This window comes from Oryza glaberrima, chromosome 7 (genome assembly GCF_000147395.1).
Source record: "Oryza glaberrima chromosome 7, OglaRS2, whole genome shotgun sequence".
Lineage (NCBI taxonomy): Eukaryota > Viridiplantae > Streptophyta > Magnoliopsida > Poales > Poaceae > Oryza > Oryza glaberrima.
Window position 1 is genome coordinate 5,040,298 of NC_068332.1, and position 52,559 is coordinate 5,092,856.

At 43.9% G+C, this 52,559-nt stretch overlaps 6 protein-coding genes across 14 annotated transcripts; 4 read left to right on the forward strand and 2 right to left on the reverse strand.

Moving 5' to 3' along the window:
- Positions 1–849: 849 nt before the first annotated feature.
- Positions 850–4,509, reverse strand: LOC127778587 (mitochondrial import inner membrane translocase subunit TIM14-1-like). Its single transcript, XM_052305207.1, has 3 exons — positions 4,277–4,509; positions 3,275–3,453; positions 850–1,248 (listed from the first exon to the last, which is right to left on the reverse strand). The coding sequence occupies exons 1-3, from the start codon at positions 4,277–4,279 to the stop codon at positions 1,092–1,094; spliced, it is 339 nt and encodes a 112-aa protein (XP_052161167.1). The 5' UTR covers positions 4,280–4,509; the 3' UTR covers positions 850–1,091.
- A 1,051-nt stretch (positions 4,510–5,560) lies between these two features.
- On the forward strand, positions 5,561–23,490 carry LOC127779023 (AAA-ATPase At3g28610-like). 9 transcript variants are annotated; one of them, XM_052305681.1, is made up of 7 exons: positions 5,561–6,351; positions 9,352–9,423; positions 9,568–9,653; positions 11,014–11,198; positions 11,311–11,385; positions 19,321–19,364; positions 20,811–23,490. In XM_052305681.1, the coding sequence occupies exon 7, from the start codon at positions 21,636–21,638 to the stop codon at positions 23,355–23,357; it is 1,722 nt and encodes a 573-aa protein (XP_052161641.1). In that variant the 5' UTR covers positions 5,561–6,351; positions 9,352–9,423; positions 9,568–9,653; positions 11,014–11,198; positions 11,311–11,385; positions 19,321–19,364; positions 20,811–21,635; the 3' UTR covers positions 23,358–23,490. The 9 variants fall into 9 exon arrangements, with proteins under 9 accessions (XP_052161641.1, XP_052161640.1, XP_052161638.1 ...); XM_052305680.1 differs by having other exon boundaries at positions 20,835–23,490; XM_052305678.1 differs by adding an exon at positions 9,195–9,263 and having other exon boundaries at positions 11,311–23,490.
- Positions 23,491–26,706: 3,216 nt separating this feature from the next.
- Positions 26,707–28,353, forward strand: LOC127778525 (AAA-ATPase At3g28610-like). The gene has a single exon (XM_052305143.1). It carries the CDS (start codon positions 26,707–26,709, stop codon positions 28,306–28,308), a length of 1,602 nt encoding a protein of 533 aa, XP_052161103.1. The 3' UTR covers positions 28,309–28,353.
- A 3,721-nt stretch (positions 28,354–32,074) lies between these two features.
- On the reverse strand, positions 32,075–33,897 carry LOC127778526 (AAA-ATPase ASD, mitochondrial-like). The gene has a single exon (XM_052305145.1). It carries the CDS (start codon positions 33,876–33,878, stop codon positions 32,379–32,381), a length of 1,500 nt encoding a protein of 499 aa, XP_052161105.1. The 5' UTR covers positions 33,879–33,897; the 3' UTR covers positions 32,075–32,378.
- Positions 33,898–36,532: 2,635 nt separating this feature from the next.
- LOC127779918 (protein EARLY FLOWERING 5) lies at positions 36,533–43,183 on the forward strand. The gene is made up of 9 exons (XM_052306849.1): positions 36,533–36,770; positions 38,439–38,532; positions 39,375–39,460; positions 40,012–40,061; positions 40,149–40,218; positions 40,300–40,381; positions 40,501–40,901; positions 41,048–41,575; positions 42,459–43,183. The coding sequence occupies exons 1-9, from the start codon at positions 36,690–36,692 to the stop codon at positions 42,678–42,680; spliced, it is 1,614 nt and encodes a 537-aa protein (XP_052162809.1). The 5' UTR covers positions 36,533–36,689; the 3' UTR covers positions 42,681–43,183.
- Positions 43,184–46,307: 3,124 nt separating this feature from the next.
- On the forward strand, positions 46,308–50,478 carry LOC127778928 (HIPL1 protein-like). Its single transcript, XM_052305575.1, has 6 exons — positions 46,308–46,483; positions 46,569–46,726; positions 46,809–47,600; positions 48,077–48,293; positions 48,805–48,974; positions 49,511–50,478. The coding sequence occupies exons 1-6, from the start codon at positions 46,375–46,377 to the stop codon at positions 50,153–50,155; spliced, it is 2,091 nt and encodes a 696-aa protein (XP_052161535.1). The 5' UTR covers positions 46,308–46,374; the 3' UTR covers positions 50,156–50,478.
- The last annotated feature ends 2,081 nt before the right edge of the window (positions 50,479–52,559 follow it).

The following is a 52,559-nucleotide window of genomic DNA, read 5'->3' on the forward strand; positions in this document are numbered from 1 at the left end:
GGCGTCTGGTGCATGTACATGATAGTCGCTGTCCTGCTCGCCGACGTCAAGAAGCAGCAGCTGGAGGAGGACCAGGCGGCAGCAGCAGCAGCAAGCTAGTAGCTAGGATAGGATGGTCAATAGTGCTAGCTGATCTCATTCTTGATCTGATGGATGACTCATCCTGATGTAATTGATTGATTTTTTTTCTCAATAAAGCTTTCATTGTATAAAAATAAAATTTATTATATATATAAAAGAAAGTCGACTGAATGATCAATCCATCAAACAGTAGCAATGGCAGCGTGTATAAATTTATTTTTTACTCTACTTATTTATTTATTACTACTTGCCTTTTCTGCATAGGAAAAAAAAAACAGAGAGAAAGAACCATAAGATATGGATTGCTGTAACCATGCTGTTTTATATTTGTTTGACGTTTATTGGAGTATGTCTCTACTACAGTCGAAGAAGTTGTTCTCCTTTCATTCCCTCCCGTGCGGATAATCGGCATGAGTAATCACTTTATCCTCGATCACCGTACTAACACATCCTCAATTATATAAGCCTGACCATTACAACGTACGAACGATCGTTGGATTGAATCCGCCAAATTTCAGACCTTAGATCTTCTGCACAAAAAATTGTTGGTTTGCATGTATAAACTACTGAATCAAAACCATATTATGGTCGTGTGCTAATCTGCAGAACTCGGGCGAGCAAATGAACTCGAAGTAACAAAAGTTCGGTGATGATTTACCTGACCAAGGTTTTTGTGATCTCAGGAGATACATCTGCACAGATGCTAATAATGATAGTACATGCTTATTTCAAGTCCACCGAAGAGCTACCAAAATGCAACAGGTCTAATAGAGATATGATACATCGTACAGGTATTACCATTTCCATGTATATCAGTTATTCGATAACCAGTTGAGCGAACACGACCGGGCACTGAAATGTCAAACAGTGGACAGACCTGCTAACATTTTCTGTCCATAAATTTCTAGTCACGCATCAAGATTTAAGCCTACCTTTCAAGTCCTCAGACTACAGATACCAAAATTCACCATTTCATTGAAAGAACATATGGTGCATTATTATTGTAATAATCAAAAGGCTGACCCCCCTCCTTTTGTCTTCCCTAACAAAATATCTTTGGCCTCATTGATCTTTGAAGCAAGGTAATGGCTACCGCCTGCATCTGGATGGTTAGCAACCATGACCTTCTTATGCGCCTCTTTTACCTTCTCAGGATGGGCGTTTTCCCTGCAGGGATCAAAGGAGGAAAGGAACAACAACTTAATGAAAGAAAGAAACGTAAATAAATCTCAAATTGCAAGTTACCAAATAAAAACTGTTGAATTAAAAAAAGGGACTTCACAAATGCAGGAATGACTGATCTGAAGTGTTCAACTTTGGAGGGACAAACACAGGACTTAATTCAAACTATAGGTGCTAAAAGAGTACATTTGACAGAACACATATTTGTCTCTCTCAAGAATAGAAAACTACGCCTCTGATAACAATTCCTTTCTGTATCAATGGAGAAAGCATACTAAAAAGAAAGCATATCATTGCAAAGGAGCTAATTTACCAGGGAAATTTCAATTGACTCTTGGTAGATAGGTTAGTTAATGGGAGTTAGGTGCACTGTTACCAGTAGCTCAGTACTTTTTGCCCCACATAGTATGGGTGAAATGCAAGACTGATCCATCTATTCCACTAATCCATCTAAATAAGCCTGCTAATGGACTGGATGTAAATGGGTGGAATGGGTTGGATTTCTAAATGGACTGGCTTTGGTTGGATTCAAATGGGGCAATACTCAGAATGGACTGGAGCGGTTTGGATTCATTGAAAAACGGTGTGGGTTGGTTTGGATGTGGTTACAATTCTTTAGGGTCCAAAATGGATTGTAACCATGGATTCAACCCATGGATACGAGTGGATTGCACTAATGGCCTCTGAATACAGTGATCAGTACAAAGCCAAACCCAGCAGCAGCAGCCAGCGAAGTGTGTGTGAAGCTTAACCAAAGCTTAAGCCCAAAGTAAGCTTAGACACACACACACACACAAGCTAGAAAGCACACTTAAGACGCAGATTCATATCAGAGCTCGTAGTCGTAGCAGCGCCCTCCCCCTTCTAGAACCTTCTAGAACCGCCCAATGCCGCTCCACCACCACGCCGCCGTCGCCGTTGTTGACGACGACGACGAGGCCAAGCCGCGCCTCCGCCGCCTCCCCGCCGCCATCCCGCCACCGCCGCCGCGGCCGCCGCTCAGCCCGACACCGACCACCACGTCGTGGACGACCAACTCCTCCTCGATCAACATGTCCCCGAACTTGCCCCCACCGCTATGTGAAGCGCCGCCGAGGAGGGGAAGCCCTAGGAAGGAAGAGAGAAAGCGAAGGGAGAGGGAGGGAAAGGGGAACGAGCTGCTCGATCTTTGCGAACACGGTGGCGTCCTGGACCTTTCCTCCCGATGGCGAGTGGTGACGATTGATGAAGATTGGACTGTACGTCGACTGAACCCATGGATATAAAATGGGTTGAACCCACTAGGCTGGAATGGTTTGGGTTAGTTTGGCCTGGAAGTGCTTGTGGGTTGGTTTGGGTTGGATCTTATAAATGGGAAAATGGTGTGGATTGGTTTGGTGGGCTGCCTCGGCAGGTGTTGGGTTGGATTGGTTTTGGATTGGATTTAGACCCATTGGCAGGCTTACATCTAAAATGATAGAATGATCATGTTCAGCTTCTAAAACTATACTTTTATGACATGTCTAATACATAAACATCAAGAGCTACAGAACTATTTGTATTTGGGAAGGGCAGAGTTGTTTTCTTTGCAACTAGCTGTGTTCTATGATGTGTTCATTACGGTAAAATTACAGCTATGAATCCTGTGTCTATTTTAGAAGTTTAATGAGTACCCCTCAATGATGTTCAACAATATCTCCCCATACAGAAAACAGGCATCTCACAGATTTTACTGCATCGGCCTTACAGTCCTTAACTCCCTACATTTCTGTGAAATGTGTACTTCCATTGTTTATGAGGATCTGGCCAACAAATTGGAGGCTTGGGATGGGTGGAATCTTACAATGAGTTAAGAGGGGGGCAGGGATCAGGAAAAGTTCACGAGTGTGAGTGCATCAGTTCAACAAAATATCAATGACATGGGGATGGGGTGAAGCTAGATATATGAGTAGATTTGTGCTAATACAAATATAAACATTAAAGATTCATTGACTGTACTACAGATACTACTATGCTTCTATATGATATTTACCTGACACCTAGGATTAAACCAGCTTCTCTTCGAGTCATTGTAGGTTGAAAGCCACCTTCATAGAATTTGCGCATCCTAGGAACTACAGGCCTTGCCTTATAAGCATTCCAAGCTTGGATACTATATCTACCAGCAAGAGCCGCCGCTGCAACCGTGAGTCCTGCTATGAGTGGTGTAGCCTGCAGAAATTAAATATGGAAGTATTAAATCGCTATAACTTTATAACTAACTTTGTCGTGTTGCGCATCCATTTTTGGCCTCTACTTTGTTATTGGCACTCTGTATTCATGCATTAAACTGAAATCAAACATTTAGAGATCATAAAATTATCCAGAAGCTAGAAAGTAAATAAGCACAAACTGGTAGGATGCATGGAGAAGACAATAGGAAATTGTTTTGCGAACTACAAAAATAACCGAAAACAACACGGTCATTAGAAAACTGCCGCTGCATTGCAAAGATAAATCAAACCAATGCCAATTTACACTCATTCTTAGTTTCGGACAACCCGCTGATTAATACTTAAAACCATGCAGTGAATGCACCCAAAATGTAATTTCATACCAATAGTAATAGGAGGATGAGAAATGATGTAAGTTATACTAAGATGTTTCCATGATCATTAGTAACAATTCGTGCAGATTGACTATGCCCACCAAGTTCTACTCTAATTGGATTACCGAAGTCCCAGATAAGCAACTGGCTCAACAAATCCACAGAGCAGAGTAATCTGAGCTTTAACTTTCAATCGGAATAATAACAGATTTACCAACAAAGTTCCCAATCTTACATGTACCACACACACCCCTGACTCCAAAATTGCTCAACATTTCACATTAGCAATCAGTGCAACACCTGGAAAATTCCCTCTATAGCTGCCCCTGGTTCCCTTACCCTACGGATGGGATTGCTCAAACAAAAACTCAATCCAATCTTAGCACATGCAAACGACACACGAGCCACTAACCAAAGCTGGAATCTCTGAGAGGGAGAAGAGATCACCATTTCCGGTACTCCGCCACCGGCCAGCCCGGCGCACTAGGCGCGAGAGGGACGGGTACGCGATAGGGCTCGGCTACGCGGAGGCGGCAGGGTACCCGGCGCTAAGGCCGCCCCGGCGGTCGCCGGAGGTAGTCGTCGTCGTCGGCGGCCGCGGCGGCGGCGGAGACCTCGTGGGTGAAGGTGGGAGCGAGGAAACCCTACTTGGGCTTGTGCTGCTTCGGAGTTGGGTCTTCTGGAGAGCTAGTGATGCGGCCCATTTCGTTGGGCTGTTTTGCAATCCAGTCCCTAATTGGGATCGGCAGCAGTGTTAGGGGCCCAAACATTTTGCAATCGGGTCCCTGTTGTAATTGTTGCGTATTTTACAATCAGGTCCCTGAGTGAGTGTTTCCGATGTTAGGGCATCAGCAACGTGCTCACAAATCGGGTCGTAAGCAATAGATACACCTTTACTACGTGGTATTAAGTATTGTGGGGCTAGTATATAACTACAACCGGGTTATACCACTACTGCCGAAAGCAAGGAAATAGTATATGCATGTACACAGTGTTTTCTTACAGCAAAAGCATTACTTCTCCAGTGTTGTATGCATGCTCTGTCCTTGATATGATTTTTTTTACCCCATGGACCCCACCTTACTGCCAACTCACAGAAATAAGCAATGTGGAGCACGTCTCCCTCTATTACCGCCTGTCATTTGGGCCCACGCTAATACCGATGTGGATAGTAAATGTTGCTGATGCCCTTATAGACACACATGTTTATGGGTTTGTTGTCCCTATGTGTCGAGAGCATGGGTCTATTGGGTACTCCGTTGAGACCTATGCGCTTTTGGATAGCCAACAGCGAATGCAGGTTTATGGGATTATACGTATGCACTTAGTTCTTGAGGACAGGTCACTGCTTGTTAGGTCCGTTACGGTGGTCTATGCCTTTCACGGTACTCCCTCTGTTACACACATTTGAATTTCAAAATAGAAATGTTAAAAAATTAACATTGAGAAAATTTAACATTGGGGCATAGACCACCATGGCGGACCTAGCAAGCAGTGATCTGCCCTCAAGAACTAAGTGCATATGTACAATTTCATAATTTTGCATTCGCTGCTGACTGTCAAAAACATACCGGTCTCAACGGAGTACCCAATAGACCCGTGCTCTCATCACATAGGGACAACGAACCCGCCATGGTGGTCTATGCCAAATTTTAAAAATCTCGAAATTCTCTGCAGGGACTTTGTACATTTTGCAAAATAATCCCTGATAGCCGTTGGATTTTCACAGACAGCCATCGCATAGGGGTTTGGGTTTTCTCTCTCGCGGCGCCGTCGACGACCTCATCGCCGGCGCCGCCACGCACGTGCTCCGGTTGTCCCATCCCTGAGCGGAGGGAGATTCAAGCCGAGGCGGCGTACGGTGGCGGCGCCGACGGCGACCTCGGTGATCCGACTCCCGCGACGGTCGCTTGCCCTAGCCGCCGGGCTGCCGCCGCCGCCGCCGCCTGATACCCCCATCAGCTTACCCGACACGACAGTCCTCCCCCGCATCGCCCGCGGCCATCGCCACCGCCTCCATCTGCTCAGCGCGTCACCTCCACGGCGCCTCCCTTCCCCCGCCGCCGCCGCCTCAGTCCTCCTCCCCTCCGCCGCCGGTGCCGCCGCCAAAATCCCCCACCGCGCGCGCGCCACCTACTCCCTCTCCCTCTCCACCAGATTCAGGCGAGGTAGTGAGCCCTAATCCTAAGCCCTCATTCCTCTCCCCCACCGCGCCGGCATCAGCTCCACCCCGTTGTCACAGGTCTCCCCCACTGCTGGCATCAGCGTCCTCTCCTCCCCTGGCTCCTCGTGTCCACGCCGCCTGCGGCTGCGCCAAAGTCCAAGGCGTCTAGGCGTCTAGCCCCGCTCGCACTCGCCAGGCCACACACCATCTCCACTCTCCTGAACGCAGCAGCGTCCCCAGCCCCTGCCACTGAGGCGTTGTACTGCATTGCGGACCTCAGGAGCACGGCCGCCACGCAGATGGAAGCCCTCGAAGCGCTGCCGCGGCTATGCCCATCTCCCTCTCCCGCGCATCCAAGGTGAACTTATTTGGAAGATTCCTTGTGCGGTGTGTACCGTTACTATGTCGTCTCTTGTTGCAATGTATGTCACTAGAATTAAGAGTTTAGAGGGTTGATATATTAGGTATGATTTTACTTTTATCATCTTATAGCACAATTACACAAATGGATATACTTCCTTCTCTTGCACATTTTGGTATTTTAGAAAGCATATAACATTGGAGTAGTTATTTTTGCCTGCTAATAACAATAAATCTATTAAAGTTTTTGTATGAAATTGTTACTAGTTAATTTATCATAGAACTTATTTCTATAAGAAGTGTATACCTGTAAAAAGTGGTCTGTGTAGCATGTTGTAGGCCATACTATATCCGAAATGTTACTTTTGGAACAGAGGGAATATGTTCCTTAATTCAATTTACTGGGGAAAAAAATGTTCACATGATGGATTTTGCACAAACTGCCATTCTGAGGGCTCAAATAGAATATTTTCCTCATGGCGTACTAATCAATCTTACAGGATGACATGATAGAGTATGCACAACTTCCTACCCTCTTTATGCATGCAAATTATTGAGTCTTATGTGCACTTCTGGAAAAAGGAAAGAAATGAGCATGCATGTGTCCTGTTGTGACCACACAATCAATTGCATGCATGTGAGCTGTGTGGCTGTGTTCAAAATTGAATCCGTAAATCCATTATACACGTGTCTGTGTTCTGTACTGTTACTTCACATGCGTCCATGTATATTTCATAATAGCTAGAAGATCCAAACAAAAGATTCATTGAAAGATTCCTTTTTCAGAGTAATGGGAGAATTTTAAGTTTTTTTTTCCCATCAATGTGGAAATTTCTTGTTTTCATACTTTGTAAAATTAAGGCAGGGACTTCTAGGATAGCCTCTAAATTAGTATAAAGAAAGGTTAGTCTGGTTGATTAGTGATTAATAATTTGTTGGACTTCAAGGAATCATATAACTTTTGCTAGGTACCCACTTGTAAAACAACTGAATATCAGGGTCGATGTGATGCAAGAATCCATTGGCTTATGGGTGAATAGTTGACCTGTAGTCTGTGTTGTCATTGTTAATCCTAGCTGATTGAACGCGCTGATGAAGCCTAGGGGGGGGGGGGGTGAATAGGCTGTCCCTGAAAACTTAAAAACAAATCGCAGCGGTAAAATTCAAACAGACCCGGAACTTCCTGGTAAGGAACTCCGGAACTTCCGGTCTCCCAGGCCCGGAACTTCCGGTGTTCTAAGACAGGAACTTCCGGGTAACAGAATAGAGAAGAAATTCAAATTTCAAAACAAGAGACTAAGCCAATCTTCACAAGATGGTGCACAGGTATTCTAAGTAGAGGATATATCACAGAATCATCCACAGAAACATCACAGAAAGAGACAAGAGCAATTTTTTCCCGAAGTTCGGATCTTGCGATCCTACTCTCCGTTGAGGAGCTCCAAAGAGCTGGGTCTCGATTAACCCCTTGCCTCACTTGTGCAAAAACCCCAGAGGAAATCCACAGCCTTCAACCCCAAACACCCCTAGGCAAATTTCTAGAATTGAGTAACCACCAAGATCCAACTCAACCTACTTCTAGAAATCCATCACAAGTGTGGGTTGCTCTACTTGGAAAGCCTCTAGAATCTCAGCTCAAGAACTTCACTAACTTACCTCGTTCCCTTTTGGAGGAGAGGAAATCCTTCACAAACTTACCCGGGACATCCACAATATGCAACGGATTCTCGCGGGTGACACCTAACCGTCTAGGAGATCATCTCCAAGAGTAATAAGCACCGAGATGACAGCCCATGAGATATTCCAAGTGCTCACCCAAGATCCTAGTCTTCACACCTCTCCAAATCTTCTTCTCTCCCTCTCAATCTCTCATTCACACATGAATTAGGCTCTAGATTGAGTGGAGAAGGCAAGAAACACTTGGGAGAGGCTAGCAATAGCTCTAGGTTTGAAAAGTGAAAGTGGAATGGCCAAGGAACGAGCTGTATATGCATAACGGCTAGGTGACGTCATCTAGCCGTTACTCACAAATTTGAACTGGAAACTAGACAGGAAGTTCCGAACCTGGAAGACCGGAACTTCCGGACTACACTTAGGAAAATCTTTTTCACAAGACCGGAACTTCCGGACCTGGAAGACAAGAAGTTCCGGACTTGCATTTTTGGACAGATGGAGTATTTGCAAAAATGACTCCTAGGGAAACTTGACACTTGGTTCACACTAAGAGCACTTGATATATCTCAGAGCATCACCTGGAACCCCTCTTAATAGTACGGTTTTTCCTAAAAACTCGATTTCAAAAGATAAACTATCCTATGCACTTCTCGAGTTCCGGTCCGCTTTGATTTTTTTACTTTTTGGGGGTCTCCAAGCATCCATCTTCCACACCTTGGACTAATGCACCTGAAAGTCACTCAATGAACTCATTAGTCCCTTAACCACATTTGTCATTAATCACCAAAACCCACTAGGGGGATTAATGCACTTTCACTGATAACTGAGGTCTGTGGGAGACCTAACTACATATCCCGAGAGCATATGGTTTCAACTTTACAGAGCGAGTTGAGCCCTCATCCGTACGAGTACCGTTAATAGAAGGATAAGTGGCCTAATCCTTTAAAGTTATTATTTGTCTGTTTTTTTACGACCAATGTCATATACGAAAGAATATCCAAGAGTTTCTATTAGTATTGTCATGACCAAAATGCCGATGATGCTTGACATCTTGACGTAATGCCTAGGAAATCCTATGAATGAAATCATGAGCTTATTTGCGCAAATATATATTTGCATTACATGCATGTGTTGATTACGTTAGTTACTGAATACATAAAATTTCAGTTTATTACATGTTTCGTAGGAAGATGGCATTAATCAACTAGCCAGCTAATAACAGAGAACATGTTCTTGGTATGGAGTTTATCTTTCAAATGGTGAATGAGTTTTACTGGATGCCGAGTTGACAAACATTGAAAGACCATACTACCATTGTCTGCAGAGGTTGCCAGCATGCAATTCAATGCTAAAGCAGTTAAAAGAGGATCACAGTCATCCATCTCTTTAAGATATGGTATGGAGTTTTTCAGATGCTAATATATATTTATACTGCATTCTTCCTCTCATTTGGTGTGCTTAAACCATTCTATAATTTACATCGTAATAACATTTAAAGCCTCAAACAACTTAAATGCTGGTATTTTCTTTTGAATATAAGATGTTCATGGGAAAAGTCTGAAGCGGGAAAACCAATCCTGAAGCTACTATGGAGGAAGTCACTGAGGAGAAAACTATATATTTAAGGTTTGGCATCCTATGCTTCTGTAGTGCTCAAGCTATCAATGCAATCTTAATTTTGCTTTCAGATGTTAACTGGAATATTGAATGCTATTTTCCTTGGAGTTACTATAAAATTTACTGACTTGAGTTTATTTTCTTAGATATGATGAGATGTGCCCTTTGAAGTATCTGTGCTCCTATATTGCCATAACGATTTTTAATTAGAACCTCAGTTGTAATATTTTAATCCATATAATGCCAATTGTGCACCTTTCTTCAAGATGAGATATTTTATTTTCTTATTGTGTTTGCTCTGGTCTGTAACTAAGACATTAAATGCTCATCCAATTATTGTATTTAAAAGGAGTCCTACAGAATATGTCTTCATTGATCTGACTGTATATTCTAAAGAGTAATTTGATAAAAACCATAAAAAACTTAGATAGTCAAATTTACAATTGTAAAATATTTTTTTTGTCTTGCGATTCTTAATATATGCTACCTTTTTTGTTGTATTAGATAATAGCGAAAAAAATGTGCACAAATATCACTTGCTAATATAATTTTGAATGCCTCTGAAATTACACTGAGATATATATCTTCAGTCTTTTACAGAAAATAAAATGACATTGCTGAAACAAATGACCATTTTTTACGTTAATTGAATAACATGGCAAACCTCCAGAAGAATCTTCATATTAATCGCAGTTCCCCTGTTCACAGAAGATAGGAATTTGAGCTCATGAACAAAATCTTCAGAATCAGGACATGCGTAAAAAATAAGATCATAATCATGAATAAATGAGCTGCATATATCATAGTGTTTTTCTTAATTTGGATAGCTAGCAAAGATAAATACTATGATAAACTGCATTAAAACTGGCATAAAGGATATAAGCAGATTAGAGTAGCATTTTCTTTTCTTTTCTGCAGAAGAAGTTCATCGCATTGTAGAGTCTGCATAGGTTCACATCCGAAACCCCACGGCTTATTCACATCCCGATCAGGTCTCCTATGACACAATTAACAACCTATCATTGAAGAGCATGCCTTTCTTCCGTGAGAAGTGTGCTCTCATAGACTCTCTTTTCCCTTCCCTTTGCAAATAGGCAGCGCCAACAGCCATATCTAGGAGGTGAGCCAATCCCTTTCTTCATCAATAGGAGGTGGCTGTAGTGGCTTGCCGCTTGCAGCAAGTTACGATGCATATTCTTGTTTTTTTTCCTTATTTTCTAACTGAATGAGGTTATCATTTTTTTTTCTTTTGGTACGTACTTATGCTTCGTATCTTGTTGATTGGGGCCTTGTTTGAACCTTATTCTTAGTTAAAAGATTGACTGGTGTAAATCACTTTATCTTATTCTTACATTCTAATGGTGTTCAGTTGATTGTTTCTTGTGAATGTCGGCAAGCCACTACACTGCCTGAGCCAGAGATAAAAGCATATGATGTGCTCCGGTACATTCATGCTGTAAAGGACACATTCCCAGACCAGCCCTAGAAGCTTGATGAGTCATCATAATTTTGCTTCATTTCAAGAGCAAGAGGTGGAATTACTCACGTATGTCGGTAAGACACTTGCATGCTAATGATTAATTATATTAGAGTGAGATATTTGTGCTATTAGGAGTGTGTATGGATCGCTAAGCTAAATACATGTTACTGATATTTTATTTTTCAGGGTACAAAATACATGAACATCCATGTAAAGATCATTTTCAGTGGGTAACAAGCCCAAGTGCCCAACTAGTATATGGTACTCCTTTTTTTACTTATGGTTTAGGACATTTACAGTTTCCAATGCACATGTTTTATTGTTGCTTACTACGATTATATATCCACAAAAATAATTAAAAGCATAACAGCATGAAAGTATTTTTCCAAGAAAATCAACTAATGACATTTTCACATGTCAAATCTTTTTTTTTTTTGCATATATTAGTGAATTAACATTTTGAGTTTTGATTGCACACATTCTAAAACTTCATTTATTTGACAACAGAGGGAGTGTCAACGATTTTATAAGGAAATTAGATTGTGCCTAAGTTGCAAGAATATTATGCAAAGTAATGTCTTTTACCTAAACTTTTCATAGTCCACTAGATAGTGGGAGTAGCTTGTACTAAATGAAATGATATACTACCTCTGTCCTCCTGTCCAGATTCGTAGTACTAGGTAATGTCACATCTAGTACTAGGTAGCTACATTTTGGGACGGAGGAAGTAAGAGAGAAATACTTGAAACTTTTTAACTAAAATATACTTAACCAAAGCCGGTGGAGTGTCGGTGGACAGTGGAGGATCTTCCAAAGCTAGAAAATGGTGCTGGAAGGTACATGATGGTTCACAAAATTGGAGAAACGAACCTCTACTAGAAGACGAGAGTAAACTTCCCCTCAGTAAAGTTGCACCCTAACAGAACAAGGCTGTAAACAACTTTAACAGAACCTTGGTAACATGAAAAACTTTCAGCCTTACAACTAGGAACCAAATTTGAGAATGAAGCCTGAGCATATTTTTACACTATTTTTCTGATTAGCCAATATGATTTTGACTTGACCATAATATTGCCAACTTGTTAGCTTTTCTATGCTCAACATGATTTTGGAAGGCATACATTTTAGATCCAACAAGGTGGAGATTTACATTCCTATTGTGGGAACTAGAAAGATGCTTCTCCAGTCTTCACACCCAAAAGTTCCAATATGTTAGCTTTTGAGGCAAATGATTGTGGGGAATAGATGTGCACACAACCACCATCAAAGTCTACCAAAGAGCAAGTAAATGGATTGATTTTGATTGTATGATCCTCGTGGATCCATACATAAAACACCTGGAGAGAATGCATGCAAGTAAAATGCTGATTCACTTGAAGGCGTGAGTAAAACTTACCTCACACAAAAGCTACCTGCCTACCCCCTTCTTTTTCTTTTAGTTGATCCTTGAGTGTGCACACAAGACTAGAAAATCATTATATTTTTCTAGATATGACTATTTCGCCTTGAATATATTGTTTAGTATTGTGGGTAGCAAGTTGGTGAGAGTGTTATAAAGCAACTTTTATATTTGTGTGGGACTGTGGGTAGAATATGACTACTTATTATAGGGGTAAAAAAGGAAACTACACATTGGGAATGCATTTCAAGTATTTGCAAACAACATTTTTTTTGGCAAAACTATCAATTGAACAAGAACGGAGGGAGTATAAACCAACAATACCAAGTTGTTAAACAACTTTCCATGGAAACATGGGAACACTAGAATTGCGTGTACTTACATTTTGCCACGGGTTTGGCCAACTTAAGGCAGACGTTTTGTTTGCCACCACACTTTTGACATGCCACATAACCTTACCTTATTTCCCCACATGCGATAGACACATTTTCTAGCCATGTCTTACCTAAGTTGTGGCCAACTATATTCAGGCACACAATCCATGGCATGCACGCTTTAGCTTAAAAAATTGGCAACTTAGCATATGCAACCAAACTGACCTTTACACTAAAGCCATCTAAAATTATGAAGTACATTAATAAGGACAGCAACACATCTAAAAATTGTAGTGCTTATCTTGGATCGTTTAAGAGAACAATGGAAGACACAAAACCTGATAACTAACTTGTTTTTTTTCTTTTTTTGCAATTTCTATCTGATTGATTTGATCACAATTGGGTCAGAAAGTGAAATTGACGCAAACATTGCTAACTTGTTAGCTGATTATTTGCTCAACATGTTTGTGGAAGGCATACATTTGAGAGATATTGAGTTGTGACTAGGTTGAGATTTACAATGCAATAGTGAGAAGTGGTAAGTTGCTTTTCTACACTAAAAATCTCCAACGCTTCAGCTTTTGCACCTAGGATTGTGGCTAACAGATGTGCACACGATCACTATTAATGTTCGTAAAAGAGGAGAGTAGATAATTGGATTGATTTGGTTGCATGCCACAACGTGCCTAGATGATATTGTTTGCCGTGTAGGGAAGTGAAAGCCATAGTGCACAATGCCACACACCATCTGATCGAGAGGCAACCCGTTGTGGTTGGTTGGCTTGCTACATTGATCATCTTGGCACCGCGAGCACACGCGCGTAGTTCCATATTGCTTATGGCATTGACTTGGTCAAAGTTGGGTTAGAAAGTGTAAATGGCACAAATATTACCAACTTGTTAGATAATTCTTTGCTCAACATGATTCTGGATGACATACGGTTTAGTACTATACAAATCACACAACACTGCTAGCTTAAACAAAAGTGTTTGGTCAGATTCAGAATTGAGAACAAAAACTGCATGCCATGCCACCGCGTGCCTAGCTGGTTTCCTTAGCTAGGTAGGAAAGTGAAAGCTCTAGCACACAATGCCACACAGCAGCCGATCGAGAGGCTAACCATTGTGGTTGGTTGGCTTGTTGCATCATTCATCCTGGTATTGTGAGCACACACGTAGTACCACACTGCTTTAGAGCTAAATACCTATTAAGAACATTATAGAAATCAAGTACACAAATTCTAGTCACATATTCTTCCACGGTTGTCTGATTGTCCAATATGGCATTGACTTGGCCATAGTTGAATTAGAAAGTGTAAATGGCACAAATATTACCAACTTGTTAGATAATTCTTTGCTCAACATGATTCAGGAAGACATACGGTTTGGTGCTACACGAATCACACAACACTTCTAGCTTTAACAAAAGTGTCCAGTCGGGTTCGGGATTGAGAACAAAACCGCATGCCATGCCACAATGTTCCTAGCCGATATCCTTTACCAGGTAGGAGAATGAAAGCTATACCGCACAATGTCACACACCAGCCAATCAAAAGGCAAACCGTTGTGACTAGCTAGCTTTGTCGTTGCTCGCACATTTCGTGCACTATACCACCCTATTGTCTGTGGTTTCCATTTCTCTAAAACAGAAACCCACACGAATCACACATCACTCTGTGAGCTTTAACAAAAGTGTTTAGGTGGGTTCAAGATCGAGAACAAAAACCGCATGCCTAGCTGATATCCTTAGCCAAGTAAGAAAGTGAAAACTTTAGCGCGCAATGCCACACACTAGCCGATCGAGAGGAAAACTGTTGTGGCTAGCTGGCTTGTTGCATTGTTCATCCTGGCACTGCAAGCTCATGCGATCACGCACATAGTACCACATTGGTTGAGAGCTCCATATGTATTAAGATCATTATAGAAATCAAATACATAAATTCTACTCCTTTTGTCCCAAAATAAGTCCATACTCCATGTATAGAAGTGGACTTATTTTGGGACAGAGTAGTTATATGATTCATAAATGGAAAATAGAGCATTTAAAGTCAGGCTTCCTCAGAATAGTTAGGCTTGAAATGGAGTATCGGGCACGTTGAACGATTGGCTGGTGGATGCAGCTCGAGAAATATTCTAGTTCGAGGAATTGTTACGGAAGAGGGAACAATCGGCCATTGACGGCGCAAAAGGTAGTGATGTCAGTGGCAACAGGGTTGGGATGCAATTATTCAAGCTTCAGAAAGTGCCACAATAGGGTTAGAAAGTGTAAGTGGCATAAACCTTGGTATCTTAGTTGATTCTTTGCTCAACATGGTTTTGGGAAACATAAGTTCAATGCTAGAAATTTTTGAGAAGCAGAAATTTGATTCATGATGAAAAGCTCCAATGCTTCAGCTTTTGTAGCAAGTGATTGTGGCTAGAAAATGCTTGTGAGTACTAGATGGTTGGTCAAGCAAAATGTTTGAGAAACACAAACAATCCTACTTTAGAAGACACAAGTAGAACTTTGTATTGATTGACTGCTTGATCATCGTGGATGCAGTAGAGAATGCTTGTGAGTACTAGGCAGTTGGTGAATCAAAATATGCTAAAAAACTCAAGTAAAACAGATGGCACAGATCACAATCAAAGTCCACCGAAGAGAACTTGTGTAAGTGTATTGATTGACTACATGATCATCATGGACACAAATTAAATGCCCAGAGAGAATGCTTGTGAATACTAGGTGGTTGCCGAAGCAAAATTCAAGAAACAATCCTAAACCAGAAGACGCGAGTAAAACTTCCTTGAACAGTCCAACAAAACCAAACTGCTAAGTTAGGAACATTTTTATCTTGCATGCTTACACTAAAGCCATAAAAAAGTATGAGTCGATTGACAAGCATTGCAGCACATTTGAATATTGAAGTGCTTTTCTTAGACCCCTCACAAAAATATTAGAGCATACCAAATTTCAAGACAAGACTACAATTCCGTTGGTAGCATTTGCACTATTTGTGTTTATCCAACATAGTTTTAGTTGACAACAAATTTGGAGATGACACAAACAGTGCCAACTTGTTTGTTAATTCGCTTCTTGGCAAGATTTTTGAGGACACGTTTCGAAGCTATCAAACTATCAGTAAGTATACCACTTTGAAACTGGATAGTTGCTTGTCGATGATATAAATCTCCTGCTTTAGATTTTGCTACAGTATAATGGACAATTGAAGAAACACAATAATGATCAAAGTACATTGATGGGGAGAGCATATAAGTGGATTTATTTTGATTGTTGTTGATGTATACATTTAAATCCAAGAGAGAATTCTTGTGAGTTGTTAGGTGCCAGTAATGGACATTTTAGGAAGAATCTTCTGCTAGAAGGTGTGAGTAGAACATCCCTTGGTAAATCTACATACCAAAAAAAACCAAGATGCCAACCTACTTTGATAGAAACTTTGTATTGTTGAAATATTGCATGTTTACACTAAAGCCATTCGAAAGTTTGAAGCCTGTCAACTAAGGTTGCAGCTAGTTTAAAAATTGTTGTGTTTCTCCTAGAATCTTCACAACAACAATGGAGGATGCCAAATCTGAGGATGAAACCTAAGCAAAATCTTTGTCAAAGATCTAGTTTTATTGCAGTGTTGTCCTAACTAAGTGTTTGTCCACTTGGGAAGTTAATTCTGCTAGCAGCACCTTGCCCTATTTTTATGATTGTCCAACATGGTTGACTTGACCACATTAACACAAATGTTGCCAACTTGTTAGTTGATTCTTGATTCTTTGCTCAACATGATTCTGGAAGACACATTTCAAAGCTAGCAAACCATCATTAGGTCAATATTTTCATGGCCACTCTAGGAACTATTAAGTTGCTTATCTAAGGTGAAAAGCTTAGATTCTTCAAGTTTTGTAGTACACGACTGTTGGGTATAAAATGTGCGCACAATCACCTGTTAAGGTTCACTGAAGAGGATGCATTGGTTTTGACTCTTTGATCATTGTGGATTTATCCATATAGTGTCTAGAGAGAATGCTTGCGAGTAATATGTGTCTGGTCAAAAAAAAAAGGTGAAACAATCGTCTGCTAGAAGTTGAGAGTAAAATTTCCTGAGGGTAAAAAAGCGGCAAACTAGCAAAACCAAGCTGCCAAACAACTTTTCATGGACCATCGACTCTACATTTTAAATTGTTAGTGCTTCTCCTAGATCCTTCACAAAAACAATGGAGCATACTCTATATCTAAGAATGGATCCTCAGTAGATTCCTTGTCAATATCCAGTTTTATAACACTGTTAGTGTGGTTGTCCGATGTAGTTTTGACTTGACCACAATAGGGTTAGAAAGTGTAAATGACACAAACCTTGCTAGTATTTATTTATTGACTAGAAAAGTGGTTGTGTCTTGTGACGGGGAAAACTAACATATTAGATGATTAGGGTTCAATATCGTGATATGAACATTTTAAGAAAACATATTCTCAACGTAAACCTGCCACTTGACTTGTAAAACATCGTGCTTTGCAAGAGACTATAATAATATTACATGGTGTCCTTAATGTTTGGAATAGAAAGGAAATCTTTCACGAGTTGATCCTGGAATGCACATAGTAGTTGGCATCATGCCACTATCACGTTGAGGTCGATCTCCACGATGTGTGCTTTGGCGAGCAGAGCAGGGACAACGTCGGCACGATGTGCTATGCCAGGCCCTCAGTGATGGTCATCTTCTCGACCCCAACGACGGAAGAGTATGCACACAACGTGGACTATGACTTCGTCTTGGTCGAGCACGAGGTCCATCGTTGTACGGCCGTTAAGTCCTCGCCGTACGCTTCACGTTGGACCTCGAGTCAATGGGAGGTTCACTGGCAGCATTCCTCAAAATATTTGGGCTTTAGATAGACAGGGTACCAAACACGCTGGTAGAAACGGCGGGTGACAGTAGCGGAGGAGGTGGCATCGAAATATTGGAGCTCGAGGTATTGTTGTTGAAGACGGAATGGCTGGCCGGTGACGCTACAGAGAGGTGGCATGGTAAAATTCAAGCATAAGGAAGTGCCACAATAGGGTCAGAAAGTTTAATTGACACAAACCTCGTAAAGTACACTTCTAAGCATTTGAGTGGCGATGTTGGATCCTAAGTCAATGGGAGGTACACCAGATGCTTCCTAAAATTACTCGGGTTTGAGAGTGGGAGTACCGAACACGTTGGAATAATTGGCCGGCGGCGGCAATGGAGGTGGCATTGAAATACTCGAGCTCAAGAGGTGGTTGCCGAAGAGGGATAGTTGGCCAAGGTGCGACAAAGGTGGGGTGGTAAAATTCAAACTTGAGGAAGTGCCACAAAAGGGTCAAAAAGTGTAAATGACACAAACCTCATTAACTTGTTTGATTCTTTGCTCAACATGGTTTTGGGAACATTAGTTCAATGCTAGTAATCCATGAGGAGCAGAAAGTTGATTCACGATGAAAAGCTCAAGTGCTTTAGCTTTTGTGGCAAGCGATTGTGGCTAGGAGATATGAATAATAAATATGCAGCAACGACCATTGAAGTCCACCGAAGAGTAGAGCATATGAGTGGATTGATTTTGACCATAAATATTGAAAGAATTCTTGTGTGTTCTAGGTTGTTGGTCTATAAATTCGCAAATAATCCCTCGTTAAAACGTGTAAGTGAAACAACCCCATACTATAAAGCTACAAGCCTGCAAAACCAATCCACCAAAAAACCTTTGACAACAACACTGGAGCACTGAAAACTTTTGTGAAATTTCATGAAAACCAGCCAAGAGTACGCTCCTAAGCATTCGAGCGATGACATTGGATCCCCGAGTCAATGGGTGGTTCATCAGTAGCCTTCCTCAAAATACTCAGGCTTGAGAGAGGGAGTACTAAGCGTGTTGGAACATTGCCTGGTGGAAGCAGCGCATGAGGTGGCATCGAAATATTCTAGATAGAGGGATTGTTGCCGATCAGGGGATGGTTGGCCGGTGACATTGCAAAGGGTATAGTGGCGTAGTGGCAACAGAGGTGGGATGGAAAATTGTAAGCTTGAGGAAGTGCCACTAGGGTCAGAAAGTGTAAATGACACAAACCTTGTTAACTTAGTTGATTATTTGCTCAATGTGTTTTTCAGGAACATAAGTTCAATGCTAGTATTTGGTGAGAAGCGGAAAGTTGATTCATGATGAAATGGTCCAATGCTTGAGCTTTTGTAACAAGCAATTGTGACTAGCAGATATGATAATTAATACTCTATCTGTCACATAATATAAGGGACTTTTCCCATCAAATTTGTCCCAAAATATAAGGGGTTTTATGATCCCAAGACATACTCCACCTACCAACTTTTATACTAGTTTATTCCTCCACCATCTACTTTTATACTAATTTAATCGCCCATCTACTAACTTTTATACTACTTTATTCTTGATAGGAAAAATAAATTATCCAAATCTATGGATCATATGCACGATCAAGGTACACAAAACCTGTCGTTTGGTCTATTCCTCCTATGCTTCGTTGATGTAGTAGTGGCCTTTTTTTTTGCTGGAAGTTTGGTACGATGTCATGCATATCCACATTTTGCAACACTGCTTCTTTTCTTTAGATGAATATATATTGAAAGGTTAGGCACAATTAGATTGTTTAACGCCACTGCAGCCAGCAATAATGATAATATCAAAATGTGACTAGAGAGTTAATTAACTAACTGTTTTCAGCTTCCTGGTAGGTATCATTTAGCTTGCGCTTCGTTGCCTCTAGTCTTAAATCAGCTATGTTGGTGTTGTTTCTCTTCCCTATACCTACCTTGCAGCCTTGTAATATTGTTGCTTGCCTTTCCAACTTCTAAAACCAAATCACACGACTATTAAAGCCTTTCGAAGAATCACAACAAATTAGTGATTAGCACATTAAATATGAAGTTACACTCACATGATTAGGGAGTGGCTTCCTGACAACAACAAAAGGAGGTTGTTCTATTATGGTTGTAGCATGTTGTGTTTGGTTTCATGCCAGTACAATGTTTATTTTTAGTTTCTTCACCAAGTTGACTGCTCGATGTGTATTCATTATGTGTGGATTTATTAGGCTTGGTTGTTATTACACCAGACCTAGAGAACTTGATATGTGATCTTGGCCCTTGTGTTTTTCCTACCTGTAGCTTTGTTTGTCTTAATGTTGGGGCTTGTCTTGTTGGTAAACCTTGGATCTAGGGGATAGTATTTACGTTAGGATATGTTGTTTTGTTCCATAGGTTTGCTTGCCTCATATTGGAGGTTCGTGTTGTCCTGATAAATCTTGTCACTTGTACACTATGTTTTCATCAACATTTGTTATTGGTTGTGCAATCTCCATTTTGTACCCATAACCACAATCATTTTCAGCGTAGTGTATTAGAACTATTACATGATATGCAATCCTATTAATTTCTTGTGTGGCAAGTCATCCTGGGGAAGAAAAAAACATTACCATTGTCTACTCATGCATTCTCCCAGGATCTGCTCAACATAGTTTCGTGAGTATTTTCCTTGCATTTCTGACTACTTGCACTGATTATTATTACATGTCCGAGGATTCAAAGCTATGCATGAATTCCAACTTCTTACATTTCTTGCTTCCTAGGATGGGATCTCCTTAAGCTTGTTGAGCGTCACATTGCCAGTTCAGTAATATTTGCATTTATTTCTGTAAAAAAAAATATTATGGGAAGTCTTGGTTTTAAACTTCAGACTCCATTTGAATACTTTGTATCTGGCTTGTTTTTGTTTATGTTCAATTATCTTTAGTATTTTTGTGAGGTGCCATATAACGTCTGGTGGGAAAGATTTCAGATACCCTAGATGTTGGATGTGTCGTGTTGCCTCTGTGGCTTGACAGCATGTAGATGCATCTGAATGGATCAATTTAACAATTTCTATTCAGTTCTACACACTCTTTCCTATGCAGACTTCTGAAACGACCTTGGAGAGCAGCTGTACAATTGAAGATATTAATCGATTGGAACTGGAAGGTTATAGATGTGCAAAACATTGGGTTCTACTTCCTCTGTCCCAAAAAAAGTGAATCTAGAACGGGATGTGACATGTCCTAATACAACGAATCTAGACAATCACATCCAGTATTAGGTTGTTTTTTTATTAGACGGAGGGAATACATTAGTGGTTTAGAGTGTGAGTTCCAAGAATGTGTATATACACAAAATAATGTGTTTTACACTATGAGAATGTCTGATAAATAGTGTGCTTCACACTGAGTGTGTCTCAGTTGCAAGAATATGTACGCAAAATAATGTGTTCTACACTAAATCACTAACGTGTGTCTGAGGTGCAAGAATATGTACGCAAAATAATGTGTTCTACACTAGGATGTCTGAGTTTCATGAATATGTGCAAAACAATGTGTGCACAACACATTGTTTCAACACATTGTTTCCACCGCCCACTACACAAGTGTACTAGTAGTATATATGCAGTAAAAACACTTTCAACTTTTTCTCACTAAAAGTTATTGACAGTAACCATCCATGCCTAGATTATTTTTAAATTTTCAACTTTGTAATTTAGATTTTCAATTGCCATCTCTTTTTTTTCTCTCTGCCTTTCCTAACACCATCACGACTCCGACTCCGTAGAGACGCCGAGTTCGCCACGAACTCGGCCAGCGCGCGCGGCCTCATAAATCTGGGCGCGCGCGCGCGGCACGGCGCCGCGACACGAACTCGACCAAGAAGAAGAAGAGCTCCCGGCCATGGCGGCCACGTCGGCGGTGACCACCACCACCGGCGCGCGGTGGCGGAGCTGGGCGTTCGCCAACATGGGCACGCTGCTCGCCCACTTCGGCTCGCTCTCCTTCTTCCTCGGCCCGCTCCTCGCCGCGTACGCGCCGCGGCGGCTGCTGCTCACCTACTTCAACCTCTTCCTCCGCCGCCGCGCGCGGCGGCTGCTCAACGCCGTCGACCCATACATCACCGTCGACATCTCCGAGTGCCCCGCCGCCGCGCGCTACTACTCGAGGTACGACCCCGTGGACGCCCGCGACACCACCTACGACGAGGCGAAGGCGTACCTGAGCGCCACGTGCTCGTCCGAGGCCCGCGAGCTCCACGCCGAGGGCGCCGAGGAGGGCGACGGGCTGGTCATCAGCATGCGCGACGGCCAGGACGTCGCCGACGAGTTCGGCGGCGCGACGATGTGGTGGTCGTCGGTGGCGGCGGAGCAGCAGGCGGCGCCGCCGCCGCCGCAGGGGGCGGCGGAGCGGCGGTGCCTCCGCCTCACGTTCCACATGCGCCACCGCCGCCTCGTCGTCGACGAGTACCTCCCCCACGTCCGCCGCGAGGGCCGCGAGGTGCTCTTCAGCAGCCGGCGGCGGCGGCTATACACCAACAACAAGATGTCGGAGTACGCGTCGTACTCCGACGAGAAGGCGTGGAGCTACGTCGACTTCGACCACCCGACGACCTTCGAGACGCTGGCCATGGAGCCGGCCAAGAAGAAGGCGATCATGGACGACCTCGACGCGTTCCGGCGGAGCAGGGAGTTCTACCGCCGCACCGGCAAGCCGTGGAAGCGCGGCTACCTCCTGCACGGCCCGCCCGGCACCGGCAAGTCCACCATGGTCGCCGCCATGGCCAACTACCTCGACTACGACATCTACGACGTCGAGCTCACCGTCGTCGGCAACAACAACAACCTCCGCAAGCTCCTCATCGAGACGACGAGCAAGTCCATCATCGTCATCGAGGACATCGACTGCTCCCTCGACATCACCGGCGACCGCGCCGCGCGGCGGCCGCGGCCGCCGCCGTCGTACAGGGACGGCCACGACCGCCGCTCCAGCGATGTCACCCTCTCCGGCCTCCTCAACTTCATCGACGGGCTCTGGTCGGCGTGCGGCGGTGAGCGCATCGTCGTGTTCACCACCAACCACCTCGACAAGCTCGACCCGGCGCTCATCCGCCGCGGCCGCATGGACATGCACATCGAGATGTCCTACTGCGGCTTCGAGGCGTTCAAGACGCTCGCCAAGAACTACCTCGACGTCGACGCCCACCACCTGTTCGACGCCGTCGAGGAGCTCCTCCGGGATGTCAACCTCACGCCGGCCGACGTCGCCGAGTGCCTCATGACGGCAAGGCGCTCCGGCTCCGACGACACCTCCTGCCTCGAGATCTGCGTCGACGAGCTCAAGAAGAGGGCGGAGGAGAGGGCAAAGGAGGAGGCCGAGGCGAAGGCGAGAGAGGAGGCCGAGGCGAAGGCCATGGCGGAGTTCGAGGAGAAGGCGAAGGAGAAGGCTTTGGCCAAAGCCAAGGCAGTGGTGGACGCAGCCGCAGCCGCGGCGGCGGCAGCAGCGACGACGGCGACGGCGAAGCCAAACGCAACCAAGGAGGAGGAGGAGGAAGAAGAAGAAGAAGAAGAAGAAGAAGATAGCCAAGAAGAATCTTCTGCTGATACAGGACAATTCACCGAATAATTCAGAATCATCGCGTAGTTATGATGAAAACTAATCAAAATATATTTTGTATTTTGTTCTACTAATTTGTCAATTCTACAATGTACAGGCAAATCAGTCTTTTGATGACTTGATCTAACTCTTGATCAAGCAAGATCTTTCAGAAATTTTTGTGCTTGTTCTTAGTTCTTGTTTGTTGCTGATGTCCGTGCATTTTAGCTTGTCCTGTATTGACATGTTAAACTCAATCATTTTTTTTTGGTATTTTGTTCTACTGATCATTGAATAGCTATGATGCAAACTCAATCAAAATTTTGTATTTTGTTCTACTGGTTTGTCAATTTCTACAAAGTACACGCAAATCAGTCTTTTGATCTAACTCTTGATCAAGCAAGATTATCTTTCAGAAATTTTTGTGCTTGTTTTGGTTTTGTTTGTTGCTGATCATGTCTTAGGACAAAAGGCGTGTCTTGTCTTGACTTGTTATATAGCTGGTCTCCCTAGATTTTTAAGTGATATTCTTGGGCGAAATTGCTTAGCAACTACTCCTAGTATAATACTACCATTGCATGTCATTCAATCAGAAGTTATATCGAGAGATTATAATCTGGGAAAGATTTTGAAAGAACCAGCAAAGTTGGTTTTATATTATAGAGAGAGAAAAACTGTACAGGGGGTGCGGTGTAGTACTTGAAAAGCACTTCCCGCCTACATTAAGAAGAAAATAAGAACTACTCTCGCGATATTACATTCTGTACTCCTTTGGCGCCTGCCATTCCCCATAGCTGCAGCTCGTCGACAATCTTGCCTGCAATCGCCGGCGGCGTTGACTCCGTGCTTAGGAAGATACGGTTATTTCTTTCCATCCAAATTTCCCAATGCACAGTCAGGAAAGCGGAGCATAGCCCTTTTTTCTGTATTTTCTCTGCATTGCCTGTTTGGTTGCGCCACCATTCGAGTAGTGTTGGAAGCGCCGTGGCCTAATCTGGCTCCAAATCTGTTGCACAAAAGGACATTCTTTAAAGAGGTGTTGGGCGGTCTCAAGTTTCTGAAACACAGCTGACAGAAATAGTTGTTTGGCTATCCTTGGCATTGTAGTTGATCGGTCGTCTATATCATGTTGTTTGGCCATCCTAGTGTCAATATGGGAAAGATGTATCCAGTGTATTTTGTCTTCGAAATACGGAACAAACACAAATGCTAATATACACATGCATACTTATCCATGTGAAAACCGTCTATACCCTAGCTCCATGAGCATGTTCGAGAAACCTCCAAAATTCATCGTAATTTCAGACAGTCAAATCACGTGCATTCTTTTCTAGACAGTCAAACCGGATGCATTTAACTTTCAGAACGAGACCCCGGAGTCAAGGCTGCCGCATTGCTGACTGTGCAATCTAGTAACGCAAAGAGAAGGCACTCTCAAACCTAAAAGTTCATCCACTCATTTTATCCATTTCTCAAGTTCTATCAAATATTCAAATCCACTGCCACAATCAAACAATGAGAGTTGTACTGTATTTATGCTTGCTGATGTACATGCACCACAGATTACAGATTTTTAAATATAATGTGACTCAAAAAACTGATGAAGTGACTAAGCATGTTGATTATGTTGAAGTTTCTTTACAATCGACGGATACGCCAAAAACTTCACGTTGATATGGTATCGATGGTCGGTAAATTAAAACTTAAAACCTCGTGCTTGCTGCGATGCAGGATATATATGTTATTATTTTATTTGATAATTGATATATATGATATCTTTACTTAAATACATTATATTGGAAGTTTTCTAAATGGGTGATTAGAGATTCATGAGTCAGTACTTACAACAGTTTGGTGTGGTTCACGTACTAATCATTTTAGTGCTATCGGGAAGTAGAGTGAAATAACATGAATGAGCTAGCTAATTCCTTGCCAAATCTTCGATGTGTTAAATGAACAACCAATTAACTAATGAGCCCGTATGACACGAGAGGAATAATCATCAGATACACCTAGTGGGAAACAAATGTAGAATTACAGATGATAAAAACGAGGCATATGCACAGATGAGAGATGCTTAATTAGAATCAAAGTAAAAGAATAACAATCAAGATTTATGAAATTTGCTTAGGATTAATGATAAGCTGTCCGAGGAGATAAGAATTGGTAATGTAGGCAGATTGGCACCAAATTTGGGCTCCTTTGCCCGTGGGAAAGAAAAATATGGCACTAATTCAAGAGATACGTGAATTGATACTCTTTCATGCGTACAAATGCTTAATTACTATAGGACTAAAATAGCACTGATCAAGATTTTATGAATTTTGCGAATGATTACTAGTTGTGAGTGTGCCAGTGATAAAGTCTACTACGAGATAAAAAAGAATGATATTGCAGATAGTGAGCAGGTAAATTGGCAAAAGTTCTTGCTATTCAAGGTTGATATTTGTTATTTTTATTTCTACTCTATAAGTCGAAGTTTAATTTACATGTTTTTAATAGTATATCATATATTGATTTATATTTTCAATTTTCTTTAAAAATAATGAATAACTTTTATCATTCATGATGTACGTCCTCTCAAGTGAAAAAAAAAACTATTAGTACTTTCTACTTTCGAAGGTTGGCTCTCTATGTGCCTCATTTTGCATCTCTATCCGTTTCCCTTAAGCGCGATTCGGCGATTGTTGCATAGATTTTTACCCTTTTAAGGTGGTTTTTACCCCTTTTTCTTTCAATGGAAGTTCTATAAGGAAATATGGTCATCTACCTCCATCCATAAACATAAAGGATTTTTTTTCGAGAATTACACAGTACAACACAGACACTAACAACGAATATGTTAGGGAAAAAATAATTACAACAAACATCCCTTAAGCTGCCATTCAATCCCTCAACCTTTCACATTTTACACTTCAAGTCCTGATAAATATGTCAAAAGTATAACTAAGGTAATGTCTTATATCGCTAGTACTTTGATGTTTGATAAAATTGGCATAATCCCTTATTCTTCAGTCCTGTTAAATAGTATGTCAAAATTTCACTTTTACATGAGCAAATATTTATCTTTTTTTACAAGGAATATCAATTCTTCTTTTTTCCCCACATGTTTTTGTCAATAATAAGAGACATGAAGTAAGCTCTCGGATTATCCGAGTCGGATAGCATATTAGCATCCTGTAAATTTCCATAGAAAATCATACGTAGTAATACTTCGTAAATCCGTATCCTACACGGTCAAGAACTTCAAGTTCGCCATGAACTCGGCTGATCCATGAGACCATGAATAATTCATCCGCACCATAAATCCGGAACGCGTGCGCTGCGTGGCATACGCAGGTGTTCGACCAAGAAAAAACCGCAGCAGCCGCCGCCCGCCATGGCTGCCACGGCGGCGGAGACCGCCGCCGCCGCCACCGCCACCGCCGGCGGCTGCAGGGTCGTGCGGTGGCGGCGCTGGACGTTCGCCAGCCTGGGCGCGCTGCTGTCCAACCTCGGCCCGGTGTGGTTCCTCGTCGCGCCGCTGCTCGCCGCGTACGCGCCGCGGCGGCTGCTCCTGACCTACTTCAACCTCGTCCTCCGCCGCCGGGCGCGCCGCCTGCTCGCCGCCGTCGACCCCTACGTCACCGTCGACATCCCCGACCCCGGCGCCGCCGACGCGCACCAGCAGTACTACCACCACCGCTCCAGGCTCGGCGGCCGCCGCGCCGGCGACAACGCGTACGAGGAGGTGAAGGCGTACCTGAGCGCCGCGTGCTCGTCGGAGGCCCGCGAGCTCCGCGCCGAGGCCGCGGCGGAGGGCCGCGGCCTCGTCGTCAGCATGCGCGACGGGCAGGACGTCGCCGACGAGTTCCGCGGCGCCACCATGTGGTGGTCGTCGGTGGACGAGGAGCAGCAGGGCGGCGGCGCGCGGCGGCGCAGCCAGCGGCTCACGTTCCACCAGCTCCACCGGCGGCTCGTCGTCGACGAGTACCTCCCCCACGTCCGCCGCCGCGGCCGCGAGCTCCTCTTCCACAACCGCCGCCGCCGCCTCTACACCAACAACAAGAGCCTCAGCTACAGCAGCGTCTACCACAAGGCGTGGAGCTACGTCAACTTCGACCACCCGACCACGTTCGAGACGCTGGCCATGGAGCCGGCCAAGAAGGCGGCGATCATGGACGACCTCGACGCGTTCCGGCGAAGCGGGGAGTTCTACCGCCGCGCCGGCAAGCCGTGGAAGAGGGGGTACCTCCTGCACGGCCCGCCCGGCACCGGCAAGTCCACCATGATCGCCGCCATGGCCAACTACCTCGACTACGACATCTACGACGTCGAGCTCACCATGGTGAGCGACAACAACGACCTCCGCAAGCTGCTGATCGAGACGACGAGCAAGTCCATCGTCATCATCGAGGACATCGACTGCTCCCTCGACCTCACCGGAGACCGCGCCACGCGGCGTCCCGGCGAGATCCGCGGCGGCGGCAGCATGGTCACCCTCTCCGGCCTGCTCAACTTCATCGACGGGCTCTGGTCGGCGAGCGGCGGCGAGCGCGTCGTCGTGTTCACCACCAACCACGTCGAGAAGCTGGACCCGGCGCTCATCCGCCGCGGCCGCATGGACATGCACATCGAGATGTCCTACTGCCGCGCCGCCGCGTTCAGGACGCTGGCCAAGAACTACCTCGACGTCGACGCCCACCACCTGTTCGACGCCGTGGACGACATACTGGACAAGGAGGACATCACGCCGGCCGACGTCGCCGAGTGCCTCATGGCGGCCAAGCGCTCCTCCGACTCCGATGTGACCTCCTCCCTCGAGTTCTTGGTCGACGAGCTCAACAAGAGAGCAATGGAGAACGCCAAGGCGGTGGCCGAAGCGAAGGCGAGGGCGGAGGCGGAGGCGGAAGCCAAGGCAATGGCTGACGACGACTCGGAGGAAGACGACGACAATTATTCGGATGATTACACTGACGACGACGACTACGACGACGATTGATTCAAGCTAAGAACTCAAAATGCACAAGAAGATACAAAGAATCAACGGTCAATTCTCTGCGAAAACTGATACTGTTGCACTGACTGATGTGTAGCTGTTCGAACTTCGAAATGAAATTTAAATGTAGCTGGTGTTTGGTTCATTTCCTGTAAATTCAAATGTAAGATACTAAGATGAATCTAATTAGTAGGGATGATTGCGTTGATCCTTTTTTTTTCATGTGCTGGAAGTTTATAGAAGCAGATGACCAATTGTAGAACCTGGTTCCGAGCATTTTTAGAAGAGCAATTTTACGATACCTCATGGTATCTTCCCAAGGACCGTAAAATTGTTCTTTTTTAGAAAGTTCGGAGTTTGGCAATAGTTTACTTGAGTGTGTACTTTTGACATTGCAAAATTTCATTTGTGAGTTTTCGATTTTGAAATTGTCCCACTTGTCACTGATCTGAATTATATCACTGTTTGCTACAAGGACAGTGAGCATTTGTGTGCTGAATCTGATGAGATTTACCATGTCTTTGTGCTTGTTGTGCACTCATGTAAGGATATATAAATATCACAGAAAGCAATCTTGAAATAATGAAATTGTTGTGAATTTTCTGTCCTTTTACTGATGCTATTTGGATAATTTTACCATCCTTGATAAGTACGTAAATTTTGGTAAAAAATAATTAATGTAAAATTTAGGTATCTCAAGGTACTTTCGTAAGGATCATAAAATTTTGCATGTTATGTACATGTTGTATTCAAAGTCCGTGTCAGATATGAAAGAGAACACTGGCCAAATTTGATATAAATTATGAAGATTTTGTATTTTTTATAAGGGAAAATATTTTATTATTTCAAAGTTATTTTTGCCATTTAGGCCGTTTAGGTGAGGACCAATTTCCTTGTGCAAAAATAAATTTCAAGTGGGAAGGAGAAATATCAGAACTTAAAGTGGAAAAGGCAAAATTCAAATGGAAGAACAAGATATCGAAATTCGGAGCATGAAAAACAAAATACAATTGGGCAAAAACATCAAATTTCTACCCACCGTATCCTGTAATTCTTTGTACGATACTTTTACAATGATGTGATACATTCCATTTTTCTACCGACAGCTATCAACTGCCCATTGTAAGGACATCTAATACCGGTGAAACGCAACTTTATCTACAGGTTCTTCTTCAGCGTACAACACTTAAGTCCTTAACGAAGAAATTAATTTCCAGTCTACTTTATGTCTTTATCATGCATGACAGAGCAACAAGGATGTGAAGTTGTAAAAGGTAATTTGGCCGGTAGTTGTAAAAGCATATCGGCAGATTGACAAATACGTTGCCAGAAATGTAAAAAATCCTGAAAACCGAAACAAACGGAGAACTAACAAGAAATTGGAAAGTGAAGAATTCAATGATAAAAAGGAAATCTGCATCATAGACTTCAAATTTTCAGTTAGGTTTTCCAGAATTGACATGAGATTGGTGAAAAGATTCTTGTCAAGATGTCCAATTGACTGGTGTCAGCATCTAAGCTGAAGGTATTGAAGAAACTGAGGGCCTTTTGGATTGAAGTCAAAATATACCCTACCAATATTTTGGTAGCTTAAATAGTAGACATGTCAGTTGGTTTTGGTTTGAAGTCAAATTATTGGCATTGCCAATGTCTAACTTGGTACTTTCTAGATTATAATCAAGGTTTCGATTTCTTATTGGCATAAAACCAAATGCTACTTTACCCTGCCAAAGAATTTGTAGTGCCAAAGTTTGTCTAGGTTTTGGCACTACCAACATTTTGGTAGTGTATTGAACCAAACAAGCCTTGAACAAATTTTGTATAGGAGTGCTTCTATTCAGATGTGTATGATTCAGCGGTGGTTTCTTCCTTATTTGAAACAATGTAAATTTTCCTAGATTATGCGACGATTGAACTATTTCTCGTGAAACTCCTAAGTTCCAAGCTGCCCCCTTCTGTTTCAGGTTATGGCTTGATTGGACAAGTTTCAAATACTTTACGTTTGGCCGTGTTTATTTCACACCGAAGTTTGAAAGTTTGGTTGAAATTGGTATGATGTGATAGAAAAGTTGTGTGTGTATGAAAGGTTTGATGTGATGGAAAGTTGGAAGTTTGAAAAAAAAAACTTTGGAACTAAACAGGGCCTATAGCATGCGGTTTTATTTCCCCTGGATTCCAGTTGAAACCGAATTGTCATAGTCCAGACATCATACATTTGAGAGGGAGATTGAAGGCCTGAACTTGATCCCAACCATACTGCTCTTCAAAGGACAGCATCTCCTGCAGAAAAACAGGAAAAGAAAAGGAACTTGCAAACAATCACATGCAATGCATGCTTGCACATTGTCACCCCTTCCTCCAATTTAAGATGGGCCTGGATGGATCTTTGACCCTAGCCCTTGTCATGGTGATGTGCCAAGACACAAATCCAGATGCAATGCAAAGGCTCAGGGCCTGTTTAGTTCGCGAAAAGAAAATTTTTGGGTGTCACATCGGACGTTTGACCGGATGTCGGAAGGGGTTTTCGGACACGAATGAAAAAACTAATTTCATAACTCGCCTGAAAACTGCGAGACGAAGCTTTTGAGCCTAATTAATCCGTCATTAGCACATGTAGATTACTGTAGCACTTATGGCTAATCATGGACTAATTAGCGATAAGAGATGTGAGAAGTACCAAAAATTTCGAGTGATAATTTGCGATAGTCATGAAGTTACTAAGAGGTACTATAAATTGGCAAGAAAAAACACTATGTTTATTTCATAACCAAACTAAACCAAGGCAAAAAAAATGCTGATGACAAAAAATAGTCATCTACTTGGTTTTAGCTAAAATATTACCATTGTCTAATTATTTGGCATAGTTCAATGCCAAAATGCAACTTTAGTATAGAACCAAATAAAGGTCTAGCCGGTTTTTGCCAAAATTTTTTTGGCAATGATCAATTATTGCCTACCAACACCAAAAGTATTACGAGGAGATGCATTTGCTAGTGTAATGGTAGGAGTGTGTGGTTTTAACCCAAGTCCCCGAGATCTCATGTTTGATTCTTAATAATCTCACATATTTTTCTTAATTATTCGACACTAGGGTATGTCCGTTACCAGTGTTTTGAGAAAGGGCATCATCGTTTGGCTTTTTTCGTAATAAGCCAAAACGGCTTATTAGAGAATAAAAATAAATTTGTAGGTAAATCTTTTATATATGTGTTCTCGGTGACTTAAAAAGCTAATGCTGAAAAAGAAATTACGTTGAAAATATCTTAAAATCAATGTCAAAATTAAGTTTGAAAATTTAAATTTTGGCTTTTTCTTTGGCTGAATAGGCCATCCGATGGGGCTGAAAGATTTTCAGTGCACGTGAAACGAGAACACTCATTAGCACATGTTAACATAGCGCTAGCTATTATAAACTTGAAAAATAGATTTATTTGATTTAAAAAACAACTTCTATATAGATTTTCTTTTTAAAAAAACTCATCAATTAACATTTTAAAAATGTGTTAACGGAAAATAAAGAAGTTAATGTTTGTAGTTGAATAACAAACGGGGCCTAAGTTCCTTGTGATTGTCTAGTATATTTTTATTTTTTTAAAAAAAAGGAAGTGGCCATGGTTCTCTTCATGTCAAGAATTACTCAATGCCATTTCATTGCTATAAATGTACCAAGGACATTCCCAAATCCCAATCCTTATCCGCAGTATGGTACTCCTAGATTCGTTTTGTGTTGCATCAGCCTGACAAGAAAGCAGCAGCTTTTGCTTTTCAAACTCTGCTTGAAACCGTACTTTCCTTGAAAGCTGGGTGCATCAAGCAGTCAAATTTTCAGCCTCAAACACAACCTGTGAGGTTGTGATCATCCAATATTCCAATCCATTCGAATTGAGTTGACAACAACATCAGTTCATTGTTAATCTTGTGATGCATTGTAATCATAACAAGATTAACAACTAATCATCTCCTACGTTGGTAGCAAACTAACAGCAGAGCTGAACACAATTCTACTTTCTTGATGCAGATGATAGAGATAAATTTGTTATTAATTAACCTGATAATTCTGCAGTTAAGCTAAGCTACTCATCCACCACTGTCTCCTCCTCCTCCACTGTCTCCTTCCCCTTGGCCTTCTTCTCCAGCGCCTTCACCAAGCTGGCGAGGCAGGCGGCAGCCTCGTCGGCGGCGGCTGTGGCGCACTTGCGCATCAGGTGCTCGGCGACGTCGGCCGGGGTGATCTTGATCCTGGCGTCCTGGAGGAGCGAACGCACGTCGTCGAACAGGTGGTGGGCGTCGATGGCGAGGTAGTTCTTGGCCAGGATCTTGAACGTCTCGAAGCAGCAGTATGACATCTCGATGTGCTTGTCCATGCGGCCTCGCCGGATCAGCGCCGGGTCCAGCTTGCCGACATGGTTGGTGGTGAACACGACGATGCGCTCGCCGCCGCACGCCGACCAGAGCCCGTCGATGACGTTGAGGAGGCCGGAGAGCGTCACCTTGCTCGCGCTCTCGTCCTTGGCGGCGTCGACGGGCTCGGCGGCGGCGGCGGCGGCGTGAGGAGACCTCTTCTTGCGCTTGCCGGTGAGGTCGACGGAGCAGTCGATGTCCTCGATGACGATGATGGACTTGCCCTTGGTCTCGATGAAGAGGCGCCGGAGGTCGGTGTTGGTGGCGACGGACGTGAGCTCGACGTCGTAGATGTCGTAGTCGAGGTAGTTGGCCATGGCGGCGATCATGGTGGACTTGCCGGTGCCGGGCGGGCCGTGCAGGAGGTAGCCGCGCTTCCACGCCTTGCCGATGCGGGCGTAGTAGTCCTTCCCGTCCCGGAACGCGTCGAGGTCGTCCATGATGTCCTTCTTCTTGGCCGGGTCCATGGCGAGCGTGTCGAACGTCGACGGGTGCTCGAACGCCACGTAGCTCCACGCCGACTTCCTGTACCGGTCGCCGCCGGCGTTGGTGAACAGCTTGCGGCGGCGGTTGCGGAGCATGATGGCACGGCCCTCGCGGCAGACGTGCGGGAGGTAGGAGTCGACGACGAGGTCGCGGTGGCGCCGGTGGAACAGGAGCCGGTACGCGCGGCGGTCGTCGTCGTAGACGACGCCGCCGCCGCCGAACCAGGGAGACTCGTAGCGCCGCCCGCCGCCGGAGGAGACGGAGTTCCACCACACGGTGGCGCCCTGGAACACGTCGTAGACCTCCTCGCCGTCGCCCATGGTGAGCAGGAACCTGTCGCCGCCGCCGTCGCGGGCGGCGCGCTCCGCGCGCAGCGACCGCGCCCGGCGCGCGCACCGGTGGCTGAGGTACGCCTTGGCCTGCTCGTAGACGTCCCCGAGCTTCATCCTCTCGCCGCAGTGCTCGCTGATGGTGACGGTGAGGTAGGGGTCCACGAGCCCGGCGAGCCGCCGCGCGTGCCGCCGGAGGAAGCGGCCGACGAAGTGCTCGAACAGCTGCCGCGGCAGGAGCGGGCTCAGCATGCTCCACACGAACATCACGCCGGCGAGCGCCGACCCCATCCCGGCGAACCTCTCCACCACCCCCGCCGCCGCCGCCGCGCGCCTCATCCTCCTCGCCGCCGGCATTGCAAGCTCGCCTCGCCTGACCTTGCTGCCAAGTGCGTTAACTGTGTGACTGACCCTGTGTGAACTTGTAGTACTCGGAGCTGTCAGGATGTGGGCCCAGTGGTGGTCCCAGCTGTCAGTGTGATGAAGAAGAGAGGCTTTTCTTCTGTACTAGTCTGTACTTAAGATTTTTTTTGTTCTGACAAGATAATTTTGATTCTTGTGTGTACTGATAATCATGAGTCACTGGCATGTTGTTGGAGACAGAGGATTATTGTCCTTGATCATATCCCCATTGTTCCATGGGATTGAGAAACAGCCCTCACAAAGATTTTGTACTGGGCAGCTATTTTTTGTTGTTTAGAGCAAGATTCATGGTAGCATGGTGGCTGTTTTTTTGTTCTTTAGAACAAAGATTCTGGGATTTATTCCAGTTTGTTTAAACTGGTACTACCTTTTTTTCAGGTTCAAACAAGCCATTTTCTATTTTTAAAATATGTCTTGGATAGGATATGTAGAGGTGTAAAGATCCCAGACCATTTGGTACGGCCATACTTCGTCACGGTTTTGCCACATCTAAGATTAGATAAATTTAATCCATATAAGCTTTCATTTGTTTGCAGATGCAGTTGTAGCATGATTCCCTTCCAACGAATTAAATCACATACCTCAATTATTCAAAAAAAAAGTATGTTAAAATTCTCTTAAATTTGCTTGAGTTGTGAGTTGTGACAATGATTTTACCTAAGCCTTGCTATGCCACATTGCCATTAGCATCTTCAAGGATTCGTTGAAAAGTTAATGGCATCCAGTAAATAAAGGACAATATTTATGCCTGAAATTTCAGATCATCAAGTCTGTGAAATGCTGCAAGGAATCTCTGCTCTTGTGTGCATCCATCACAGCTCAGCCAGTCGATCGAACTGAACTTTGCAGCATGTTTGGCTGTGGTTAGATCTAGGATGAAAAGTTCTGACATATCTCACATTGGATATACGGACACACATTTGAAGTATTAAACATAGATAGACTAATAACAAAACAAATTACAGATTCCGTCTGTAAACTGCGAGATGAATTTATTAAGCCTAATTAATCCACCATTAGCAAATGTTTACTGTAGCGCCATATTGACAGATCATGGAGCAATTAGGATTAAAAGATTCGTCTCGCAATTTACATGTAATTTGTGTAATTAGTTTTTGTTTTTTATCTATAATTAATATTCTATGCATGTATCCAAACATTCGATGTGATATGGTAAAAAAATTTGTGGGATCTAAACATGCCCTTTGTCTCTATTATCTGTTCATCAGGCTATCCGGTTGCCCATGGTAGCGTTGGCTTGTGTAGGCGGCAGCTAGCTTATCTTGGGTTGGCTTCACCCAAAAAGAGAACAAGAACAAAATTGTTCAGAAGAAAGCAGCTCTACCACTTCGACTCGTTCAGTCCTCTTCAGATCAACTCCCTTTTCTTCTGAAAAGCTTCTTCAAGTCAGAGCATTTACAACGCTCTAGAGTGGCTGAGAGGGCAGGGAACCTCTCCTGCCCACATCAATGGGCGAAGCTGCCATGGACGATATTGAAATGTCATGAAATTGCCCTATCACAGAACGAGCAAACTCTCCATCTAAACTTAATTGATCTTAGATATCCATACAAAATCACATAAAGCTGGAGTATTTGATGACAGAATCTAGATAACATCTATTTCTCTATAACACTGTTTATGATTCAGACTCAGACGATGATGTCGTTGACGCCAGAAACCGCCGCCGCAAGAAGCGCAGTAGAGGCGAGTCCAAGCTCAACCTCTCCCGCCCCGTAGGGTAAACGCCGCCACGCTTGCCCGCATCTTCCCCTGCTCCGCCGCCACCTCCACTGCTCATGCACTGTATACCATTCGCTCAAGTCCGCTCCTCCTGACGGGATCCTCTCGTCCTCGTCGGCGTCAGCGTCGGTGTCCCTCTCGTCCCCGCCGGATCCCACTGTGGCGCGATGGCCGTCGTCCTGGTAGCTCGACGGCCGCCGCCCTCCTCCTCCCACCACCGTGCTCGCTTCCAGCCCTGTGTCACGCCGCGTCGTTCCTCGTCGTCGACGCCTCTCCTGCAACCACGATGGCGCGCCACCGTGGTGTCAGGGCAGACGGGCAGCTGGGCCTTCCCAGGCTCCCGTTGCCGCCGTCCTCCCCTTATCCCGCGTCTCCGCCGCCGGATGTAGCACCTCCTCTCCTGCCTCACCCCGCCTCCTCCCCACCTGCCGCCGCCCTGCCCGAATGAGATGAAGAGTGTGAGAGAGAGGTGGAGGTGAGAAAACAGTGGAAAGAAAGAGGTGATGATGTGAACAGTCTGACAGGTGGGCCCCACATAGATCCCACGCTGACTCAGCCACCACGTCGGATAAAACCGGGGTCAAAACCACCAAAAGACCTAAAATGAACAGTTTTGTAAGTTGATGGATGTCCTATATCTGGTTTTGTGGATGGAGAACGATTTTGTAATTTGATGACAAGTTGAGGGACCTTCGGTGTACTTTTTCCTAGAAAAATTGGGAGGAATTAGGTGGACCGACTGGGCCTTGCTCGCGTAAACGGGCCGTATCGTGCCTGGGCCGGCTGCACGGCGGTAACCAAACCGACCCACTCGTCTCTGTGACCCACCCGCTTCCACTCGCGACTCGCCAAGGGGACCAGACCACACCACTCCGGTCCGACTCCGACCCGAACCCCATCTCCTCTCTCTCCCCCCGCGGCTAAATCCGCCGCCGCCGCCGCTCGCCGCTCGCCGCCGTACGTCGCCGGTGGGGGAGAAGGGGAGGAGGGAAGGGGGGCAGGATGAAGACGACCAAGGGAGGGAAGGTCATGAACCCCACCGACGCCTTCCGCAAGGAGCAGCGGAAGAAGGAGCTCAAGCGGGTGAGTTCCTCCTCTCAAACCCTAGGGTTCGTATCATGCTATCACCCCGCGCGCGCGGGTCCGGGTCCGTGTGGGGGGGGTAGTGGAATTTGGCCTTGGGCAGAGGCGCGTTGTGATGTTCCTCATGCTTCGTTGACTGCTATGCGCCTGGTGATTTGATTCGTCAGGTTTACTGTTCTTTCGTCGATTTGGGCTATATCTGAGGTAGGAAAACATCGTAAATTAATTCGTACGATCGGTTCTACGCGAAATATGGTGGTTTTGATTCAGTTCCAATGTGGGATTTTTTTTTCATGCAATAAGCAATTAAGCATATTTCCATGGGCATCACTAAGATATTGCGGTTTAAGAGTTTCAATGCAACTGATAATCTAAGCAATTACTTGAATATCCATGGTGGTGTAAATGGTGCGTACTGCAAGTAAATTGATTCGCTTGGCAGCCTGCATTGTAGATTGTTGGATTCGTGATTTTCTTTTCACCTAGCCCTATATGTAGCGGGTTTGAGTAATATTAGGTGTTCAGGTGTAATTGGGATGAAAACGGATTTTTGGTTTATGGAACTTTTCCCTCTTTCATTTACAACTGCAAATAGTACCAAATTACCAATGGAACCAAATTACCAATTGAACTTTTCCCCTCTTGCATTTACAACTGCAAATACCAATTATATTGCCTCATAATTTTGCTGATTCTCCTGGTTAGCTGGAAAATTTTGTGGAGTGCCCATGATATTTTTTCCCCTGTACTTGAGCAACCTAGTGACTATATTGATCAGCTACTTTACTGCAATTGCTCTATGCTGCTGAGCAGGAGACCAGGAGTATCTTCATATGCACATTGATATAATGTTATAACATGCCATTTTATCTAGAAATGTGGCAACTGTTGTCACTGTTATCAAGTCACCCGACTAGTCGCGATTAGTCGTAAAATCGGTCAAGCTAGTCGACTAGAGAGCCACAACTCGACAAAATAGTATTAGTCGTGAAGTCGGTTAGTCGTAGATTAGTCGTAAAGTTGGTTGTAAATTAGTCGTAGCAAATCACTAATTCACCATGCTAATTGGCTTATTGTGTTTAGTACTTTTGTTTTATTTCTTGTTGACTTATTGTCTTGCTTTGCTACTCCATAGTCCATAGTTTATACTATGTATTGCATCCCCTGTTTTTGCATGACCAAGTCGTGGACAACTGGACAAGTTGTCGACTAGTCGACAAGTCGGTCCAGGGGTACCTCGACTTGACTTTACGACTTGACAACCATGATTGTTGCACGTGTACCCACTATCTGTATGACTGCTTGTATATTAGGGTTGGTTTGGTTCTGTACCTTGCCAAAATCTTGCCACATTTCGGTAGTGTAGAATGGCTAAGAGGTTTGATTTGGTGCTAAAATTGGGCTATTATGAGGCACATGGGCATTGCCAACATTTTTGTGGAAGAAGGTTTTGTTGGAGTGTTTGGTTTTTGCTACCTTGCCAAAATTTTGGTATTACCAAATTTTGGTAAGTGTAGCAAACCAATCTAGCCTATTACAGATTTTCTTTAATCTTGTACTCTTGTTAAGTTCTATTTCTTTTATGGTTGCTGATATAAATATGGTAGATACCAATTAGTTTGTTCTGTCCTCACATTCTAAATTCCCATCACCTTTTTTACTTGCCAGAATAAAAAAGAAAGGAAGAAAGTACGAGAGGTTGGGATTTTGAAAAAGGATCCAGAGGCTATACTGGAGCAGATTGAGAAACTGGAAAAGATGAGTAAGTATATTGCGCAATAACTTGTATTAGTGCATATCTGTATCTAGACAAAATTATTGAAACTAGTCTTTCTAGAAAAAAAAAGTTATTCTTTCTTGTTCTACAGACTTCTTTTCAAAGCTCAAATAATCATATTGTTTCTGTTTTGGTTGCACATTGGTGTGTTTCATTTACTCTGTAGTTATATTAATCATACCTGTTTAGGCAATATTAATTTAGACATGATTGTAATTCATGGTCTGTATGCTTTTTCTTTAACTTTCATCTGTGCTTTTATCAAGGTAAATGTGGTATCTATTCTTATTATTAGCTCCACTGGTGTTTCTAGGATGCTCTGTCAAACCTGTTCCATGTCTAAGGCATCTTAATGCATCACTCACAATATATATAAATATAAGCGGTGTTTTACCCAATATATATGTGGGTGGAATTTTTCTTGATTATGTGATATCTATCTTCCAGTTTTCATCTGTTCTATTTACTGGATGGCATTTCACTCACAATCTAGTTTTAGTGGATTTTGTTTTTAGGAGGCCTGATCCCTATCATTCAGCGAGTCAGCCGTCAGCACCATCATGTGGGCCCTTGTACCCTTTACAGATCCGATTCTTTGCCTAGTACATACTGGGGGGGGGGATCAAATTCCCCTTGCAATGCACTGGAATACAACTAATTTTGCCTCTTAGTCGCACTATATGTGTTACCGCAGCATTTTTGCCTGTTTTTTATTTATTTGCTTGCTTGGAGGAACTCTGTGCAACAGTGGATGTGTAGCATTTTTTTGTTAACTTTTAGCTAATTTGGTTTTCCTGAATAATAAAATTACTTTTTGGTTGAAACAGAGGCTGATGGTGCTCTCGATAAGGCTAGGAAACATAAGAAAAGGCAGCTTGAGGATACGTATAATCTTATTGTCAAGAAAAGAAAGGTATTTTTTCTTTCTGATATGTATTGAACCCTTCTTTTTTTTTGTGATAGCCCAGACTGTTTTTGCCAACAGTTATCATGCCATTTGTATTTACTATACAACATGCAGCTTTTAAACTGTCCACTTCCTAATTTTCCATTTACTTGGGGATATTTTGATACTGGTCTCTTACTCTATGTGCCATTGGATAATGATTTGTCGACCCCTTCCGTGACATTTTTGTACTATGACAATTGTCTTGGTTCACAAAAAATAGGATACCACAGCATTGGCAGAGATACGACTTGTTCAATTATTTGTATCAACTCTATTACAATCCAACTTAAGGTTCCTATGAATCATGCACATTTCTGACATGTTATTGTGCAAAATGGTTTTGTTTAATTGTTGGTTTCAATGTGTACCCATTGCTTCTGCACCTGCAAGTCTATTTGGGTGGCATTTGATTTGAACTTATAATGGCCAAAGAATCTCATGGATTGTACTATCATTAGCTTATTTTTCTTTCCTCCACACATGGTAGCCCATTAATTTCAAGTTATCTGTGCCAGGAATATGAAGAGAAAATGAAAGAAAAGGGTGAGCAACCAATTATGTTCAGGTGAGCTTTATCCTTTTTTTATGCATTCACTTTATTAAGTTTACGTAACTATTCTTGTAATTCAACATGTATTTCTTGTGCCTCCAGCCATCTTGGACCACCAAAGAGGCGGCCGGCAGCAGAGGAGGATGATAGAGCTAAAAATCCTAAGCCGGAGGTATGGTATTGATGATTTTTCACAAAGCATTGTATGTGTTGTTGCATATTGACTACAAATCTAACCAGCTTTGCATTGCAGGATTCTGTTTACTATCACCCAACCCTGAATCCATCTGGAGCACCACCACCTGGCAAACCTCCAATGTACAAATCTTCCATAGGTTAATATCCCTGGTTTCTGTGCCTAGTAGTTTCTTAAATCATCATTTTTTCCTTTAAAAAAATCTACTTGTAGGATGTTCTAGCAATTCTCAGTTTTTTTTTCTTGGTTGATATGCAGGGCCAAGGATCCCACTGCCTTCATCAAGCGCTGGTGCTTCATCTTCTATGCCAGGAACTGAAGAAGCAGGTCCTTCAACCCTGCCACCCCCTCCACCGCCCCCACCATTGCCTGCCTCTTCAGAACCTGTCGACCCATCTGCTGCATCTTTACCCCCTCTCCCACCCCCACCCCCGCCTCCACCTAAGCCTGCTAACATAGCAGGAGCACCCGGCTTACCTCTGCCACCCCCACCTCCACCTCCTCCTGGCCCACCTCCCAGAGAAATTGTGCCGGGTCAAACATTATTGCCGCCACCTCCGCCTCCACGGCCTTTGCAGCCATCACCCCTAGCTGGTACAAACGAATTTGCTAATAAGCAAACCATTGGAGAGGGTGCAAGCTTGACAGATTCTGCGCAGGTGCACTTTGAGTTTCTTTCTGTTGTCCAGAAAATTTTGAATCTTCTATTGTTCATGTATACTTTAGAGTAGTTCTTGGTTTTCATGTTTGTATGTTGTTTCCTGTTGTGATTTGTCTGAATGAACCTTGTCATCTTGTGTTGCAGGCAAAAGGTGCACTACCTCCACCACCTCCTGGTTTGATACGAAACTCAAGTGAAATGCAGAATGCCAATGAGGTTCCTGGTTTGAAAGAAGATGATAAAGTCACAAGGATCTTACCGCCGCCTCCACCACAGCCATCACATCTGCCACCTTTACCTCCAAGACCACCAACAATGCCTTCAATGCAACCGGATATGCTAGCTCCAGGAGTTCCCAGATTTCCTCCACCTCCACCACCACCAGATACAAGGCCACCATTTATGGCTCCTGGAGTTAATGCCAGGCCCCTTCCACCACCCCCTCCGGGATTACCTCCAGCACAGATGCAAATGGCACCCTTTGGTGTACCTCCTGGTCCACCACCAATGCTTCCGCCTCCATTTTATCCAGGACCCCCAATTCAAACAGGTGATTTTGCTGCCTTTGGTCCAAGGCCAAATGTACCTCAGCAGCCATCATATGTCAAGTCAGCTGCCCCAACAGTTGTAAAGAGACCATTAGCACAACATACTCCTGAGCTCACAGCTATGGTATGTGCTCTTTACTCTGGTTGATAACTTTACTAACATCAAGCTTGATTATTCTCTAAAAAAATATTAAGCACATTTAGAAAAGTATCGGAAGTGTTTGACACTGTTTGATCCTTATGATAGTAACTATAAAAGGCTTCTCTACATCTTTTATATATATTTCTTACTTTGACCACTGAAGGATTAGTTCTAAATACAGTTTTTTTTTAATTATCAAACACCTGTTGTCCATATAATGAGCTGATGAGATCTTTTAGACAGTTCTCTCAGGGCTGGCATGCCACATTTCTGCACCATCTCTTTGTGTAGAGAGTTCCCTCATGTATTGGATGTGGTTCTCATTGTAGACTTGCTTGTAGTTTACAGTATCCAGATCCACAATCTAGAACTCACAAAACTATATGCTTGCCACTGATTTCAATATGGTTATCTATCCTTCTAGAGCAAGTTTAATAGTAGAGCTAACTACTAGCTACAAGCCAATCTAAAAGTAGTATTAGAGCTAACATGTAGTATTATAGATTAGCTATAAGGTTCTCTATTTTTTTCTTCTTCTCACTTTTTCTCTCACTTATGTTATTAATGCATTTACCTTGGAGCATGTATAAGTCTAGCTCTTGCATGAGAGCTCACACTTTCTATTTTTCTTGTTCCCCTTCCTCCACATGAGCTTATAGTTGGCTAGCCCACTATTAAGCTTTCTCTTAACACTTACATAAATTTGCTTTCCCTTTATGTCATCATAAATAAACAAATTGGCCACGAACTTTTAAACAGCTGAGTTGGTCTAAGATTGCTATAGCTAATTGATTCATATATTTTGTGTTCCATTTACATAGTTTTAGATGCACCATTGTACTGAAAAACCATTGGTTGTTTACAGGTTCCTGCATCAGTTCGAGTTAAGAGAGAATCGGCTCTCCCCAAACCAAAACCAAAGGTGCAACAGTCAGCAACAACATCATCTTCTGCCCTGAAACCGTCAGTGGCTCCAATTAGATCTGAGCCCCGGCCTTCGTCCTCAGTATCCAAGCCACAAAGCATTGATGATTCCTACATGGCATTCTTGGAAGATATGAAGGAATTGGGTGCTCTTGATGAGTAGCTCAATTAGTCTGACTGCAAATTGCAGTTGTTGACATGAACTAAGCATGAGCCCTCTTTGTGTTAGGGCTCACGAGTAGGTTTTCATGTACTCAGAAACCATGTCCATTTCCCCATGAGAAAACGATATTCCAGATCTAGTTTTGTGAAAACGGGGAAACGTTCATAATCAAATATCAGTTGCTGTGCAACACAACTGTACCAAGTCAAATCAATAGAGCATGATTGCCTATCTTCACAGTTGTATGTTCAACGAGTTGCCCTGGCAGATATTCAAATTTAAACCACCAGTCGTGTGTGACACGACTAATAGCTTTGCTTAGCCCCTTGTATACATTCTGCATGACTGTTTAGCTTAGCTTATGCCACAGCTGTCATGAAATTGTGATATCTGTGGGTGCCTGAGTGAACTTGGTGCAAGCTAATTTTTGTTGCAATAATAGTGTATTGTTGTGGATACATTTCTAGCTGAATTTATCATACATTTCTAACTGGATTTATCAATGTTTATATGTGGGATATCATAAAGAATGCTTCTGCTTACAGGTTCTAAAAGTTGTAACAAAAATAATGTTTCTGCTTAGAAAACGTGTCAGTATGTATGTTCTTGTATCTCTTCCTGTCTGGAACTGACTACTCCAGGATTCATGTGGACATGTAGTAGCTCTTCACTTTGTGGTCTTCATGTTTTGAAAAGGAATCCTTGAAGCACGGATGATCCAGATAATCAGATTTTTATACTTGGCTAAGATTTCACATCTTCTTAATAACTTGTGCAATTGCTCACAGTATGCTAGTTCACCATCTTCAGTATTCCAAAACCCCATTTTCCCTAAAAACATTTTTTTTGATATGTCAACTCTCTTGTTCTTTTCATGAAGTTCCTGGACAAACATCTGTCACTCATTTATCTAAACATAGTAATTTATTATCTGTCTTGTAAAGTCAGCTTCAGCTCATTCGTCCATTAAAGAAGACAGAAAGATAAAGAAAAACTTATTCCCAGTCACTGTTGTCCGTTACTGTGTCACGTATCACATATTATTTCTAAGAAAACATATGATTTTCTTGATTAAATCATAAAACGGTACGCGATCTACATGTCATAGTTGATTTGAACAGAGCATAAATTGAATTGTGGGTTCATGATACTGTCGAAATAAATTATTCTCTGATTAGTGACTTCTCATGCCAGAAGAGACAATCTGAATTCTGAACTGGATATGGGTTTGCCTTCAGTTGACACTGACTTATTGTTCTCATTTCAATTGTGTACTTAATATGAGGTTGGATTATTTTAATCGTTTGACCTAAGCTAACCCATGAGTAACAGCAATATTCCCTTGGTTCCCTAGCATGATACAAGGGATCAAACAAGAACACCTTGAGCTCTTATAGTCATATATGGTTGCAATCTTTCCTCTGAACTTAACCTGTAGCCTGTAGGTCAACCATACAATATCCTGTTCCAAAGTTATTGTTATACACTTATTGGCACATGGAACAACAGCATCATAGATAAGAGTTGCCATTAAGCAGTTGGCATTTATAAAAACTATAACTTTGGTTCCATGTTTTCTTTAAAGAAAACAATTGCTTCAGTTTCCAGTTCATTTTGTGATGTTTTCCAAGAAAAGGTTTCGCTGAAGTTTCAGGAATAATGTAATATGTTGCTACTCGTCTTTCTTGTTGAATGCTAGATAACACGAGGTTTTCTGTACTAAAATTTCTGCATTTCGCGTATGTTCAACTCAAACTTAAACTTTTTTGTAGGTTGGATTAGTCATGTTACATACAAAATTCTATCGGTGACAGCTATGCACAGGAGTAGATAAATTTGCCTGGTGCAGTTGTATCCCAAATGTAGACATTTCTTCAATGTCAAATGGAGATATTTTTTCTCGTCTTGATAGCTTCCGTCAAATATTCCATATTTAGCTTTGCATAGGTAATTTTCTTTATTTAAATCCTATACAAAATGTTACCCTAAGAACAAGTAACTTTATTGTTCTGGGCACATCAATCCATATGCCCATAGTCAACTCCTTTTGTATAATTTTGCATGTAGGGAAAAAAAATCCTTTCACATATCATTTTCCTTAAGTTTCATCTAACCTTTTCGAATCTCTCAAAAGGTTCACTTAAAAATTATTTTGGACTTGCCTACCACCCAGGGTCAGTTCTTTCCCTGAAAAGGCATTGTTATTTGAACATTGTAAAAAGGTTTATAAAATTTATCCCTATATCATAATATATTACATATAGGCACATAAAGGCTTGGAGTGATGATTTGGTGACAGAAGAGGCAGCATGCATAACTTTGTCATTTGTAACTTTTGAGACCAAAATCACTGTCAGATATGATACTAATAATTAGTAGTAACTTCAGCTCCCCTACTACTGAGTGATCATAGCTGGGTTTTCCCCTAACCAGTGTGAGATATCTCCCACTGTTTATAAGTCCATTGATCCATGTGAGTACTCTTATCCAGTGTCAAAATACAAACCCACTTGCTCACTCTCTTTGACTTCAGTATCCTCATGTAAACAATTTTCTTCTAAAAATCTTCCCTTGGGGGCCTTAAAAGAAGCACAAATTTCAAGTATCCAAAGTAACCTACCTTCCTGTGCCTTTAATTAATCCAAACTACAACGACTCAAAGCTTTCATATCTTTCCAAGGTCAACTGTTGCTGTCTAATCATTTTTTTCTGTTACATTTGGACCTTCATGATCTATTGATATATCCCCACTTGTGTCAATGGTCCTGTATGAAAAAGGAAATTGCAATTAGGTAAGTCTCTTTAGACAGGCTTTGAACTATCTGGTCGTAAATTGACAACCAACCTTAAGAAAATCCAGGAGCTTTGTTGTGCAATTAGTACAGTGATGAAGAGGGTTTACAAGGCCACTGAAGAACTATCATGTCCCAGTTGACTGTCCAAGATGTTCCTTCTTAATGCAATGATATGCAGTTCTGCTGCATATTCGAGAAAAGAAAAACTGTCAAGATGTTCTGAATCTCTAATACCACTTGTTAGTTGTTATGACAATAGATGGTAAAGAGTAACACCAACTTTACCTTCTTGCTCTGACATGAAGATTTTACAAGTTACATGTAGCTTTGATGCTACTGTATGCTTTATTTCCTGATGGCATAAAAAAACAATACAATATTGTAGTTTGTAGTTCACTGAAAGTCTGAAACCGATGGATCTGGGATCTTCAGGTTCAAGAGTGAAAATATTCAGCTGATTGGGGCATTGGGTATTTGCAGTGAGCAAATTCTCTGAACTCCATACTTCAAATAGGCCGTTGACAAATTTGCTGTCGATTTCACCTTGTCACTTTCACAATCCAAACAAGCACATTTGTCTGCTCTCTCTCCATGCGACTTCCTTGTTTAATTAATTGCAAATTGGAGTGCATGACCAGATGCTAATGCTCATCTTATGATATATAATGTGTACAGAAAGTTGTCACCATCCAACACATGTGAACTTTCAGAAATCAGAATTTAATTCTACCCAAAAATTACCACTTGTTTGCCTTTTTTTACTACCAAATCTTGAATTTCTTGATCTTGCATTGGTCAATGGCTGCCTCCTACTTATATACTAGTATATAAGTGCAAACTAGTTGTCCACCATTTCTGCCTCTGAGCATCTTCACACCTTCTCCTTCCCTGAATCCACCATGGCGCCGTCGGCGTCGTCCACCGGGGCGGTACTACTCTTCGCCATCGCCGCCGTGCTTCTCCTCGCCGTCCGGGATGGCCATTGCGCGCAATTGTGCATGGATTCAAGTATGATGTTCTTGCAATTTGTCTTTCTTTGTGATTGAATTGTGAATTGCAACTGATGGTTTGGATCATGGCGGCCGCGGAGCAGCGTTCCCGAGGACGGTGAACGGATCGCTCACCTTCTGCGGCTACAATGGCACGGCCTGCTGCAACTCGACGGACGACGCCGCCGTGCAGAGGCAGTTCGCCGCCATGAACATCTCCGGCACGCCGTGCGGCGAACTCGTCAAGTCCATCCTCTGCGCGGTATGATGACTCCTTCGCTTGGTCGCCGGAATTTCCATGGAGATTTGATTTCTTGGTTTGATGAGGTCGCCGGCTGCTGCAGAGATGCAACCCGTACGCCGGCGAGCTGTTCACCGTCACGACGAGCCCCCGGACGGTGCCGCGGCTGTGCAACTCCACCGGCGTCGCGAGCCGGCTCAGCGGCGGCAAGGCGGCGGCGGCGGCGGTGACGGACTACTGCACGACGGTGTGGGACACCTGCAAGGCCGTGCGCATCCCGGGCTCGCCGTTCCAGCCGCCCCGCGGCGGCGCGGCGGCGCCGACGCTGACCGACGTGTGGCAGTCGTCGGGCGACTTCTGCACCGCGCTGGGCGGCGCGCCGGGCGGCGGCGGCGCGCCGTGCTTCGACGGCGAGTCCGCGGCGTTCGACGCGAGCCGCGTCGCGCCGCCGGCGAGCGGCATGTGCCTGGAGCGCCTCGGCAACGGGTCGTACCTGAACATGGCGCCGCACCCGGACGGCTCGAACCGCGTGTTCCTCAACAACCAGGCCGGCAAGGTGTTCGTCGCCACCGTGCCGGCGCAGGGCTCCGGCAAGCCGCTGCAGGTGGACGCGGCGATGCCGTTCCTGGACATCACCGACGAGGTCCACTTCGACAACGAGTTCGGCCTCCTCGGCCTCGCGTTCCACCCGGAGTTCGCCAAGAACGGCCGCTTCTTCGTCTCCTACAGCTGCGACAAGACGCAGTCCGCCTCCTGCTCCGGCCGCTGCGCCTGCAACTCCGACGTCGGCTGCGACCCTTCCAAGCTCACCGCCGACAATGGCGCCCAGCCGTGCCAGTTCCAGACCGTCATCGCCGAGTACACCGCCAACGCCTCCTCCGGCTCGCCGGCGACGGTACGCACACCCAGCTCTTCTAGCTCGCCAGCGGTGGTGGTTTGTTCGTCTTTCCTTACGAGCTTAATCTTTTTGTTTAAATTGATCGGTTCATTCAACTCAACACGGTATCAGAGCCAGAATCCTCGAATTCGTATATCGACTTAAGACTTGAGAGGGAAGTGTTTGAATATAAAGTGAATTGTTCTTTTTTCCTCGTCAGCTTTAGCTTTTGGGTTAACTAGTCGGTGCATGCAACTCAATAGTAGTATCAGAGCCAAAAGTTTTGAGTTCGAATCCTGACTTGAGACTTGAGGGGGTAATGTTTGAATATAAAGTGAATTGTCCGTCTTTTCTCATCACGAGTTTGAATCCTGACTTAAGATTTGAGGGGGAAGTGTTTGAATATGAAGTGAATTGTCCGTCTTTTCTCATCAGCTTAGGTATTTGGGTTAAATTGGTCGATGTATGTAACTCAATAGCGGTTGATGTCACAGGCGACGGCGGCGAACCCGGCGGAGGTGAGGAGGATCATGACGATGGGGCTGCCGTTCACGACGCACCACGGCGGGCAGATCCTCTTCAGCAAGGCCGACGGCTACCTCTACTTGATGATGGGCGACGGCGGCAGCGTCGGCGACCCGTGGAACTTCGCGCAGAACAAGAAGTCGCTGCTCGGCAAGATCATCCGCATCGACGTCAACGCATTGCCAAGTAATCCCAAATTCTCCCCCATTTTGCGATAAAATTGCCCAGAAAAAGAGCAACCTTTCAACTAAAAATTCATTTCTTTTTTCCCCCAGCGAATTGAACTTAAGGTCCAGTCCTGACAGGTAACATTGTTCAGGATAGTTTGTCAATTAGCTTTGTTCGTATTCAAATCAAATTGCCCCCCCCCCCCCCCCCCAAAAAAAAAGCAACATTTGAACAAAATAAAATTCATTTTATTTCAAACGAATTGAGCTTCAGGTGCAATCCTATTCAGAACTGTTCAGGATAGTGTGTGAATTAAGTTCAAAAAAAAGGATAGTGTGTGAATTAGCTCTATTCCTCTGGAATTGTTCATAATCAAATCAAATGCCCCCAAAAGCAACTTTCAACTAATTCACTGTTCAGGATAGTACCTGAATTCAGAAATTTGTTCATATTTTGGTGAGTTCTGAAATTGAGTTGCAACAACCCCTGACAAGATGATTGACCGATCTTCCTGTTACAAACTCTGCAGCTGGCAATAGCACTGCAGGCTGGGGAAACTATGGCATCCCCAAGGACAACCCCTTCTCCACTGACTCCAAGTTTGCGCCGGAGGTTTTCGCCCTCGGCTTCAAGAACCCGTGGCGGTGCAGCTTCGACTCCGGCAAGCCCTCTGACCTCTACTGTGCCGACGTCGGACAGGTGCCACATTCCCTTCCTTTAAGACAAATTTTACGGCGATCTCTATTAGTAATAGGACATATATCGGTACAAAGATTTTTACGATGGTCCCTACTGGTACTATTCTTTTTCAGCGATACCATGTCTCGTATATTTAAGCAAACATGATTAATTTCGTCCATTTTAAGAAATTATTGTTTTGTATTTCCCCCTAAATTTGCCATATAATTGTGATGATTTTGTGTAAGTTTAAATAGGCAACACCAAGGAGATTGACCTAGTGATAGCTTTTTTTTATACTGCTCTCTCTTCTAATACTCTCACCGTCCCATAATATAACAACCTAGAACCGGTCCAGATACATGTTTAGATTCGTTGTACTATGAAATGTCTCATCCAATTTTAGATTGCTATATTATGGGACGGAGGGAGTAGTATTTTTCTCCAGCGATACCATGTCACTGGGATTAATTTAGTCTATTTTAATTTTAACAAAATGGTTTTGGTGGTCCAAATTTGCCATATAGTTGATGAATTTGTGTGGAATTTGAAAACAGTCGTCGTACGAGGAGGTTGACCTGGTGATAAAGGGCGGGAACTACGGGTGGCGGGTGCTGGAGGGCACGACGGCGTACCTGCCGCTGGCGAGCCCCGGCGGCAACACCTCCGCCGCCGACATCGACGCCATCCCGCCGGTGATGGGCTACGCCCACAGCGCCGTCAACAACAACGTCGGCTCCGCCTCCATCACCGGCGGCTACGTCTACCGCTCCGGCACCGACCCCTGCCTCGCCGGCCGCTACCTCTACGCCGACCTCTACGCCCAGTCCGCCTGGGCGGGCCTCGAGTCGCCGCCGGGCAGCGGCGCGTACGACGTCACGCCGCTGCCGTTCGCCTGCTCCGGGAGGTCGCCGATCCCCTGCGACGCCGCCGCGGCGAGGAGCACGCTGCCGTCGCTGGGCTACATCTTCTCCTTCGGCGAGGACAACGCCGGCGACGTCTACCTGCTCACCAGCAAGGGCGTCTACCGGGTGGTCGACCCGGCGGAGTGCGGCTACGCGTGCCCGATCAAGAGCTCCGCGCCGGGGACCTCGCCGCCGCCGGGCTCGTCGCCGAGCGGCGGCGCCGCCGCCGCCGTCGTCCCGGCCGCCGCGGCGACGATGGCGGCGCTGCTGCTGATGGGAGCGTTGCTTGCTCTCTGAGCTGATGATGGTCGGAGTGATTTTTTTTTTGGCAAGGAAAAATTGCTTCTGGGAATTTGTCAGCTCGTTTTTAATTATTTATGGATTTGTGATGTGATATATTTGATCTAGTTTGTGCAGCTTTTGTTCTTGGGATAATTTGGATAATTTTGGGGGTTATGATCCGTACGTGTTTATGGGAATCAAAAGATCATGTAAATTAACAAGATAGGACTTTTTAATTAGGTATTAAATTTTCTTTGTTTTGTGATAACAAAACAGTATTATACACACCTTTGTCCTGATGAAATATAGTGGAGTATTCCACAATGTTCAGTGTGCAATTAATACGGAGTTGTACACGTTACTAGTCAAGCTGCACATGTGTGTGAAAGGAATTCTATGGAATGCTCAAAAGAGGGTATGTATGTTACTGGAGTTCCATACAAATGAATTCATAGTTTGCTAAAACACCACTGTTTCAACCATAATAAACCTTATAACTTTTGTGGCATAGTATCTTAGCAAGCTAGTATGTCCGAAATTTCGCTCATTTCGTTTCTACCGAAAATTTCAGGATTTTCAACACTTTTTGGACAGAATTTTTTGAAATTTTAGCCTAATTTTACTGAATTTGACTAAATTTTGATCAAATTAAAAAAATCGAGAAAAACCGAAAATTTTAGCCAAAATAATCACTTGCCCCCCGGGGGGGTCCAAAATTTTGAACTGGAGTTGCAATTAGAGATGGCAATGGGGACCCGTTCACCATTTCCCCGTGGTGAATTCACCTATTAGGTGACGGGGATGGTTAATATCTACTCACCATGGGGAATAGAATGGTTAAAAACCTCTCACCATCGGGGATGACGGGGGCGGGGACGGTGAACCATTCCCCGTCCCCGCCCCCCACGGTGACCCGACTGTAATGTACAAGGGAGGAATTCTAGACTTTTTAGATGTATTGGCCCATAATATTAAAGCCCATTTAGTAGGCATATATATATAATCTAACCCTAAGTCAACAGGTCAAAGCCAAATCCTCCGCCCATCCAGATCCATAGCAGCCTCCAGCCCTCCACCCGAGTCACGCATGCCGCGCCGCCGCCGTTCGCCAGTCCGCCGGCAGCCCGGGAGCCGCCGTTCGCCGCGCCGCCGTTCGCCGCGCCGCCGTTCGCCGGGAGACTGAAGCCGCCGTCGCCGGCCGCCTTCGTCGACGCGCCGCCGGGCCGGCGCGGCGCCTGCAGCCGTCTTCACCGGGAGCCGCCGTCGACGCGCCGCTAGCCTGCAGCAGCCGTCGTCGCCGCGCCTGCAGCAGCCGCCGTCGCTGCGCCGCCGGGAGTCGCTGTCGCCGCCGCCATCTGCCAACCATGGCTGTGAATATGCTGTTTAACCGGGGACGAGTTCACCACGGAGAAAAATTCACCGCGTGGTGATCGGGGCTGGAGAAATTATAGCCCCGTCGTGGTTGACGGGGGCGGGGACGGTGAAATATTTTCACCGCGGTGACGGGGACGCAGGCATGATCCCCGACGGTGAATTCACTATTGCCATCTCTAGTTGCAATCCTTGGGCTCGCCTCCTTTGGAAAGGATAGGTTTTAGAGGATTTTTGTAAAAACGAACAAAATCTTATGTTCCAAAGGAACCAAGATCCACGTTTGTTGTGTTCATTTGTGTTATCTATTGATCCATATAACAGGTACCTACTACTGTTAGTTTTAGAACATATGGTATCGTGTTATAATTACTATTACGAGTTACCAAGAAGTTCCGGTCTCGACTCCTCTAAAAAGGGTGAACTTTAATTAGATGATTTTTTTTTTAAAAAAAAAACTCAACAAAACCTTGTGTTCCAAAGGAGCTGAGATCCACTATTGATAGACAAATTTGTCTTACCTATTGATAGATATATCAAGTTTCTACTAGTATTAGTATTAGATCATATGGTACCGTGTTATATTTACTTGTCGACGGAAGAAAAAACCCTTCTATTTTTATTAGTAGAAAAATGGTTTACTCAACCACTTGAATCACTGAATTAGTTGTCAATTACTAAAAACGGTAATCAACCACTTGAAATATCAAGACGGCATGGTTGGGTAAATCCCCGTATGATACTGTGACGATTTATATGAACAACACCATGGAAATAATATTGTATATAAGACTCTTCTCTTGTATTTTCTTCTGTCCATGGGATCTCATCAAGCAAAGAATGACCCAGGGGTTCCGGGTGTGCACCGGCATATCAAAAAGTTTCGCAAAAAGATTAGGATGTGGCCGTATGCATTGGTAAATTGGTTATTTTGTTGGCTATTTAATTGATTTTCTATACCTCAACAAAGTAAAACCCGTAAAACCCACTTATCCACTCTTGCACAATCACATAATTAACCCACCAACAAAGCGACATGCAGTCATGC

What these genes read in the sequence shown, in the direction of transcription:
- LOC127778587 (XM_052305207.1), bottom strand. An exon ending in GGTTTAATCCTAGGTGTCAG is followed by an intron (nt 1,249 to 3,274) that starts GTAAATATCATA and finishes TGATCCCTGCAG; the next exon opens with GGAAAACGCCCATCCTGAGA.
- LOC127779023 (XM_052305678.1), top strand. Translation starts at nt 21,636, where the DNA reads ATGGCGGCCACGTCGGCGGTGACCACCACCACCGGCGCGCGGTGGCGG.
- LOC127778525 (XM_052305143.1), top strand. Translation starts at nt 26,707, where the DNA reads ATGGCTGCCACGGCGGCGGAGACCGCCGCCGCCGCCACCGCCACCGCC.
- LOC127778526 (XM_052305145.1), bottom strand. Translation starts at nt 33,878, where the DNA reads ATGCCGGCGGCGAGGAGGATGAGGCGCGCGGCGGCGGCGGCGGGGGTG.
- LOC127779918 (XM_052306849.1), top strand. Translation starts at nt 36,690, where the DNA reads ATGAAGACGACCAAGGGAGGGAAGGTCATGAACCCCACCGACGCCTTC. An exon ending in GAGCAACCAATTATGTTCAG is followed by an intron (nt 40,062 to 40,148) that starts GTGAGCTTTATC and finishes TTGTGCCTCCAG; the next exon opens with CCATCTTGGACCACCAAAGA. An exon ending in CTAAAAATCCTAAGCCGGAG is followed by an intron (nt 40,219 to 40,299) that starts GTATGGTATTGA and finishes TTTGCATTGCAG; the next exon opens with GATTCTGTTTACTATCACCC.
- LOC127778928 (XM_052305575.1), top strand. Translation starts at nt 46,375, where the DNA reads ATGGCGCCGTCGGCGTCGTCCACCGGGGCGGTACTACTCTTCGCCATC. An exon ending in TCAAGTCCATCCTCTGCGCG is followed by an intron (nt 46,727 to 46,808) that starts GTATGATGACTC and finishes CGGCTGCTGCAG; the next exon opens with AGATGCAACCCGTACGCCGG. An exon ending in ACTGTGCCGACGTCGGACAG is followed by an intron (nt 48,975 to 49,510) that starts GTGCCACATTCC and finishes ATTTGAAAACAG; the next exon opens with TCGTCGTACGAGGAGGTTGA.